Consider the following 72,089-nt stretch of genomic DNA (forward strand, 5'->3'; position numbering starts at 1 on the left):
AGTGAAAGGAAAGCACTGCGATCAGCAACTGCTACTACAGCACAACCACTGATTGGCCACAGGTCACTGTCATCTTTGAGGTAAAGGTGGCACCTGGTCCTTTTTCCTAGAGGGCCCCTTGACTAGCTTTGTGTGGGTACATCATTGAGTCTAGAAGTGGTGTAGTCACCCTAATGCCAGATTTAGCGCCAGTCATTCAGTAAGGGATTTTATTCTTGGTTAGTGGATTTAGGACCATTTGGTCATCCACTCATTTAGTTCAGTACTCGGTTGTTAGCTGTCCCGCATTTTGCTTTCTCCACCAATTTACTGTAATAAACTTTGACCTGTTTTCCAAAGTTAAGATGTGTCCGAGTTGTTAATTCAATTACATTATTTAAGTTATAATTGTGGAGAGTAATTGTGCAGTGGAAAGGGGGCATCAACAATATGCAGTTTAGTTTTGACATGTCTACGCATAATTTCTTCCAAGATCAAAAACACGAGTCCCTGGAAATTACTAACAGCTGGCAAGCTATGCACTGTTGACAATCTAGTGGCATAATCTGCTGTGATTCCCCACAACCAATAACATAAGGTATATCTAAAGTGCAGCTTACGGAGCAACTAAAGACGAAAAGTGAAAGCACTTGTTCTAAAATTATGGAATTTTAATAAGATGCAGACTGTAAGAGCCACACAAAACATATATATATATATATATATATATTTATGTTTATTTCAACTAGGGACAACACAGTGCTACACACTTACACAAACACAACATACATGTAAGTAAGAAGCAAAGGAAAAAAGGTGCATACTTGCTGCTGGACAAACCATGTTGCAATGCAACAGGTACAAATGCATTTATCTAATTATTATTATTTTTTTTGCTTGCAGAAAACAAACGGTCTGCTTTTGCATGGAACAGACAAATACTGGACAGCTTTATTTTTACACTGCAATTTAGTTACAGTATACAAGGTACACCATGGTTATAATAATGTGCAAATTTACCTAATGGCTCTCTCACTGCTCTAGCAATCATTTACGAAGTGCAAAATGGCCAAAGAACTGATCAAAAATGGCTTTGGTCCCACCTTGAACCTGTTTCCGCACTCAGACCTAGACTTCCACCAATACATATAGGTTTACTAAGCAAAATGTGGTTTGCGGAGCAGAAAAAGGTTGCATAGCGCCAAAGGAAGAGCTGAGCAGAGTGAGGGCGTCCTTTAGCAAGTATAGAGTAGGTGCACTGGTGCAAACATCAAATTTCCTTTTGCAGATACTGAGAGGTGATGATGCCATTATATGCCGAGAAAAGACAATAAAGCGTTTACACTTCTAGGCAATTATTTTATGCACTGAATACGTTGGTAAGGATGGGATTTGGACTTTATTAAAATACTCCAGCGCTCAGCAGCTTTCACAACAAGTGACTTCTGATTTACTTTCTGGTCAACTAGAGATGACCTGGACCGTATAGTGTGGAACTTACACGCAGGGAACGCAGGCCTCGGTGGGTGCAGAGGACAGGTAAAAACTTTAATAAAATGAGCAGACCACTGCTGGCAAACCATAAAGTAAGTGGTGAAAATACAACCTTTGCCAAAAAGATCCTGATAAAGAACAGACATCGGACAAGAAAATGGAGATCCAGACAAGAAAAATAAATATTTACACATTTATACAAGTCTTTGTGGTCATCAGCAAGAAATATGCAAACATTTATCTATTTTATCTGGATAGAGTCGGCACTGACATTTCTTGTAAAAGGTAATAAACACATTTTTTGAAAGCATGAAATGAGGAATCCTTAAAAGGTGCCAAAGGCAGTGCACAGCTTACACATTTAGATGTGAACTTAAAAAATAGTTTAAATAAAAACCCAGATTGACTGGATCCCCATGAAGTTATCCTGGTGTATTGACCTTTTCTATTCACCGTTGTATGTAAAAAATTATTTCTAACACAACGAACTATTGGGAAAGCACTCAGTTATTGACCACGAAAAAAAAGCTAATTTTACCTACATTTGCAGGTAAATTTTGTTGCAGTTGAGTACTTCTAAATATATGTTATGCAGCCATACAGATTTTTATTAAAATCCTTCAAAATGTATTGGGTTTTTTGTATTTCAGTATATACGAGTTAAGCTAGGTGCACACTACTGAAAATTTCTCCCAATGAGATTTCTGTAATGATTTTACAAACAAATGAAAGTCCCGATCAGCATGCCGATACCAGTACAAACTTATATGATTTACAATCAGATCTGTGCTCTTCATCTGTCACAACCATCTGGTGAAGAGATTGTGACTCTAATCTCTATGGCGATCTGCCTACAGTGCTGATTGTGAGATGCATACACACTGCAGAATTTGCCCGACATCGTTCAATCGTTTAGACATTTTTAGTACGATTATAAAATCAAATGAAACGGTCGAACCCAACAGTCGTTTATCGCATGATTGGCACGATCATTGGGTGAAAAACCCGTAGTGTGGATCCAGCTTTAGGATCAAGCGTTAGATGTGAGTAGTTAGCTCTTTAGTCACAACTGTATATGTAACAAATGTCTGTCACTGCAGCATGTGTCCAAATAACTTCAAAATAGAAATTCTTTTTATACAACCTGACAATTAGTTACAGGGAAGGAAATGATTCTGCAACGCTGCAAGTGCAGAATTTTGCATCTGATGGTAGAAAAGTAGACCAGGCATTCCTGGTTGAATGCAGACTCAATCTACTCAATTTGCTCCAATTTTACAAATGTAAATGGTAATCAATGAAAGGACAGGGCGCATTTATGGGGGTGCTAATAGAACAATGTGCCTCTTGAAATCAAGCTGGCTGTTGCATCGTCCAGACGCAGTTGTTATGCGCAAGACCACTAATAAGTACAGCAATAACCATGTAATAGAGACTTTTACAAAGTCCATGTCCTGATATCAACCCACTGTCTTGATTTAAGACATAATACTGCACAGCATAATAAGAAACAAATCAGGCTGTTGAAGTAAATGAAGCGGGTGGTCCTGTAGCGGTAGCTGGCAGGATTTTGAAGAGACACGTCCAGCTCTGCCCACAATCCTACAAAAGTATACGCAGATTGATATTTTTTTTGAGGGCACGTCCAAAACCTGGTATTAAACCTGTGTCCAAAACCTGATATTAAACCTGTGTGTGTGTGACGCAGATACATCAGCACATTTGCACAAACAAAAATGTATTTCAGGAGCATATTTTTGCACCTTTGTAACTTATTTATAGTATATTTTCCTGGGTGCTGTAATAATAATTTTTATTATCCATATCTGTTCTTATTCTTTATGTATGGTGAACTGCACAGTATTTTGTAGAATGAATAGAACTGAGCTCATCTATTCTTGCCCTGTATCTTTGGATAAATGCACAGTACCACTTTCCTTCATCTGAAAGCAAGTTCCAGTATTTATTGGTATTTAAGTATGGGCAACTGTGCTTTTTCTGTATAGTTATCTACTTTGCCCTATGTATGAATTCCACATGACCACTTGCACAGCATGCCAAACTCGATTATCAGTGTCCTAACTCTTCATATCACATTTATGTCTTTTTTAATGCGTGACAACTATGTAATAATATAGTGTAGCGCCCCCACCCTCTCCTGTACATTCTATATGAAGCAGCTGCATTGACCTTTTAAAAAGTAGCAGCACCAATCATCAAATTAAAACACAAAAACAAAATACAGTACATTTTTAGGCACTTTGCTCCTGTGATTTGATATATAATAAAGTAAAGGATATGTACAATTAGAAGTATTCTGAAAAACACAATTCAGACATGCTAGCTTAAATAATGTCAAATAAAAATAGAAAGGAATGTAATGGGCAATGGTCCTGGCATGGAAACTACCGTTTCAATTTATTTTGACATTATCCAAATATGCCTGTTTCTCTTATGCAATAGAGACATTGTGTGATTTGAAAGGTTGTTTTGCATTTTGTGTACCCACACTAATTAGAATAAAAGGGCCATGATATATTTAATGTCCTACATGGATATAAATAATGGCTTGTAAATATATATGCTTGTAGCCAACACACAATATACACATAAGTGTATGTTAGAGCATATGAATGCATGCAGTACATAAGACATCCAAACATTTTTGAAAAACATGTGGCCTAGGTATACTGCTATATTAGGATAGGGTGATAGTTTGGAGCACAGATAAAGAATAGGGTTCTAACAACTGTGTAAATACACTTTTCTGAAAAGAATATTACGATGAATAACCATGGGTATGGCTGTTCATTTGTTTCAACCGGTAAGTGCTTGATGGTGCATGTGTTTTGTCACATGGCAGTTGGCAGTTCAGATACCTGGATCTCAGGTGGCTTTATTCAGTGCCGTTGGTCAATGCCAAATATACATGGCATGGGCTGGTAAGATTTATGGACATGCCCATGAATAATCTTACGTATGTTTTTGCTTGCTGTTTATGAGCAATCAAATTGTTTTGCCCTGTTTACATTAGTTTTCTGCAATTAAATATCGCTGAGAGTGTTTGGCTCAATGATCTCACCATTTCCTAGTGAAGCAACAGGCTGCGTTCTCATACATGTTGGTTCAGCCCACAAAAATGCTGCCTCCAATTTACTGTTCAATAGTGGGCTTACTTCTACATATACTTTAAATATTGAGTTGCAGCTTATATACAAGTGACCGTACTATTACTATTAGCAGGAATAGCAAATTATATATCATATTATGGGAACATTTGGATCTAGTGTAACTATAACTTGTAACCAAACTTTGGCGTTTACTTTAAAACTACTTTATTGCTAGCAGAATCTGTATTGCATTGAGCAACAGACTATAGCAATATCAAAGTCTATGAAATTGCTAATAACCAATGTCATCATTGAGACAAGAGGCACGGTGCCTCATGCCTCAGTCAGGTGACTGGTTACAGGTATACAGATAGGCTACATAATATCCCAGAATGGCATCCTGCACTGTATATTGCCGACGGGTCAATTTTAACATGGGAATTACGGCACATTTTCAGCAAAGCTAATTTAATTCATTCTAAGGGTAAACAACAATAAGTTGATGTGGAGACACAAAAATAACAGAGTTCACAAAAACACAAACAGACATGGTTTGACATTTAAAAATATAATTGATATGCAAGACATTTCATTGGATTGGAAATAAATGGCATTATTTCCTGGTGTGTATATTTTATTTTTTTTCTCATTCCTGACTTAACATAGTACAACCCTGTGGTAGTCACTGATATCTCAATAAAAGCCATACAACATTTCATGAATGAACATGACCTATATAAACTTGCCCTTTAGTAATACAAAACATTGCTATTTGTCATGGATGCCATGACCCAGTTTACCACGTGCAATGCATTGCATGGCCCTCTGGTTGCAAAAGATTTACAATTAGCAAATGAAAGGGAAAAAAAAAAAAAAGAAACAAAAAAGACAAGGTATGGGGAGGAGGAGTAGGCAAAAAGATAGATATGTCTGAATTGTCAGAGTTAAAAAGCCTACACAACATTTGTGCACTGCACCACACATTAAGTGTAGAGTTGATCAATTAAAGGCCATTGATTGTGAAAAGGGCTCAAAATCTTTACTTAATAAACATAAAAAAAAAAAAAAGTCTGAATCCTTAGCCAAATACAACTTCAATTAATAAAAATGGCTATTCAAGACCAACAATAATGATTCAAACCCTAATTAAAAGCAAGAAGATCACCCGCTGTTTCATATGGCCTTTAATCGCGAAGAAGCCGTATACCCAATGCATTGCAAGCCCCTCTGTCCGGATACAAGGGCTCCGTCCGCATTACACAGACCTTTTCCTAAACAACCTGAGGAGTAAAATGTACAACAGGGTGTTCAACGTTTCCAGGGAAAAAAAATAATTGGCCTTTAGTACCAATCACATGCCAGTACAAAAGAAATAAGCCTGTCCAGGTGTCACTCCACAGGGCAGATTTCCTCTGAAGTAGTATATAAGTAGAGATGCATCACTATATCATGTCCCAAGACAGCACTGTTCTAGTGTGTGTTTAGCTTCCTCCCCAGACTGCAACTGTGGTCAGTAACTCATATCGCTTCCGTTTGGCCATGAAAAAAAGAAAAGTTGCCATCATTTCCATCTAACTACTTGGCTTTAAAACGAAATGCAATCTAATTTCTTTTTTTAAAAAAAAAAAAAAATAGAAATTTTTCACACAGCCACGCCAGAATCATCGTTTACAAAAAAAAAATGGGGAGGAAAATTAAATATTTTAAAGAAAAACAATTTTAAAAAATATGTTGTTTTCACCCTTTCACCAGCAAAACCCTATAAATATTTGCCACCGTACTTCTCCCAGATCACACAATCTTCCTCTCAACAGACTTAATTAGAATACAGAACATAAATAGTTTCCAAAAAGGAAAAAAAAAAAACATTAGGGATGAGATAGGAAAAACAAAAAAACAAAAACCATACCTAAAGTAGCACCTAGAACCAAAACATCTAAAAGAATAAGAAACCTAAATGACTATAAATGCAAACGGCAGCAAATGGGTGGAAGTGATCCCATTCCGGTAAGATGCATCTGGTACAACTGCTGCACTGCCAGAGGCTCCAATGGCAGCACAGGGGTTATACTTCTGCACTGAGGAGGCCAACAGAAACAGATATGGAGTCCAGTTTTCCCAGTCCCATTATGCATTTCTATGGGTACTTAAAAGTACAGCAGCCATTTAATGCCGCCCTGTGTCCTGTAGGAGGAGAAGTCCGTGCGAAAGATGAGAGAGGGGTTGGGTGGGTGCCACGCGGCATTTATTTAATCTCCCAGAATCAGTTTAACGAAGGACGCCACATCAGTGTTCTTGGATTCATGCAGTGTAAAGAACTGGTGTTGCTGTGGGGAAGAAAAGTAACAGACAATTAGAACCAAGATCCATTACATGGAAATACTTTTCGCAGCCCACACATTACAAAGCATACTGCCTGCAAAACGGCTGCTGCTTAAGGAGACTGGGGGCGACCTGTTAAAACTGAACCCAAGACGTGATGAATGTTGTGTTGTAAACCGATATATACACTACTCCTGTGACCGCTGAACTGGTTGAAAAATGATCTGATGTCTTCATATCTTTTAGAAAGAATTTTCTATAGAGCATATTAGAAGGATTTGTAATTAAGTCTACTGAATTATTGAAGTAAATATCCAGTGCTTGGTACAAATCTTGTTTTGTATAAGATTACCACTTGTGCTAGTCTTGGTTTGCATGGATATTTTTTGGTTGTTCAATTGCAAAAGTGAAATGACGCACATTGCTTTTTTATCTGTATGATTTTCTTTCCATCCCATGGATAATGATAATGCCAAGCAAAAAGCAGCCTAAGCAGGACTCCCTCTTTTAACCATATATTTAATGCTACCTTATTTGTAGCGAAGTGACAATATACCATTTACCTGTAGCATATAAAATGTATGTCGTTCTGCCGAGTTTTAACCGGAATGGTGTCAGATTTGACCAAACTCTCAGTCCAAAGTCTGACATATGCAGCTCAGTGGAAATGACTTGATTTCATGAAGTACAACTAGTGCTGTTAGACGAGGTATGACAATAACCAGTATCTCACACGGTGAGAGATACCGATCAGATGTTGACAGAGATCGGCAGCCCTCTAGTACACACACACACGCGTGTGGGTCAAAAATTGGCTACCACAAATGTAGCTTGTATGGGCAGCTATAATAGAATATATGTAAGGAGTGCAACAAAGAACACAACTTCCAATGATTATTGTGAGAGCAGTAACAAGCATATAGGCAATGGTAAGTACTAGCTTAGGGTAGAATTGTTCGGTCGGTGTTGGGTAGTGTGACACACAAAAAAAACAAACAAACTGTAAATAAAGCTCCGATCTTAACATCAGATTATATACTTGCCATGAGCTCTGGGTAAGTGGGACGCTCTTTGGAATTCTTCTTCAAGCTGTGAAAAATAGAGGTTGATTTAGGACACATATGAGAATATTTTAACACAGATGTTGAAAACCTATTAAATAACCTTCTGCGCACAATTTGCTTCTCACATCAACTGCAGGTATAACCATGTAATAATAATAATAAAAATAAAAATAATAATAATAAAATAAGTGTTTTTTTCAAAGCACAATTTATGGTGGTCGAAATTACTAAGGATAAAATAAAAGTAGTTCATACTACTTCTAACTTTAACATATTCTTTGTCAAATTTTTGCCAGTGCCTTGATCCAAATTCATCATTTTCCATTATTTGTGGTGGTGGAGGGGGGGGGGGGGGTTTCCATGAAAAAGCATTCACCACTCCAATGTAAAAATTTGCTACCTAGGATGCCATTTACTGGAGCATTTTTAGTTCATCTCATCCTAAAACAGTGTTGGCTAACCTGTGACACTCCAGGTGTTGTGAAACTACAAGTCCCCGCATGCTTTGCCAATATATAGCAGCTTATTGCTGGAAGGGTTTGCTGGGACTTGTAGTTTCACAACACCTGGAGTGTCACAGGTTAGCCAACATTGTCCTAAAACAAAGATTGCAACTTCTGATTGGTCCTCCAACTCCCCGGATTTAATATCCAACAGATATTAAATCCGTCAAAATGGCTTCAATACAATGCAGATGAGTCAGCTCTGTCCTAAGCTACTGTCAACATGGCCATTACTGAATGCTGCATTTATCCTGCCAGAAAAAGGCAGCATTCTTAAACTGGTAAAAAGGTTCTTTCTGTAGTAACAATACATTCTACGGGAAACAAGGTTTCCCTGTCACATCAAAGAGCTTCAGTGTATGCAGTTCTTTCCAGATGAATTACTTGTGTGTCAGGAATCCCAGGCTATCCCACTGAAAGTAGTGTGTCGCATGCAATAAGAGTTTCTGACACCTTCGACAGGCTAATCTTTTGACACTAGCCTTACCCTGGTCTGAATGTCAGAACAGCTCGGTTGCCTTAGAGAACCATTTAAAAGATGCTCACAGTTAGCTGCAATATTTACGTAAACATCCTCCCACAATCTGTTCCTGGATTTAATTAGTAAATATCCCTTTTTTTCACCTCCTATTCCAGATTAAATTGTGTATTTCCATGGTCATAAAATCTTCACACTTAGCATTTACAGCATATCATGTTTTAAATCTAGAGATAAAATAAGTGTTTTGTTTAAAAACACTTTAATTTTCTTCTTCAAAGTTGTGACTATTTCATACTGCAAAGAGTCATCAAAACAAGTGAGAAAACACCAGATCTCTATGCAACGGTTTAATTGCAGCCATGCCAAAAAGACAAGACAAGAATGATCAGCAGCTGGATAGCAGCAAAGGTCAGTGTCAGACCGTGCGACATCCGTTCCAGCATAGCCTTACTGTTTCTCACTGGTGGAATAATGCTACCCATCCTCAGTCAGGATGTTTCCTGTGATTGCTTCCGCCCAAGTGATCTTGGGGAAACTTTCCAGACAGACAATAGCAAGACAGGTTGCATCAGACACAACCAGTAAAACGTGAGCTGTTACAAGACATTTGGGATTCTTGAAACCTAAGGGGAAGCTCTGTCGGAAATACCTTTTCTCGTCTTACCAAGTGGTAAACATATTGCTCACACTTACAGTATTAAATACGCGTTAATCTACTAAGGGCCTGCAGTATTAATGCCATAAAGTAAACATGGTAGAATATGAACACGTTTAGGATGAAAGTGGCTAAAAACTCAAAGTCAACTTGTCTGAACAGAGACTAGATTAATAGATGGCGGAATATAACGTTGCAAGTTGTCGGACACTTACCCGTAAACAGATTGTGTGCTTTTGTTTGAGAGCATACAAAGTAGTTTTATTTATCACTTACCACTTTGAGGTAAAATCAACAAAATCAGCAGAAAACTTATCCGCAGGCAACTGTGGAGATGGCTCTTCGACCACTTGTTTCAGTTGTTGGAAAGGGGTCCCCCATGAGTCATATGGAAACCGCAGAATGGCAAGCTCAATCTAAGGCATGAGAGCGAAGTCACAAAAAAAACTAATGTGAAAATGTGAATAACAGCACAAAAGGAGCATTTTACAACCTCACGGTACTAAAACAAGGTCTGTCATATTTCTTTCTTCACCATACATATATTTACAGGTAAACCAAGTGGAAAGAATAAAAAAATAACCATTACATTGATAACGGAAAATCTCAGTTTCTAACAAAAATAAACAAATGTTTGAATCTACCGCCACCATGTGGAGTGAATCTGTAAGTGTGACCTCTTAGTTGTCGAACAGGTAGCATTACTAAAAATCATACTGCAAAGCAAAAAAAAATCTCCTATTGGTATGGTAACACTAGAAGCAATGGTTTAAATGTACTTAAAACACATGTAAAAAGCATTTAAAAGCACTTGAGGTAAAATATAAAGAACAAGCACATCTTTGTCGTGCATCGTGAAAAACAGTCATGTCTTATTTGAACAACCAGTGAACATGGACTAAGTCCCAAGAGACATAATAATAACCATCAGTACAACATCTCAGTAGAGAGTATTAACGCCTCCAAAAAGGGTCAAAGGAACATTTACTAAGACAGACACAATGGTCTGTGACTCAGAGTGTCACCATCAGGTAATGCATTGATGAAAGTAAACTGTTTTCATGCTAAATCAAAGTGTGGTAAAGGGGTACATTTTTAACCATACATGTCCTTTAAATGTTACCATAAATATAGGCACCATTGGGGGCCCTCAACTTTTATTTACTTAATCTTCGTTTTACATGAACGTAACTAGACAAAGCCCGGATGGTATCAGGCCCCAGATGATGTATTCCAGACTCCACTCATCGTTACCAGGCCACAGGCAGCCCAATCACCGGAGTACATCATCAGTTCAGATAAACATCTGTGCTACACCACGGGTAGTGTATGTATAACCACCAGTAAATATTATCTGTGCAAGTGGCGAGTTCTGTGCCAACAGTACAGTGTTCATTACAAACTTGTGTGCCTTATAAAGAACAATGCTCCCCGTATTACGGATTTTACGGTCACTGACAAGGCAGGATTACAGATATAAAAAGCATGCAAGATATTTTAAATAACAGGACAGATCTATTGTTCAGTCAAAACACTGTTGACAAATGAGATGAAGGACTCAAATGTTGACTTTTAAATAAAAGCATCATCACTGTTTTCCTATGTGAGAACATAGAAGGTAATTACCTGCAGTCAATTAAATTAATATGCACAAACCAACTGGATCCCTATGAATAACTCCATAAAGCCCTATGTCCACTAGGCGGAGTATGAGGCTATACAGCCTTTATAACATCATGCAGGAATTCACTGTGTTTAGTGTAAACAGAAAGGACTGCAGCAACCTACTCTTCGAAAGTGACAGACACAAAAACATCTTTATTTTTAATTCAACATGAATGCCTGCTGAGTCTTTCTCCTCTCCCCCTCCCTGTGTTTAGAATAGTGCTGCAGGGGTACTGGGAGTTACAAAGAAGGACAAACAACAAAATATACAAGAGGTGTGATATACAATTAGTGTTTGATGTACAGAAATAGTTATGTATACACTAGGCATGATTTAGGGTTTCTAATGAGAAAAACATTATTTCGTACCATAGTAATTCCAAGGCTCCAAATGTCAGATTTCACACTGTATCCTTTCTGATTCAGTTCTGGGTTTATTCTCTCAGGCTGCATAAAAAAATACAAGTATAGGAGCATTTAAAGTCCTGATCCACACTGCAAAGTACCTACATTATCAGCAAACGGAACTTATGTCAGAACAAATTGACAAATGCAGCACTGAGCACTTACAGCCATGTATGGTTTGCAACCGGCATCCATTGTTTTGGCTACAGAGTCAACTAAATATCCGCTGATTCCAAAATCGCACATCTTCACCTGGCCCTGCGTGTTGATGAGAACATTGGAGGGTTTCACATCTAGTAATTAAAGAAAAAAACAGCCCTTTTTAGTGAAAAGTTGAACCACACAGAAACTGGAACATCATTTTATCTTTGCATTGTATGATCAAGAGAGACTCCAAAATGCATTTAAGGGACAAGTCTGCTCATACATAGGTTATTTGGAAACACTTTGTAAAGAACAATCCAATGTAATACACTGTAAATGCCTGAACAAACATGAATATGGCAGAAGTGTCTTTAGCACTTACCTCTATGGATAACAGAGAGTTTACTATGTAGATGTTCTAATGCTCTAACAATCTGGAAGAGAGAGCACATGACGCAAACATGAGAAGGAAGCTCTTCATTGTGTCTCTTCTAACACAATTATAGAGATCACAAGGATTTAGGCTATCACTGGAGGTCAAAACCGTAGGTGCGCAGCACATATTTCCACAAAAGCAACTTTTTGTGCACAAGGAATCTCCACAAGTGCACACTCCAATTCTTTTTGAGGTGCTTTGAGAAAGAATATGTGGGATTATCCCCCTAGATGGGAATACGAATACGTGCCAGAGTTAAATCACTGAGTTAAGTCACTTCAGTGTTGGCTATTATCGCGATTAAAGACAGTATAGGACATCAGGTTTGTCTTAAAAATTTACAAATGTGTCACATGAAATTAAACTAAAATGACTACTGCAGATTGCTACATGAATCCCATGCTTGTTGTCGGCTCAAAATCAGATGTATTAGTGCAGGTAGCTGCATTCAGCATAACGCACATATACAGTAACTTCCCAAGCTGATGGGAGATAGACCCCAAGAAGTGTATGTCTGGCTACTGGACGCAACATTTTATTAATGCCCTACGCTACCGTGAATGAGTGATCTTTATGGCTTTGTAAAAGGACAGTTTTTCAGAAGTGTACTGGGAGCTATCTGTGGACGTGTCCATATGTTTAGTTACTACGATGAAACGTGTCAAGCATATCTCAATACTGTTCATGATATACAGATATATGGCTCACTTCTCACAACTTACAGAAACTGCTATTTTCCCCAGTATGTCCTCTGGGATTGTTAATCCTTTGTCTATCACATGCTTGTAGAATTTGTCCAGTGATGTATCCATAAGCTCCATGCAAATCCAAACATCACCCTGCAAGGGAGGAACATAAAATAGCGGTGATGTGTGGGCCAACGGAAAGCAGAACGAAATCATTTTTATCAGAAATGTAAGTTGATACAGATTGATAAGCCAGGAAAAGATTGGCATCTCCACAGAACATAATATAATACAGTCATGATTGCAATATCAAATTATAGCACAGGTTTATAACTAAAAATTTAGAAATAAAATTTATAATTATTTACAATTTAGCAACAGAACTTAAATGAGAACATGTGCCAAACATTTTAATTTCGGTGCCATAAGTGGCTCATGCAACAAAATATTGGTTGGCTTATTTGGCCACCATTGTACAGAGTAGGCCCCATTCTTAACCATCAAAATCCAATCAGATTGAATGCCATTGGTTTTTTTTCATGACAATGGAAAATTAAGTCGGCCATTGACCCCCAAGAACATGAGTGAGTTGTTGGCTAAATCTTAAATAGTAGTGAAATTCCAACCATATTAAATCACTACAACCGATGTATCTTGTCCCTCCTAGTGAGATGACAAAATCGGACTGCAGGTCACCTAAAAATTGGACTATGGCACCTAACTCCTGGGGAGCCACGTCCTGCATGAATCAGGACATCTGTACCTCATTTCTGTGGGCTGCCGAGTCACGCTATTCTTGGAGAAGGTGGCTTGTGTATGTGCTCTGATCATTGACACTGGTATCTAATTGACGCCCCAGAATGTCAGGCACACAATCCGCCTTTATGGAGTGCCAAATTTAAACTTGCTCAGAGATGAACTGATCTGTGGTCAAATGTGCTCATTGGTGGCACATCAGTAACCAGAATGGAACGGATGTATGATCAGTACCCCCTTGAGCAAATGCAGAAGAGCAGTGTGGTGGTGAGTAAAGGAATAATGATGGAGAGAAAATAAAAAAGATAGGACAGCAAGTTAATGAGGGGCGTTAATAAAGATGTGGTATAAAGGCGTTAAAAATGGTGTAGAATCAAGTGTTTAGTAATGATTGATGCAGAGGTTAATGATGGAGGGTTTTAGTTAATACTGCAGGAAGGACGGTTAAATAATGACTAGCCTAGTGACGGGGTGGTGGTGATTAGGGGCACAGGATGGCGATAGTGAGGTAGGGGACATGTTGATAGCGGGATTATAAGGAGGATGATGACACAATTGCATGGAGAAGGGGATCGAGTAAACAATGATGATGCTGAGGAAGGGGGTAAATGGGTTTGAAAAGGGAGAGGGATCTTAGAGAATGGACATGAGGTGTGGACAGAAGAGTGAGATGAAGAAAATGATTGATGTATAGACAGAAGGGGGACAGATAAGGGTTATGATGTTGAAGGGAGTGTAATGTCTGCAAGAGGGGTGAGCGACGTTGTAAAGGGGATGGGGGCTATGTGTAAGCCCTCTATTAGCAGATACCAAATAAAAAAAAAAAAGGTTTAAAATTTGCCTGGCACCCAAATTTTTAGGCAGAAAATATACAAAGTATGGGTAACGGCTTCTGACTAAATTGGTCCTATTGTGTTTTGTTTGTTCTGTGTGCAGTAGAATTATATGATAAGCTCCAGTGAGGCAGGGACGGATGTCAATGATTATACATTATCCTATTGTAAAGACTGTAATATGATGGTGCATATAAAATATCTTTATTTGCGTATTTTATAATAATATTATTTGTAAAATACACTTCTATACAAAAAATATAGAGATAACTAATCAACTTTTTGTCTCCATGCTCGATAAGTCTAGATACTGTATCTCCTGCTAATTGAATTAGTTGGGAGCACTTAATCGTTTCATTTCTGTGTCATGGGAAATTTTTGATTGTTTTTCAAGATTTTTCAAATTTTTTCAAGTTTCAGTCCCTATTAGTATTGGACTAGACGCATAGATAACAGTGGGTTCTTTTTAGGGTGCATTTTACTATGGTCTGAGCACCGTATTGCATTAAGTCTTTAGATTCTACTCATCCAAGATGTCCTCAGTTTTGAAGTGGGCAGAGATAGAACAACCTGTAACCAATCAGGTCATCAGAATGTTCCCATTAGCAGGAAATTAGTATGCTGTGGCCACATCCATGCGAGTCATTATATCAGTAAGGAGAGGGCTGCATGTGACATTAGCAGTGTCATAATGTGAGGATGGGAATGGAGGTAAACAGGAAGCCTCAGACAGCCTTGGATACTGGAGTTTATATCTACACCAAGCAGCTAATCTTCTCTCAAGGTTGTGCAGGGTGTAATACTTTTACTACTAACAAACAACTTCCAAAAGGACACACTTCTGCATTATTAAATGGGGTCAAAATACCAAAAAATCAAAAAGAGCTTTCATAGCGTCAGATCAATAATCAGGGGAATTATTTACACTGCTGCTATTTCAGGGCCCATTGTATAGCCCTGCACATAAAAACCATACAAAACAAAAAGCGCTGTGAAAAATAAAAATACCTTCTGTAAAAATATCCAGATAATAGAGTAAATAGGAACTAGATGAATAATTGGCTCATATAAAAATAGTACAATTTATTAGACACTCAGGACTTTCTCAGAGCTCCGAGTCTTTGAGGACGATATGCGTCAGATGTTTGATTGTTGGCTTCAACGCTAGGCATTAATGGCACCAGGTCCAAGCAGAACTAAAATTTTCCTCCCAACGTTTCCCTCAAGACCGCAAGCGGTCTTACACCTGCAGACCGCAGCCGAAGTAGTAGTGAAGTTATCAGATTTTTATGCCGGCAGCAGTTCTAGCTACTACAGGAGAAGTTTGTATTTGACCGAATTCCCTTCGGAGGGTGGAGATATTTATCAATACGGTAAGAAGTTTACTAAATTCTTTCTTTGGACTGCATATAATTTATAGGACATTCAGATGGAGAGGATTGGGATCTACATTATCCAATAGGATCCGATTTATTTTGGCTCTCCATATTTGAACATTGGGATTGTCTATATAAGACCTACCTCTATGAGAGATATATCTCCCTAATATCGGTCAAGGATTCCTAAAGTGTTATAATGGATTTTGTGATTTAATTTCTGGGTATTTATTAGTCATAGTGGTGCCATATTATTCTGAAGCCTTTGTCTGATTATTCAATTCTCTCTCTGTAAGTGGTGGTGTTGATGTTTTTTTTATATACCGTATGTGTATGTATTAGTTTATTTTTATGCTATAGGTATGCCTTTTCTTTATTTATTGTTATGTTTAATAAATTGTACTATTTTATATCAGCCAATTATTCAGATAGTTACTACTTACTCTATTATCTGGATAGTTTTACAGAAGGGGTCATTTTTTTTTTTCACAGAAGTTCTTTTGCTTTCGAACAAATGACGCTTACAGTGGATAAGATGCCAGCAGTACTCCACAGCAGACAGTGCCATAATCCTGCTATGCACAGAACTGCTGTATTTTTATGGAGGCATTTTTCATCACTCATGTAGGCTTCTCCATTAAGCCTACTAACAAGTGCTATTATACTTTCAATATAGCTCTGTGGGGATATGCACTACACTATTCTCATTTAATGTATCTATCATTCCACACACATTTGTGGTATTGCTCATTGATGATAGTTTGCTGGCTTGTCAATGTACACCATACAATAAAAACCCCTTAACATTCATAGCAACACATACCCCTGAAACAGTCTTCTGGCCAAAACACGTAGGGTAATAGTGCTGCTCTCTTTCATCCGGGTTATTATTGAAATTCAGGCAATAATGCCCTGAATAAAGTGCTGTATTCTTAAAAAACAGACACTCTATGAGAGTATCTAATTAGGACTTGTTCTAGAATTACAAATAAGCTATTGATTTTCAATACTTGGTGAAAGCATTTTTCTACAGCATCAAATAAAAAGAGATTTTTATACTCCGATTCCATATGGGGGACACTGCTACCATAGGTTGAGAAAGTGGAGGTAGAGTTGGCACTTACTAGGTTAACTTTGTTAATGTATAAAAGCTGAAAAACCCCTCCCCTCTGCAACCCCCTGTAGCCTCTCCAGTCCAAGTATAAAGCCCCAAGGAAGGGGAGACAACCAACCAGAGACCACACAGCAGAAGAGCAGAAGGGAGGGAAAGCAATGTCCCCCAGATAGAATGAAAGTGAAAAGATTATTTTTCTACTTGCAATAAATCAGTTTCTCCGATTCTGGGGGACACTGCTATCATGGGGACGTTCTAAAGCAGCCCCCTTAAGGGAGGGACTGCTCCGACAGCCCGACACGTAGAGCACACTGCCAAAAGCAGCGTCTGCTGATGCAAATACATTGAATTGATAAAATTTGCTTAAAGTTTGGACCGAGGACCACGTGGATGCTCTACACAACTGATAAGCTGAGTCCCCATTTCGTGCAGCCCAGGACGTCCCCACTGAATGTGTAGAATGGGCTACAATACAATCAGGCACAGGTCTGTTAGCACTGACATAAGCCTGCTTAATAGTAGAAGTAAGCCACCTAGCAATCGATTGTTCAGAGGCCGTCCATCCTCGTTTAGAGGAGTCAAACAAAACAAAAAGAATCTGTGCGGCAAGTCTTTGATGTTCTCCGGACATAAATTCTTAGAGCCGTGACCACATCCAGAGACTCCATGGAACCTGTCCCCGAAGACTGTGGGCCACTCTTTAATACTGGAACCACTATTTTTTGGTTCACATGAAAGCTGGACAGCACCTTTGATAGGAAATGCGAACTGTTCTGAGAACCACCCTATCATTGTGAAAGATAAGATATGGTTCACATGAGAGCGCACACAAATACTGAAACTATGAGCAGATGCAACAGCTAGTAGAAATACAACTTTCATAGTCAAGAACCTTAATTCTGCAGTGCGTAATGGTTCAAAGGGAGGCCCTTGAAGCATGTTTAACACCAGGTTAACATCCCATCCCGTTAGAGGAACATATGGAGGCTGGATATGTAGGACTCACTGCAAGAAGGTCCTGACATCCGGCATGTTTGCCAGGCGCAGGTGAAAATATACCGAAAGAGCCGATATCTGTACTTTCAGCAAACCTAGACGAAGGCCCGCACCCAAGCCATACTGGAGAAAAGCCAGAATCCTGGAGAAAAGCCAGTACCCATGGAGGACAAAAGGCAGCCATGTGGCATGGTCGGTTCTCAACATCTGATGTAGGTTTTCCAGATGCACTGGTAAATACGTGCCAAAACTGTTTTTCTAGCCCGAAGGAGGGTGTTCACTACCTGTGGAGAGACCCCTCTGGACCTCTACAGGCTGGCCTCAACAGCCATGCCGTTAAATTGAGCAGAGGCAATTACTGATGTTTGAATGGTCACTGCTGAAGGAGGTCTTCTCGAAGAAGTAATTTCAGACACGGACCTACCGCTAGCTGCAGAACTTCTGCGTACCAAACTCGCCTTGGCCAAGCGGGAGCCACTAGTATGACTGGGAGTCCCCCTTGCTTCACTCGTCGAAGTACTCTGAGAATCATAGGGTTGGGAGGAAACAAGTATTCCAACCTGAAGTCCCATGGCATCGTCATTACGTCGCTGGCCACCCCCAAGAGGTCTCTTGCTCGAGAGCAAAACTGAGGCACCTTCCTGTTGTGACACAATACCATTAAGTCCAGGTCCGGAATCCCCCATCGTAGGACCAGCGACTGGAAGACATCCAGGTGGAGCGACCACTCACCCGGCAATATCGCACGTCTGCTGAGAAAGTCCGCTTCCCAGATTTGGATTTCTTTGATAAAAATTGCTGATATAGCGGGGGCGTGGTTCTCTGCCCAGGTCAAGATCTGAGCAGTCACCCTCATTGCTCCCGCGCTCCTGGTGCCCCCCCGTCTGTTGACATAAGAGGCTTTGGGACCAAAAAGCGATTGGAGTAGAACCCGTCTCTTTTAGTGCTCCAGAACCTGGTGGATGACTTTAGCGGAAAGAAGAGAGGCAACACATGTAAGCATCGCCTCTTTCTTTCGAGGGTGGTTGTGAAGAACCGACAAGTTGGCGGACCTGATGGGTCTATCATTTATCCTCTCGTCATGATCCCCCGAATCAAACGGTCTTCTGAGGACACTGCCCACTGATCTCTGAATAGTAGCAGACGTCCACTCACTCCCGAAGCCGCTAGGAGGGGAGGGAGACCGTCAAACTGACTGTTTTTTGTGGAAGCTTGGGAGATGGACGTTTCGTGGAGAAGGAAGACCTGCCTCTATACGATTGTCCTCTAGAGGCTGAAGTTCTGTCTCTGGCCCCTATCTGGTTGTTTCCAGGATGCTTCCGCTATTTCCTTCAGTTCTACTGATGGAGGAAAGTGGATCACACGTTTCCAAGCTTTTTTTGAAGAGACTTTGATCTGATGTTCTAGTCTCTTCTAGATTCAGAATACCTAATGTTTGAGGAACTGCTACCACCAGGTCAAAATGAGGACAGACGGAGACCCAGCCTGTCCCAAGTCTGTGGACTCGGCGGTCCCCGTAGTCCTGCCTGTTACTAGGGGCTCAATTGCTACTGAGGTAGTGGGAAGAACTGCCGCAACCACTGGAATCTCTGTTGGTTTAGATAGCTGCTTAACCAATGTCTCAACCCCCTGCGTCAGGGAATTTGCCCATGCTGGTGTTTCTGCTGGTGGCGGAGCACTAACCTGAGCCTGCACAGCCAGGGTACCCCTGGTGCAGTCAGCACAAAATGCCCCCGGGTCCTGTAGTCCTATTGGTAACTTATCTTTACACTTGGAACAGGAATTATCTTTTATCAGACAATTTTTAAGGGAACAGTATAACAGTAAAAGAATGAAATACAGGCAATCGCTCACAAGCAAACAGAAAAATACTAACTAATCTATGGCAGACTCTGCTGCATCTATATTATGTAGCAGTTGCTATTGGCAGATTTCTGGTGGCCAATTTTCTTATTGCACAAGTACCCCGCCTCCTTTGCTGAGGAGGGGTCTTGGTATAATCCAATATGGCAGCCCCCGACGCTCCAATTTACAGACGCTCTTTGCTGCTTACGCAGCTCTGGTATCCGGGTCCTGTAGCCAGCTGTCAGCGGCTATAATCCACTTGTCAGCGCTTATTGATTTGTTAAATAAAAGTGAAAAACCAAAACTAAAAAACAAAAACTTTGTGAGAGCTGCCAGGCTCTCACTGTCTGAATAAGTGTGCTCTGCCAGAGCACACTGCTGCAACAATTAAGTTAAATTTCGAAGAAAAACAGAATAATTTCTTAATAAAATAAAATGAAGCCCAACTCCCTTGGGCACTTAACTAAGACTGGAGAGGCTACAGGGGGTTGCAGAGGAGAGGGGTTTGTCAGCTTTGATACATTAACAAAGTTAACCTATTAAGTGCCAACTCCACCTCCACTCTCACAACCCATGGTAGCAGTGTCCCCCAGATAAGATGAAAGAGAAACTTGTTTGTTTTTTTAAAAAAAATGCTACACTATCATGTAACTTTATATGTTACTTACATATCCCAGGTTATCTATGCTTAAGAATCGTGTAAAATTCTATATCACTACCCAGGTGCCACCACAGACGTGGCTCAGGAGTCAGCGGATATATCCGCTACTCAGTACTTGAAAAGGATCCCTCTGCATCAGTACGGGTATTATAAAGTACCCCTTCTGATATGTGATTCAACTTTCTTTTGATTTAATTCACCAGGGGGTACCTCCGGTTTCTCGCAATTTATCACAGAGGCTCTGTGTCATGTCCATTCAGTACCGCTAATGCTGACCACACACTTCTTGTGGTGTTACAGGTGTGTAGCCCTAAAATAATCCCAGTGAAAGATAATAATCCAAGTGAAATTGATTATCATCACTGCCCATTTTAGGAGATGCAATCTGATCTCCATCAGCCTGTGTGTGCAGTCATCTTTTCTCATGTTATATTCCTCAACTGATACCAATGTTTACTTTAGTACCCCAGTGTACAGCACTGAAAATTATTTTAGCAGTTTATAAATAAAACCTAAAAAATATTACATTCAGAGAAGAATATCATTACTACAACTGCATACTGGGGCCAATACCATGCTTACTCTCCACGAAGGCCTTCACAGAAAATGAATGCGGCACTTTAATAATACTAGTTTTCCCATCAATACCTTGTGTCTCAAACACACACACACACACACACACACACACACACACACACACACACACACTAGAGGTCAATGGCTTTTACATAATTTATAATGAAAATCAAATTCTCAATAAAAAATAATCTTAAATCAACTAAAATACTGAAACAATTAAAATGGATACCTCTCTAAATAATGCTCCATAAAATGTTACAGTAAAGTGACAATCTACTGTGCGCATAGAGATATCTAGGTCCATCAGCAGCCTCTTCTGCTCCTGGCTGTTCACAGTTGCTCTAATACGCTGTGGAGAGGAGAGATTAAAGTTAGATTGAACACAATCAGATCAGTAGTCATGTCGCATAAGTACTGTTATCCTTCACCTTAATGTTCACTGCTCTGCAAGGCTAATTCTATCCAAAACTAAAAATGTCGTTTTAGGTAGAATAAGTTGACAAAATGAAAAAGGGTTTTAATTAATAGCACTCTGTGGATTCGGTGGCTCACCCGATGTGTGTGTAACAATTTGAAGATGCCTCCCTGTTAGCTCTCAATTCATGCAAAGAAGTTCACAGGGGGAGAGCTTTAACAACCCAGAATAAGGAACTCCCGCTTGGACTGTTACACTAGTCAGGGGAACCTTCCAAATCTACTCAACTGAAATTATAGTTTAAAAGCTAGGGTGCTTGTACAATAATGCTGATGTTGACAATACCTCAGGGGTAACTAATTCATACTGGGTTGCTATTTCTGTTTGACAGCTATTGGTTTGGGTTTTCCCATTGGTACACAGTTGGAATGGACCAGTTGGGAAATACTCCCTTAGCAAACCTTAAATAGGTCTCTTCCTTGTTTCAGTAAGTATTTACAGTGACATGTTCCAATAAAATTACATTAATGCTTTTCCTACCTAAGGCGTCTAGTGATAATAGGTGTCAAAGTCACAGCAGTCTCCAGATCCGCAGCGAGACGGCTCTCGCCAGTACATCTTAATAATCTGCTGTATACTCTGCCAAAGATGCACTCACATTTTACAGCTGCATTTGGCAGCTGTAAAATTAGTGTCGTTTGAACATCATAATAAACCACAGTGTATTGTATCTGCCACTTTCACCAATGTTTGATGGCCAAGAAACCAAACAGGCGGTGTACCTTGAAACATGTGTGTACCAACAAAAATTGTTTCTAGGGTTCTATCGGTACTATACTGCATACAGCTACTTCGAAGAAGAAAAAAAAGATAGAGCCGACTAGGCAGCAAGGAGCACCATCTTTAAACACAACAGCTAGCCAGGTCTGCTGCTGCAGCACTTAGCTTAGTCTCACAAGATGAGACTTTGATTCTGGCTCTCTAGCGAGACTGAAAGTTCTGCAGTACTGTACATTGAGTGGGTCTGGCAGCAAGTGAGCAGAGAATTCATTCTGATTTTCTACCAGACTGTATTTCACTAGTGCAGTAAGTTACTCAGTCCAAAAGTGCAACATCTGCAGCAGAACAGGAAAAATACAGGAAAACCCACAATAGCTTGAAGCCCACTGTAGACTGAATTTTGCTAAGCCCTGTACAGTATACAACTTCAACAAATAATTAAAAAGAACTTTGCTTCTGGATACTCATCAAGGTGGATTGCACTCAAATGTCAGATTCAAACAGGGATATAATGCAAAAAATATATATATATTGCAGTCTCTTACTTTTACTGCCATTATCTGTTCGCTGGGTACATGTCTCATCTTTTCCACCACTCCATAGGCCCCTCGGCCAAGTTCTTCTATTGGCAGAAGGTCATCTGCTTTTACCTCGAAGTTCTGAACACAAAGAGTAGAATTTAACATCAAACAGAACAGCATGAATCGTTTACAAGTTGAAAAGGAAATCATGGGAGACCCAAACCAACCATTTAATGTACCATTATTCTTTTGTAAAACAAAAGGGATATTTGCAGCCCAATGCCTGTACAACCTAGCAGTTCTGTTTTCACCTTTTACTGCACTTAATATTAATCATTAATATGATGCATATAGTTTATTACCACCTATTGATACAAACCACTGTGGTGCCTACAGTTCCAACATGTTACATTATAAGGAAAGCAGTACTAGTAGGAAGATCCCTCAAATTCATGCATCGTCAATCAAAATAAAGCTGCAATCCCCTCAAACTCTGGTGTGTGTTTTCTCACATAAACCACTATGGTAATCTTTAAGAAGACACATGACGTTGTTCATTTTCCTTAGGTTTTCCTACAAGGTGCTCTTAAATTATTTCTAGTTTACCAAGTGTCATGTGATTGCTATGACAACCAGTAAACGAAATATGATGCAGTGAGCAGAGAAGTCTTGAAAGTCCACAGCACAAACTCTCACTCCCTCTCAACTTCTTTTGCCATCACATGTCCACCAAAGAGCTTAGTTACCGACCGGCTCAGACTAAGATCAGGTTACACTCTTCTGGGAACAAGTTGTAACAGAAAGTTTCCAGGAAAAAGCCATAACATTTCCCCACGGAACAACATAACATTGTCCTGGAACAATGATCAGCTACATGTCAAAAAAAAGGTACTAAGGTTGCTATTAAACAAAAACCATCATCTATGTAGGATTGCATTTTTATCCTTTTACAAAAACACACCAAAAAATGGATTGTTCTGGGTTGAAGTCTGCTGCCTTCAAAATAACGTTTTGACATCACTATATTTTGAAGGCTGTGTTTTATAACGCTAAATAGTATACCTGAAATAATGACTTGTTCATGCTGAACTAAATCGCTCCATCACGTTATATGCTGCAGAGCAAGTGAATATTGCTTAGTAGGGTTGCACCTTTCCAAAGCTTGTGCGAGTCGCAGCTAGTACGCAAAGCAACAAAACACTCTTTTCTAAGCAACTAGATTTATACTGGAAACTACAGCATCAAATCCCAGTAGGGTAGTGCCCTAAATGTTCAGGACGAGCCTTCAGTTGTCCTTACTAGGGGCCTTTAAATCTCTGCAAATCTAATTCTGTATTCAGGTACTAAAGCAGCAAATGCATGAGCTACTACTAATATGTTGGGATTTAGATCATAAAAAATATTTTGTGCTGTAATGAACTCCTGCGCATTTATTTGAATTCCAATCACTGCAGTGCAACATTCCATAATGACAATGAAGCGTTAAAAAAATATTCAAGCCAGAATGGCATGCTATAAGGAAAACAATGAATAATTTGTTGTTTAAATGGACTGTACAAAGATAAAAGGTGGGTTTAAAAACATCAAAAGAAAAAAAAGGATTTATTATGTTTCCAAGCAATTTTTGAAACAAAAATTGTCGCACTTGTCGTACAAAATAGTACAAACACATGGTGTAACAAGTGCATATCCTTAACTGTGGGATGCAATGCCACAATTATTTTGCTGGCAAAACTGCAGGCACACAGTTCTGGTGTGATTATATGGGCTGGGTGGCTGCCAAAAGGGTCATTCCCATTCGGATGCCACTGCCCGCCTTCATCAGCTAGCCAGCTGAGAATGTGCTGCATGATTAGAAAGATCTTGGCATAAGGAACCATAGCATGCAGCTCTTGGAATGGCCTTAATTAACTGCTTCTAGCAGGGTAAGTAGAAGAGCATATTTGCTGTGCAACACATTACATAGCTGTGCCAGAACCAAGTTACTGTACTGGAGGGTACATTAGATAGCAGCCTCCCAACAGCACATAAAAGTTTATTGCAGCTATTTGCACTACAGTTTCTTACAGCATGGTGAAGCATGTTTTACTGCAAAGCCCCTTTCATCATACAATTATCTTGGCCACCGACTTCCATCATAATGTTCAGCTCATTGGGTAGACTGAATTTATTTGGCAACTCCTGGAAACATACTCCATGAAGAACACAATGTTCTATTCTTAACTCATGGGCATATCTGAAGTGACAGGTACACAAAATCAGGCTTAAACAAACACGGCTCATTTTCCACCAATTTTAAAAGTTTCCACCAGGCATCGCCGTTTAGCTCCCGTGAACACAGCAGGTTCCCTTTAGATGAGGGAACTTTTATTTTGGATTAAGATTACAAGCTTTATAAACCACTCTTGGCTACAGGTGCTGTATGAGGTCTTAAAAAAAAACTTAGTAACATTTAATGAAAGAGAAAGTGAATTATGAAGCCGTGTTTGATTATGTATGCTTGTATGTATGTCTGTATGTCTGTATGTCTGTATGTCTGTATGTCTGTATGTCTGTATGTCTGTATGTCTGTATGTCTGTATGTCTGTATGTCTGTATGTCTGTATGTCTGTATGTCTGTATGTCTGTGAGCAGGGTTAATCAGCAGGCTAACAATAAGTACACAGCCATATTCAGTTTAAAATATCTGAATGATCTTTCTGTAGTGTTTCTGAGCAGTCAATCACAGTAACAGTTTGCATGACACAGCATATTTAAACCCGTGGTAGCTTTTTATTCAGTAAGTATAACCAATGTGATCTATTAAGAAAACACCTTTTATTAAAAAACATAAAATATTATATATGTATGTGGGCAATCGTATACTTACTCTACCCATATATGAAAGTTCAAAACGCAAATCTGTTCCACCCAATGTGGCAGTGGTAAACATAACACTAACGCCAAGAGCATAACTTCCCTTAAGGACCTATTCTCCACAGGTTGACTGCTGTGCACTAGAGAGTTGTCAGAAACCGATATGCGGGTAGAAAAGGATTAAAAGACTTGCTCTGAAGCCACATACCCAACGCATTTTATTATCAGCAGTCTTTGTCAATCTGACTTAGAGTCTGGTTACGCGGTCACTATAACGGTTTATTGTCATAATAAAGAGACTATTCTATACTGCATCAATCTAGGCCTGGTAGGTCATCAGGTCCTATGATGTTTTTTGTGTTTGTTTTTTTCAAATCAAATGAGGTTTTAACACATATCAAGAAAATTAGAATTATAAAAAATAATAAACAAATAAATAATTCTCATATATGCTAGAGTTAACACAATGGTCTCAGATAACTTAGATCGAAATAAGTACAACTGAATATACTTAGATCAAGATTTTATTTAAATAGCACCAGCAAATTCAGTAGCACTTTAAAATTGTATATAATATGAAAAAAATTTATAACAACGAAGATCAGGTGCCCACACAGAACCTACTTCAGAACCAACAAAATATTTAGAATGTACGATCTTTGAAGTAATTTATAAAACAGGAACTCCACCCATAATCCCTCACTACTACAATCTTCTCCCCTCTGGCATAAACCTCAACAGTCTATCCCCACTTCAAGCTGTCCAAAATGCTGCAGCATCACCAATATTCCTCTGCTGCCACTCCATGTCCGCAGCACCACTCTGCACATCCCTACACTTATATCCAATTGAATATACTTTATATTGCTCCCCCTCACCTACAAAGTCATCAATGCCCCCACCCCATTCACACCTCTCAAACATCATCATGAAATACTCTCCCTCATGCACCCTCCCCCTTCAGCTCTAATCCACCTCTGACCTACACCTCACCTTGTCTTTGATAATTCCCTTTCACTCCTGTTTACAGGACTTCTCATGTGCCACTACCCATTTATGGAATTCCCTGCCACACCTCATAAGACTATCCCTCAGCCTTCAAATCTGTAATGCTCCCTAAATACCCATCTCTTTATTAGAGCTTTCCATACACCCACTTACACTACTTACATTGGTACACCCTCACTAGTTCCAATCTCCACACTCGCTTCATTTGTCTCAGCAGTGCCCTTTTCCAACTAGACCATAAGTTCTCATGAGCAGGGCAATCCCATTTCTGTTTTCACATCTGCATTGATTGTGTCTACATTGTATATCCCTGTTTTATGTATGCTTTGTTTTCCTCATTGTCCAACAACAACAATAATAATAATAATCAGGGAGACACTATTTTATTAAAACCACACTACCACCTGGAGTATTAAAGTTCCACCCATTTCCAGAAGGCTGCCCTGTGCACTTGTCTCTCACAGTCCCAGGTGTGTGACGCTCTGGAAGGGAGGACTAGCAGAAGGACTAATGAGAATCTATAATTTACCATCTAGTCTGGGGGAGATGTATGTGGGGGCAGATGTGTGTTTTCTACACTAAGTTTTTTTCTCACAAAGTGTTCCGAAAATACAGTTAAACAAGACAGTTGAACAAACATTGAACAGCAATTGAAGACATCTAGAACAAATCTACATCTGCTGCAGCTTTTACTCTGCTACTTCTGATTGCACAGGACATTACAACTAGGTACATTTTTTTAATGCCTGTAATTGCTGCTATTTTCCTTCCAAATACAATTGTTTACAAAAATTATTTTTCTTGATTTTCCTTCATGGCATTATCTTTAGAACTATATCCTCCTTCACCCTTTTTAACCCATTCTCTATGCGCGTCGCTGTCATCTATCGTCCCCCTGGACCGCACCAACAATGTCTTGAACACTTCTCTGCACCCATTATCATGGGTGATTTAAACATCCCTATTGCTAATCCACGTTCCAATGCCGCTTCAAAACTGCTCTCTCTAACCTCCTCACTTGACATCTGCCAGTGCATTGAATCCACTACTCATCAGGATGGCCACTGTCTTGATCTTGTTTTCTCTAGACTATGCTCAGTTTCTAATTTCCTTAACACTCCTTCCCCCCTCTCGGATCATCACCTTATTAGTAACTCGCTCAATCCCAGTTCTTTAACCTCCCCGCTGTCAAACTCTTCCAAGCCTCCTCGTACCCGCAGGAATATTAACTCTATTGATTTTCAACAGTTTTCCACCTCTCTCAAACACCTTCTCTCCCCAATTTCTACATTCTCCTCCCGATATGGCAGTTAATTTTCACCAAATCCTAGCAACTGCCCTTGATCAAGTGGCTCCACTCAGCGTAGACTTCGTTGTCAACCCTGGCACACTAAAGTAACACGAAATCTACAAAAACTTTCGCGCAAAGCTGGACGTCACTGGCGTAAATCTTGTACCTCTAATAATTTCATCGCATATACTGCCATCTACCACTCCACTCCTATTGAAGTGCTCTGGATACTGCTAAACAAACATACTTCCAATCTCTCATCTATGCTCAGGCTTCTAACCCCTAACGCCTTGTTAACACATTTAAATCTCTTCTCAATTCTCCCACCCCTAACCCTCCGACTACCATCAATGCCCAGGATCTTGCTTCCTATTTCAAGGACAAGATTGATAAAATCAGACTTGAAATGGTATAATTTCCCTCGACTTGCAATCAGCTCTAATCCTTTTCATTTGTGGGATCAAATGAAGAGAGAGTGTCTGGGAAGGAAGTTTATATTCTCTTATCTTCCTACTCTACCTCCTGTCCTCTTGATCCCATACCCTCACAAATTGGTAGGTCCCAGTCTTATGTGCTCATTCCACCTTTAACGAAAATCTGTAATCTCTCTCTCTCTCTCTCTCTCTCTACTGGTATCTTTCCATCAATATTCAAGCATATAGTGATTACTCCTATTCTAAAAAAAAAACTAAATTCTGACCCAAACACTCTCTCAAATTACCACCCCATCTCTCAGCTCCCATGGCCCTCGAAACTTCTCGAGCAAATTGCCTACACTCGCCTCACACGTTTCCTTTCTGCAAACAACCTATTGGATCCTCTTCAATCAGGCTTTCGCTCTCAACACTCCACAGAGACTACGTTGACCAAGGTTGTCTATGATCTGATCACAGCTAAAAATAAAGGTGATTACTCTCTTCTAATTCTCCTGGATCTCTCTGCTGCATCCAACACTGTTGACCACTCTCTCCTCATACAAACTCTACAATCCCTAGGTCTTCAAGACACTGTCCTATTCTGGGTCTCATCCTACCTATCTAATCGCTCTTTCAGTGTTAATGTCTCTGGAACAACCTCCACTCCGCTTCCTTTATCAATTGAACAACCACAAGGCTCAGTCCTAGGTCCTCTGCTATTCTCTATCTACAACCCCTTCTCTAAGAAAACTAATAAGCTCCTTTGAATTTCAGTATCATCTATGCGGACGATACACAAATTTATCTATCCTCTCCTGATCTCTCACCATCTGTGTTGTCTCACGTTACTGACGGTCTTTCTGCCATTTCATCTTGTATGTCCTCTCGCTAACTCAAATTCAATCTTTCAAAAACAGAATTAATATTATTCCCACACAACAATAGAAGCTTACTGCCTGACATTTCTATTTCTGTTGATAACATAACCATAAATCCCACCCCGCAAGCTCGCTGCCTAGGTGAAATCCTTGACTTGCAACTATCCTTTGTTCCCGACATCAACTCTATATTTACATGACGCTGCATACATCTAAAAAACATTTCCAGAATACGTACATCTCACTCAGGACACTGCAAAAACTTTAATTCATGCACTATTCATGCACTCATCATCTCCCGCGTCGACTATTGTAATTCCCTCCTTACTGGTCTTCCCAAAATCAGACTCGAGCCCCTATAATCTATTTTGCACGCAGCGGCTAGATTGAGTTTCCTTGCAAATTGTTTTAAATCTGCTGAGTCACTCTGTCAGTCTCTACATTGGTTGCCTCTTTTTCAACGAATCCAATATAAAATTGTTCTACTAACATACAAGGCCATCAACAAAATTGCACCAACATACATCTCCTCCCTTGTGTCAAAATATCTCCCAACTCGACACCTCCGTTCTGTGTAAGATCTGCGTCTCTCTTCTACTCTCATCACTTCCTCCCATTCTCGGTTACAGGACTTTTTTCGGGCTGCACCCACTTTATGGAATGCAGTCCCTCGCACCACAAGACTTTTCTCTAGTCTTCAAACTTTCAGGCGTTCTCTGAAAACCCACCTCTTCAGACAAGCTTATAGTATTTTTCTACCACCCCCTTAATCTCCCTAGGTTACCCTATTACCACCCTCTACACAGCTAAAACAAGACAACCACCCTCTGCTCTGACCAACATAGTTGTGTGACTGAGCATACAGCCCACTAAGTACTTTGTAACCTTTGCATTCCAGCTGGACAAATATTCAATATGATGTAGCACTTACCCTTGTGTATCAAACCGTTGTCCCATGGATTGTAAGCTTGCGAGCAGGGCCTTCTTACCTCTAAGTATGTATGTATTACCCAGTATTGTTTTATTACGGTTTGTTCCCAATTGTAAAGCGCTATGGAATCTGCTGGTGCTATATAAATAAATGTTGATGATATAATCACTGTCATTTCAGTTTCTGTTTGGTGATCCTACTCTCGCCTCTTCTGCAGCCACTTTAAGATGGTGAATAAAAATCTTCACCACTTGGTGTGAAAAGCATCAATCTCTCTCAGACAGACTTCCTTCAGCAAGCACACCAGGAGAGTTGTACAGGAAGTCTGACAGCCAGCCTTGTCTTCAGAGTCAAAAAGCTAATTCCTGAATCAGCTTCCAATATACTTCACAACTCTCCTGCAGTGTGGACTGCAGAAAGCCTGTCCAGGAAAGAGCACAGAGCATAAACAGACGTTCTGGTCCGAGGGAACTCGGTTTTTGTTGATAATTAGTGCACAAGGCACAATGTATTAAAGCAAAACAACAATCTCAGAGGACCTGGTGGCACATCCACTAGGTACAGTCTCCTTCAGAACTAGAAATGCATGCTTAGGTCCTATAGATTTAATGACATTCCGCCAACCAGAGGGTCTGGCTTCAGATTAGGAAAGTCTTAGAATGAATCTACATCTAGAACAATGCAATATATCTGGCCGACAAAGCACTCAAGACTAGGATGGCAACAAGAAAAAAAATAACAAAATAAAACACACACAGAAAATCTGGATTCTAGTTTAATGGGCGTTCCACAAAACCTGTATACACTGCATATAAGGCTTTAAGCGAACATTGTTAACTCAGAAGCAGCAAATGAAATTACATATAGAATAAAAAAATCAATAAAAAACTATATACAAATGTGTCTTGTCTCATCAAGACTCTTGTTCAATTGTATAATAAATATACAAAGATTCACAACTAAAATGTATTTATTTTTAAGCAAAATTTTCCCCTTTCTCCAACTAGCAAAAGTGTGTCCTGTGCCAGGAACCCCAGCAGAAGCTGTAATGCCTTCTTGTCCCAGCACCAGAAAATGACAGTTTAAAGCCTCCCATTCAACATGGAAGCTAAGAATCATTGCTATTCTTGTCTGGACAATTTCTCCTGAACTTCAAAGTGGTCTCAAGCCCAGGATGTCCATGCTAATTTTGAGGAAGAATGGGAGGCATTTGCTAAAAATTACTTTTAGTTGAAGTTGCCCTTTACACAATGGCTCTGGCTAGGGAGAGGAGCAGCTTAATAAAAATATAAATATTATACTAGGTGGTAATGGAATGTCCATTTTATATGAAGTTTGCTGAATCCACAAAATATTTTACTGCATGTGGCACATAATGAGAAAGAGAGTACCGTGCAACTACAGTTTTATTTTTAATATGTAAGACAGCCAACACATCTAAACAGTATGGTGTTTTGACAGTATATTTAATATTTCAAGTAATTTATTTATGAAGCAGTACCTTTTCTCCAATTAGAATGCATGCTTTTGAGTCCAAGTCGCGAGGTGGCCTGAGAAAATATGGCAAAAATAAACAAAGCATTATACATCTGTGCACAGTGGAACTAATACTCTGTGATGGATAGTCACAATTAGTTTAAGGCAAAAATATGCTATTCCATCTTTAACTCTTTCTTTCAAGGTGAGAAGTTTGTTGAAATATTTTTCCCTCTCATGTGACCAGACATTTTTTTACTTTTAATACAACAGGTATTAGAGACTCCAAAATTCATTGCAACAGACCTAAAACCATACTTTAGAAATACAAATAAAAACTAATAAAACCATCAGGGAGTTGTCAAAACGGAATAAATTTAAAATAAGGCTGTGAGCAATGGAGACTTCCTATTTGTAATTTAAGTCACCGTAAATAAAATGAACCAACACAACAGAATCAGGGAGCCTTGGTACTCATTTCATTTTTGCGCCTTATAATGCTAAAGGCTAAGATATCAAGAATATCCACCAGCTCATTTCCTTCTCACCATTAATTTACCCTCCTTCCCCCACCCTAAATACCCAATATTCCTCCCCATAAATCCCATCTCCACTAACACATTCCTCCCTTCTTCTTTAAACCCACTTTAAAAGTCTAATTTAATATAACTCCACTTCCTTTGTCCATAATTGCAGAACAATCCCGCATGCAAGTTGCTGGTTGGTCCATTTTAATACCTATTAAAAATGATTCCGCAGTTTACAGTCTACACAGTATTTTAGTTATAATGCAACTTACTTTTGGAACTCATGTACACCTATTTAAAACTAATACAATCACCTGTAAAGAACTGGTCTGCACTTTATTCTGTTTTGGAAAAAACGATGATCTAATAAACATCTTTAAAAAATAAGATCATCGAAGTTTAAGAATTCTGAAGAACTACTACTCGAAAAAAACCTACATCACTTAGTAAGCAAATTCAACAATCATAAAGCGATCAATTTTTTCCTTACGCAATATATGACGTGTATCCCATATGCATCTCCAAATATTTTAGAATCCAGGAAAATATTAAAACATTTAAATATGGTATTTACCAACAGCAGACCACATCTATAGTCTGTACCATCTTTACACACCTCACCCCTCTTTATATTAACCCTTCTATGTCGCCTTTTAAATTCACCTACCACCACTGTATCTCATCTATCTCCACCCCCAGTCCATTACCTATACTCACTCCTAAAATCCTTTCATCCCCTCCTCAGCATCAATCCCACTGCCCTTATCATCCTCCAGTCCTCATAACTACCCTATCCCCATGTCCACTTTGCCACCATCGCCGTCCTACATCATCACCTTGCACCCATTTTCTCCCCATCATAATTTTTAACACCCCCATTCATATTGTCATCATTAAACCCAATCCTCTATAACTAACCACTGTATTGAAAGCCCTCCACTCTGAATCATGAATCCCACCATTCTGCATTATTAATAACCCTCCCTCAGTAACCAGCCAACCTATAATTAACACCTATATTTCACTCACATTCACAGGTCTACTCACCAGGGGTGAACTCGTCATTTTCCATCAGAGTAATTCTGTGAAACCACTGAGCCCAAACTCATTAAATCGGAGAGGAACTGATCTGTTCCTGATGAGAAAGCTTAAAATTTGGAGCTCCAGAATGCTGGACATTGTGCAAAGTTTCCCCTTCAGTACGATATGCTCACTAGAGAATACAGAGCCGGATCTTTACCACATGCTTAGATTAAGTCAGTATGGACTTGCCAGCACTGGTGGAAGCTACTGCGAATCAATTAGTTGTCATGATTGGCAAATAACCACCAGAAGTCATCAAGACAGTATGCAGATAAAGCCTATTGAATCAGAAGAGCACAGCCTATTCAGTCAGCAACTGGAATTTCAGGAATGCAACAGCTGGGGATTCTTTCAGGGACAACGCACCAATGATGTCAGCTCAGTGGCACCTCTAATATTCCATAGGAAGTTCCTATGGCAATTTCAGAACTAGCTGATTGTAATATATGGAGAAACACAAATGTCTCTACCTTCACACAGAGGATAAATGCCCAACCTAACTGCTTGTACTTTATTTATTTGCAAATACAAAGTTCTAACATGACAGAAAGATTCAGAGAATAATGTTTGCTCAATACACTCAATTGTCAAGGAACAAATAAGCATGTATGTGATCTCATATTAAAATCTGAAACCTTGATATAGTGCTCTCTCATCCTTAGGAGGTATCAAACTGGCCAAATACATCACTTGTATGATCATTAGTGCACCTGGTATTGTCCACTGTCCCAATAGGACACTTAATGCTGTAGGCAAAAACAATGTTATTGGTGACTTCTATTACCCTTGTTACACCAACATGTGTTGTGTTTTGCATGTGACAGTGAATTCCATGAGAGATATCAGGTATTCTGTACAGCACAATTAAGACAATCATGAATAAAGAAGTTAGCTATCTTTTCAGCCATCTTCCAACAAATACATTTCAATTGGGCATTGTGTCATATTTAGTGATAAAAAGAAATTACCTGAAATAAAGCGACAATAGAACCACTAAAAAAATATTACATGGACTAGTGCCTGCAGCATCTGGTGCCTCCAGTAAGGTTACTAACAAGCAGGTGGAAATTCTAAAATCCGAGTCACAATTTTTTGAGGTTAAAACAGAAACTCCAGGCAAAAAATTGACACTTTATAAGCTTGAACGTTCCCATGCCTAAAGTAATAGAAACACAAGGGTCTCCGATTCGAAAAATACACAACCCTATCACCTACAATGGATTATGTTCCTAGCTGGGTTCTGGAGAATGTTGATAATCAGACAAATACTGGTAGGGCATCAGACAACAGCTGAGAAAGCCTAAATACGTACCTGGTTAAATAAACCTAGCTTTGATACAATACACGAGAGAATAAGAAACAGTACACTTTCATACACATACTCACATAGCACATGAAGAGAACATGATGGGAAACAAAATATAACTTGCAATGAGAATGTTTTATAGCAGGCTTAAGGTAAGTGAAGTCACAGTGATGGATCAGAAAGGAAGGATTGTTATGTTTTCATCACAAGCTTCTGTTCGCTCTACTTGTAAGTGACCGTTTGCATCACAATCCGTTCTAATCAGGTCCTCATATATTTACAATAAAATGGTACATAATGTCGGAGGTACAATTTAGAATAGCAATTAAGAACAGAAAACCCCTAACACAGTGGTTAAAATGTTTAAAGAGCAAGTAAAGCCAAAATGTGTCATTTAAATCAAAGTATGTGTAGTAAGGCAGACTGATATGCACAAAATAAGCAATTGCACATAAAATGCCCACTATGCTGTTAAAGTGTAATATTTAATAAATCTATATATATTTTATCTTTGATCATCAGTCTTTTGTTGTATGCACAAGTCATACATAAATACCTAGGTGTGGAAAGTAATTTATAACTGGAACCTAGCTCCTGATAAACATTCTCGGATAGACTGGAATCTCTGTTCAATATCTTAAATCGTTACTATCTAAATTGTTAAGAGTCTCGGAAAATTTCACTATCATACATGTTATTATATCCATATTAATTTAAGACTAAATATGACTTCACTTATTATATAATATGTCTAGTTAAGATATACCTGTTTAAATTGACCAAAAAAAAGCTAGATGTCAACTTTGCATGAGGAACCGAGAACAAAGAAGACATTTCATCTGCCCAGAGAGACAGAGCTTATTGCATATTATAAATTAACTTCTTTTTGGAACATTGTATAACACCGTAATAATTTACTTATATTTGTGAACTGCTCCCATTGTTCAAATGGTATAAAAACTTCACTCTTACCAACTATGGTCAGAGGGTTCAGTAATGAAACTTCGAGCTAACCTGTTGGTTGCGCTGTGTAATTCAATCATAAACTAATGTTTTATAAAATAAATGGACTTATTTTCACCTAGGGCAACTGGATTGGACAATCAATTATTTTTCTTTAATAAAGCTTTCCATTAGGACACTGTCCTCAAGATATAGAAAGAATACATAACTTTTTAACATTGCTGCAGTGAAATATCGGGTTAACACTGAACTATTTATTTTTATTCCATGGTTCCTATCAGAAAGTTTCAATTCTGCAGTTTACTGGTCAATCCGGCAGTTTAGTGGTCAATCCGGCAGTTTAGTGGAATTGAACCAAATAAAAACACCAGAAAGACACAATGGAAAATTATAATAATCATTTTTAGTCTTACGTAGGTGGACTGGTCTTCGTTTCTTCAAAAACTCTAAGTCTGGGCAAGGCTGGGTTTTTCTTCTTCCCTTAAATAGAAATAAAAAGGACAAGATAAAAATACACGCAACGAACTTGAAGGGGGGAAAAATGGAAAACAAAAAAACAATTGAACAACACTCAGCATACACAGCAATGTAAGGACACACATCAGTTACAATACTTTTTAGAGACACATAAGCATTATTATAGCAAATGATCCCTTCATTTGCTCAATTTGGAAAATGTTATCCTGTGTAGGGGCTTAACAAGAGGATCAAGGAGTACAGTTGTTGCAACACACTATTAGACATATCTTTTGGCTACACAAGGCAGCCTTTCACACAGACTTCACAAATCGCGACATTTAAAGCATACCATTTACAGTACTAGATGCCCACTGATTGATCCAAAAACTCTTGCTTAGAAAGCATGAAGGACAAATAATATTACAATTCTGTACTGTAAGAGAATTCATTTATTCAGCTTGATAAAAACTCAATTTGGAAACGTTACGTTAGGACATGGCTATACCGACGGCAGGTTTTAGAGATTCTTATGTACTGTCACATGGAGCAAATCAGACATGTAAATGAAATGGAAATGCAATGAGAAAGTAGCGAGTAGTTTTAAAAATCATCAGTTTTGGAAAAAAGTTGAAAAATCGGTGGGTAACATCACTTATTTTAGGCATGTCTGTATTAGTGCAGTGCAAAGGCTGTTTGCTTTTGTATATTTTACAACATTCAATGTGCAGTTCCCGTATTTGCAGTGCAACATTATTAGTTTACAGTGGAAAATTGTAACACACTCTGCATCTCATTCTCCAGCCTGGATTTTCACCACTCCCCCAGAGCGCAGTTTGGACCACTGTAGGATCTGGGCAAGTTAAGATTGTGGATAGCAGAGATGTCTCAGCACCTACTTTATATAATACATTTTCACGGAGCATAAAAGTAAAAGTGAAGTTGTGGATCCAGTGGAGGAGACATGTTGCATGTGTAGTTATGGTTTGTCAAATTAAGGAAGCTTCTCATAGGATATTCTATTGTAAGAGGGATGGATCTGGGGTTTTGGTCATGAAAGAAATAGAATTGGTTGTGTGATTTCCTCTGAGATTTGGTAAAGATTGTTGAATCGTGGAGAGGTAGATTGTTGAACCCAGCGGTAATGATTATGAAGGATTTATCTACTAGGCTGTTGGAACATTGCAAAGAGTTTTTCGTCTCCAAGGACAGGAGCTTAGGCAGATGATGTTATCAGAGGTTTTGCCTGTTCATAAAGTGGAGGAAGATGAGAGTGTTTGATATAAAGCATCCTAACACTTGGTTAAAGATGCAAGGAGAAGGGTTTGGATATGTATGTAATGACAGCAGAGTTTGTAAGGAAAAGACACTGTTCAAAAAAGACTGCTTGCAGGGGAACAGAGGCTCTTCGTGAGGAGTTTAAACATTCCAATAGTGGCTATTTACACTTGTTAAGGTTGGCGGCTAAAAAAATGGTAGATCCCTTCTGCCCACCTAAAGATGATGAAAATCATATTGGTAATGCTGGCAGCATAAGGACCAGTGGTAATGTTTTAAATGCTGTGCATAGTAATGCTCACTATTTAGGGAGAAAAAGATCACTGCGCTGATTTAAAACATATCAATTAAGAGTTAAGATTTCATAGTTATTACAGAGACATGATACAATTAGAACTATAACTGGGACAGTTATTCCTGATTATACCTGGATACAAAAAGACGAAAGTAAGGGCAAAGGGGAGGTGGTATTGTTTTACATGTAAAGAATGAGATAAAAGAAACTTTAATATAGAGCACTGAAGAGTAGACCGAGAATATTGGATAACTCTAGAAACAGGCAAGATTTTTTTTTTTCAAATAGGAACAATTTATAAACCACAGGACAAGATGAGGGATTGGATATATAATTAATACAGGAAGTCACTAAGAGCTCAGCAAAAGGTGAGAATTGAGAGATACAGACTGAAATGTACTAATTCAGCCACAAGTAGGGACATTCTGATTGCTTGCATGCACCATTTCTCAAGCTACTAGATAGGAAACCAACACACAATGAAGCAATCCAATACTTAGTATTCACAAATGAAGACGTAATATCAAATGTGTCTGTAGTAGAGAACTTGAGGACTGGTGATCATCAGACAGTGTGGTTTAATATACAAGCAGAAGTAAAGCAGAACTGCACCTAAACAAAGGTTTTAGATGTTAGAAACGTTGACTTTAATAAAATGAGAAATCATTTATCCGAATATGTTAAAGGAGACAAAAATCGCAGACTTCCTAAGCAATTTTTTGTCTCTGTGTTTACTGTTGAAAATTATAACGTGTAACATATACTAGAGGCGAAAGATATATTTACTGTACTGTAGACAAAATACATTTATGACAGAAGAGGTGATGCTTTAACTGTCAAAATTAAAACTAAATGGGTTCATATGGTTTACATCCAAGAACATCAAAAGAACCAAGAGTAGTGCTTGTAGCTCCATTAACCAATCACTGCTGGCAGGTATGCGTCCAGATGATTGGAGAATGGAAAATGTAACTACAAGGCAGTAGGGAAGCAGATTATAACTTATATGACACCTACAAGTCTCAGATTAATAGTAGAGAGATCAAGGTGTGTGGGTGAATACAAATGCATAGTGATTTAGAGTAAAGAGTATCAGTAATTCATTCATTTCTGCTCGCACCTCCCATCATGCGATAAGTGACTACAATTTGTATGGCAAAAGAACATGCAAGGCAACTGCGGAACTATTACTTCTAACTGAATTGTCCCCTAAAATTGAATACAGCAAAATAGAATATTATGTGGAACAGAAAAAGCCTAAAGCAGAATAAAGGATGAATGGTAATGTAATGTCAGTTTCAGAAGATATGAAGGTAAGCAAACCATGTGATCATGCAGTGGGAAAAGCCAGTAGAATACTTTGTTGTATAGGAAAAGTTATTTGTAGCAGTAAAAGGCAGGTTATATTGCAAATTTATAGGTCACTGGTAATACCTTACCAGGAGTGCTGTGTACAGTTGTGGAGGGCCACCAAAAATACATTAATAAAATAAATTCAGAGAAAGACAGCTAAAATAGTCGATGGGCTACATAACAAAACTTATCAGGACTGATCTGAAGGGCTAAACGTGTGAACTCAACTTACAGGACAGAAAACGCAGGGTGATACGACACTGAAATTCAAATATATCAAAAATGTATTAAGAGCTCCGGAAGGTAGTTAAAAAAAAAACAAAAAACAACAACAACTTGTTTATAGAAAAAGTGATAAAGCCTTGGAATAGTTTTTCAGCAGTTGTGGTGCAGACTCAAAAGAAATCATGGGACAAATATATGGCTATTTTCAGAGTTACATAGAAAATCTCAACCTCTCTGCCGCTAAATCTTTTCTCACCCCCTGTGTGGAGACTATTTTGGCACTTTCTGAGCTGGAAACATTCTAACAACAATATTGGCAATTTGATTACATGTTATGGTTTTTTTCCAGAAGACTTACCTATACCTCCTAACTTGGCAAAAAAAAAATCCTCTTTTGTCCATTTGGAATAGATTTTTTTTTTTGTTTTTGTTGTTTATTTTTTTTCTATAATATTGGGAACGTGAGTGAAAAGCAAATTTGTGTAGTTTGTTTTTCTACATATATTTGCCCACAACCAATTAATACTTTGAGGTTCTTGGTTTGGCATTAAGTCACCTTTCAAAAAAAGCAAAAGGCTGGATTTCACACATAAGATCTGCACTTAAAAATAATGCAATTTTTTGCTATTATGCACGGCCTTAAATTAAATGCATAAAATGTGTAGGAATACCCCGGAGTTTATTGAAGCCAGAAATGGGAGAGATCTGTTCATCATAAGCTTCATCTCTGGACTTAACACTTTCTGTAGTGTAGTGCTATTGTCTGATGGGCACATCAATTAGAAGAGGTGACTATCCTATACTATCAAAAGCCGTGGTGGGGGACATCTGCGCATTTCATCACCTCTACCCTATTCCTGGGCTGCTTTATGTTTTCTATTGTGAAGGGTGTTCTTGTCTTGTGATCATAAGTGATAACCAAACAATAACTACTAAAGGGCCCTCTTGCAAATGAAAGTACCTCTGGGATTATTGAAGCCAAGAATGGGGAGATCCTCTCCCATTCCTGCTCTTAATAATTTATTTAGCGTAGTGCGCTACTGTCTGGTGACACACATGATCAAGAGAGAATCATTTCTAAGGGGTCAAATTGTTTCAGATGAGGGTGCTCATGAGTCTGTTGGTGCCAAGAAGGGGGAGATTGCCCCCTCCCCTCCCCCATACTACAGATTTGTTTCTGTAGTGCGGTGGCTAAGCACTAGCACTCTCAGTGCAGCCACTGCGCAACGGCAGAACGTCATCGTTCCCTGCCCCTTCTCCCAGCCCCACCGTCAGGAAATACCAGTGGAGAACAGGTTACTTATTTTTACTACGTGAACCCCTTCAGTGCTAAGGACAAGTTGGACTCATCCTTAGCGTCTCAGGGATATAGATAGATAGATAGATATATATATATATATATATATATATATATATATATATATATATATAGATAGATATAGATATAGATATAGAACGAGTCCCAAAAGTACTCAGCACTTAAGGGGTTCAAGAAAAAAAGAAAATCCACAACAGAACAAGGTTCTGTGCCCAGGGAAATGTCTCCCCCATGATCAATACCTCATCATAAATATCTTAAGTATCATAAAGTCATGATGTTATGTTTGCCCAAAATCCTATTTCAGTTTGGGTTTAGTGGTCCTTTAAACACGATCACATTAATGTGTGAGAAAAGCAGTTTTAGTTTGTGATACAATAACTGTGAAACTAGGCAGCTCATGCATTAGACACCGATATTAATTTCTCAAATAAAACAATCCAGAACAGTATCTTCCGACACTCACCACCAACTCCTTTGCTTGTGGGAGTTTTCTTCATGTATCCAGGAGCTGTGTGACAAATTAAAGGAACACCTACAAATGAAAAGTGTTCATATCCCAAATAAAAAAAAAAACAAACCACACACACCAAACCAGCATTAGCCAAAAAAAAATAAAAAATTCTATGGTGCAAGATATCTGAATGTAGAAATTAAACGATCCTTCCTAAAAGTATAAGTATGTAGTGAGCTCCCTATGATAAAACAGTATGGGCCTGATTCATTAAGGAACGGAAAGCAGAAAAATTAGTAACTTTGCACCTTGGCAAAGCCACGCTACATTGGAGGAGGAGGAAAATTTAAAATGTGGGGACAGATTTATAGTTGGAATGGGCATGTTCTAGATCAACTGTACATTTCAGTGTACAAATAAAGCTATCAAATATTTGTGTGCTACGTGAAAAAAAAACAGCCAGTATTTTCCTTTTGTGCAAAATAAACTAATCTACACCCCTTGCATTGTAAAATGGTTTTGTCCAGGAGAAAAACTTACCCCCTCCCAACACACACACATTGGGTTGATCATTCCAGGCTACAAGGCACACCTTAAACATTGACGTGGTTTGTGGTTTCTCAATAGACTGAGGATCATGAAGTTTACATAAAACAGTATAGCATATGAAAATAGAGTTGATTATGTAATAATATTAAAAAGAAAAGCATAGCTAGCCATTTAAACTATCTGCATGGGCATACACGTTGAGATGTAAGCCTCATCTTTGAGATATCCCAAATAGAAAGCAATAGTTGTGTGCATCATCAGGTAGACAAAGACTAAAGTTGAACGCCTGGACAGCAGGGAATGGCTGCAGCCATTGCCATCTATAATAATTTGCTCTCTGCATTTGTCCTGCCTACTGAATCCTGATAACCAATGTGCAAGAAAACAGACTCTCGTGTCTATATATTGACATGCAAAACACTCATTAGATCCATATGTATTGTTAGCTAATATTTTCAATAGAAAATATGTTACCGCCTTTTAATGCACAATTAAAAAACAATAGAACATTAAAAAACTTGTGATAGGGACACTGTGGCTGTGAAGAAGTGTTAAGCCGAACACACATAATATAAATGTAAATATGTAAATCAACATACTTTCGACAAGAGTTTTAAAACATGATCTATAGATTATGGTAAATCTATAGGTGTAAAAAAAGATGAGAAATTATCTAACTATAAAACTAGCAGCATTACAGAATGGTCAGAGGTGACATAAGGGCATATTTAACAAGTACTGCGTATTAAACACGATCATTTTCATTCCTTATCGCACTGATAAGGAATTAAAGAGAGTGACTATTTATCAAAATTCTTCTTTCGGAAAAGCAGTCACGAAATACTGCTGCTCCTGCAAACACCCATCACCTCTATGGTCACCATCGCAAAGTGACTACCTTTGCAATAGTAACCTGAGGTTAGAGCAGGAAAGATGCGGTGAGGGATCCGAAGATGCCTCTACTGCAAGGAATAGGTTTTAATTGCCAAAGCCATCGGGCACATGTTAAATTGCGCAAAATAGTAGTCCACTATGGGACTATGGGGACTGCTTTTGCCTTCGAGTCAGGGACAGCAGCAGATATTTCCAATATCTGCAGCTATGCCCTAAAAATAATTTGACACAATCCTTAAAATGAAGAATTTTAATGAAAAAGTAGCTAGGTTGATAAATAGGCCCCCAAGACACTTCAAGTTGAACATTAAAAAAAGGAAAGAGTGGTCGTACTTCATTATTGGAAGAAGACATTTATCATAGAGTATTAGGCTCTTGTACCACAGGTAAAAAGTACAAATGCTGGTCTGGAGTGTACCGTATTTGAAAGACAATAACTTTTCATTCCCAGGTGTTGCTGTCACTTCAATTACACACACACACATTATATATATATATATATATATATATATATATATATATATATATATATATATATATATATATATATATATATATATGTATGTGCATTTTGAGGTTGTATGAATCTAACTACATTATCAAAAAAACCTTTATAGCAAAAATCTCAGCAATTAAAGCAAAGTGATACAAAGTATAAGCTAAGTGCAGTACACCAAACAAAAGAGATATGTACCGCTATATACGAAGGCTAAAAAATTGTACCAGAAATCCAATATCTAATTTGTGCAAAACAGGTTAGCAAGGAATAGGACATTTTTAAAGGAAAATATTATATCCTCAGTCAGATAAAATATCACTTTGCTTTAAAATCTAAGAAATGAAGCACAGAAAAACTTTCAAAGGGTAAAACATTTCATGCAGATAAAAAGGAATCCCAATTGAACACACCAGCAAAATAATAAGCACTATATGTGAAGAATGGACAAATGAGCATTGTCCTCCAGCAGGACAGATAAGTTGCATTGAGAATGATTTCCTACTTCCCTCAGGTCAGTTGAAGGGCAGAAAACAAGGGGGTATATTTACTAAACTGCAGGTTTGAAAAAGTGGAGATATTGCCTATAGAAACCAGATTCTAGTTATTATTTGGTACATTCTACAAAATAACAGCTAGTATCCGATTGGTTGCTATAAGCAACATCTCCACTTTTTCAAACCCGCAGTTTAATAAATCTAGCTCCAAGTCTGCCCTACAGTCTCTTACACAGCTACTGTCCTGGATTAGGTCACTAGAAGATGATCACCACAGAACAGCGAATTGGTTTCTTCCCAACTACAATTTTACAAAGGAACTATCTGATAGATTGCAAAACACAGCTTCATACTTTTTCAGTTTGATCTTTATAAAAATATTTTGTAAGGTACCAATAAACACTATATTTGATGACCAAGTAACCTAAACTGATGCATACTGTGGTGTATATGGGCCCAAAAAGAACATGGATTAGTGATTAGTATCTGACTGAAACCAATTCGATAGTGATTGGGAAGGATGGTAAATTCATTGGAATCATAACTGCATACGACCATGCATGCGGTCATCAACCAACCTGCAAATGGTGTTCAGTCTGAGTGCCGAACAGCAGATCTTTCAGTTGTGCTGAGCGGCTGATTGTTAAAAATGTAAAGCAAATTATACACAGTGAAATATCCCTGAACAGGGTGTGATTTCTTCTCAGGTTTTTCTACTCTTAGTCACTTGTTTTGCATTGAGTGAACATTGGATTTCTGGTTCAAATTATAAATAGAAGGAATGAAGTTTGAACAAATCATCTAAAATGTATAAACTTATTCAATACTGGGTGTTTGGACATGTCATAGTTGCTAATAAGAGCCAACTTTTTTTTTTTTTTTTTTTTTAATGACTGGGGGTGCTCACAACTCCCCCTTCACCCCAATATGACTGTATAGACATGGTTAGTGGCAACGGCAGAACATTGGGGGTGGTCAATCACCCATAGAACGCTGGCACCAATGGTTGCCTCCTCTAGGTCAGATGACAAAACACACACACGGTACATGCAATTACATGGCAAGGAATCTGCAGATTAGAGAAGTACATATGCATACATCAAAGCCTTGGAAAAGGTAAGATTCCTCACGAATACAATAGTTTAGAAAACAATGAGAACATTAACATCTAGGAAGGAATATTTTTAATACTTGCAGTACGTATGAGAATTATTTTCTTCCCTCTACGCTTTCCAGGCTGTAAAGGCTCACACAAGCCCTGCTCACGGATATCGCACTCTTCCAATATAACAAGACTCGATATTGATACACTTCCACCTGTGCATATGTCGCACAAAAGTGGTAGTGTCCCAGCGCTTCTCTCCCCTCTTACCAATCCCTCCTCTGACTGACCGATTGTAATGTAAAATATATTGGTACTTCACAAGTAATATGCCACTGTAATTTTCTCATCAGACTCCGTGTATGTAGATTCAGAGCACTTGCATCATGTCATGTATAATATGCAATACTCTTATATTTTTTTTTAGTCTTCAATAGTATCTAGCTGTTACATTACAGTATGTTTTGTGCCAGTTTGTCAAGTCTGTGAGAGATGGTGGAAGCACCATTACAACCCAGCAGTATGAATCCAAATTCACCTAGACGACATCTGAGAATCTGTCAGTAGCAATTATACATAAAGATCATCCAAAAGGTATATCATCACCATTTATTTATATAGCGCCACTGATTCCGCAGCGCTGTACAGAGAACTCATTTACATCAGTCCCTGCCCCATTGGAGCTTAGAGTCTAAATTCCCTAACAGACACACACACAGACAGAAAGAAAGACTAGGGTCAATTTTGATAGCAGCCAATTAACCTACCAGTAAGTTTTTGGAGTGTGGGAGGAAACCGGAGCACCCGGAGGAAACCCACGCAAACACAGGGAGAACATACAAACTCCACACAGATAAAGCCATGGTTGGGAATTGAACCCATGACCCCAGGCGCTGTGAGGCAGAAGTGCTAACCACTTAGCCACTGTGCATCCAGCATAAAACATCATCTACCTGCTGAAGCTAGGAGAACAAGGGTCTTCCATTTGAAAAGCAATTGATGCAAAGCTTAACACATCTATGGAGTGCTAAATGAACTCAGGTTTGGTTCAGTGGTGGACTGGTGGAAGCAAGCAAGCGTTATGTGGTGTATTAGATGTATCAAAATAAAATAAAAAATTGTGTAATTATTGATTTGCCAGATGGTAACTTAAGCTTCCTGTAGACAGGCCCGTCACAATCCGTATACAAGTCTGTCACACGTGTGTGGCAAACTCTGACAGTAACAATCAATAGGTAAAATAATATACTGCCTTTTAAGGTGGTGACCTGAAGTCTCTAATCATTAGCACCTTTTCAGTCACAAAAGCGCCCCCATAATGGCAGACCAAAGTGAAGGGAGAACATTCTTCCTGTCACATGGGAGCGATTAAGCTCAGAAAATGATGAATGTAGTCACAGGAGTGAATATGCTATGGGGGGCTGGACTTGCAGTTTAGTCTCCCAGGCCATCTTTTCCTGCGTCGCCTCATACCCAATCTATGGCCGTAGTTCTCAATGATCCCAACTCCTAATGCATCCCCTCTGTATAGCATATATACATGAAAATAATTTAGCCCTAATTAAGCCCATGGTTATATGTTTATAGAATGTAAATAAAGTTGGTACCTACATATTTTATTTTAGGGCAGCCTTTGTACCCCATTGTAACATGAAGTCATATGAAGCTGAAATCATTTTCCAGATGTCCTATAAATCAATCTTATCTTTACAAAACTGATCTGTATTGGAGTGTTATCTGGCTGCCACTGCAAAATAGTGTCTCAGCATGAAGCAATTGGTTAAAGCTCTCATGCACATTTATGAAGAGTATAACCTGATCGCTAAGTCAGAGCCAGTCAGTGAGGAAGATCCTCAATGGGCACATGATGGCAGATGAGTGTACCAGGGGAGAGAGTGGACCTATGAACGCATATCTTAAGAACAGCAATGTTTTCGGCTCACTGTATTGTCTGTCACGGGAGTGTGGTTATTACGGTCATCTCATGACACATACCGTAAACCATTAATAGCAGCAACAGCAAAAAAAAGTAAGTAAAATAGAACAAAACAATGTGTCGTCTTACAAGTAACCAGAGTGACTTACGCAAAACACAAAACTTTTTTTTTTTCATGAGACGGCAACTTTAATTTAAAAAAAAACAAAAAAAACAAACAAATAGCCCTGGCTATTTTAAAGTTTAGACTCCTTATGGAGAAAAACAGGGTTGTGACGTGTAATAATGACCATGGGATACAGGTAGACTGTCATGTAATCACTGGTATGTAAGTCCAGCAGTGTCCCCAACAATCCAACTCATTTTTTTGTTAAGGAGCCAGAAAGACATGAAACAACTATTGACAAGAGCTCTATCGGAGTCCATCCATATACAGTATTCCTTTCTACTGATTAAATTCAGGGCTGGAAAGTAGGGGCACCTACAAATAGGAGGATAGTGACTATCTGCAACCCTATTTGGAGATCATGTAAATTAGAACAGTGAGGTAAGAGGCAAACATTCTAGAAAATCTGATTGGTTGGTATAGGCAACACCTCCACTTTTCCCTTTCTAAAAGGTTTACTAAATCTACTCCTTAAACTCCAAAGTTACTTTAATCATTTCCTTCATGCATTGGCGTACACCTTCCCCAAAGTACCTGGAAGGAGGGAAGTGAACAATTATTGAGGATATTGTGTGCAATTAGAGTCTGCCCATGTTGCTTCAAGTGCTTCTTAGTTTAGCAGGTAGGGATTGTCAAAATATGAATTCCTTCTTTTCTCTAATAGACACAATGTAATGGGAATATACATCTTTATCCTAATGTACTGAAGAAATACTTGCAGATGACAGCTCTGTGTCTTAAGGTCATAGCAGCACTAACTTCCTGTGTTTAAACAGAAGTTGCTTAAAGTGGATGCATTGTTATATTTAAAAGATTAAATGAATAAGAAAAGCAGGGGTTGGTAAAGTTTACACCTGGCTGCTATGCAGGATTGTCCTTAATTGCTTGCTCTGTTCTCTTCCCTATGGCTCTATATAAAAACGTGCATCTGCATCATTGATTTTAAATGAGCAAAACACAGAAAAGTCACATTAACAAAAATGAAAACACTTGTGTGACTGGGAAAGTTCCAATGCCATCTGTCCTAGAACACAGATGATATACTTCCCATTCATCTGTCTAAGCATCTCACCAGTAGTTTCACTTTCAATTTTCAGAATGCATGTTCAACCACCACAGTGTGCATTTTTACAACTGTCCCTAAACAGGGATGGTGCATCACCAACCTCCACCCATCCCTTCTTTCTAGTGAAGTTCTAGAAAAGTTAACCTTAAACACACGAAGAGAACACATTTTCAAAGCTAGGAAGTAAATTGTCCTGAAAACAGAAGTGATTTATTTTTAAATTTTTTTTGCTAAAGGACTACCACTATTTATTTTTTTTACTATTAAATGTAAAACACAATAGCTATTTTTTATACCAGTAAAATAATTTTTTATTTAGGTTACATAAATTATTCATTTAAAGGCTATTCCCACCTTTACCCATTATTTTTTTTATCGTATCTACAACCTCTTATGCGAGTTCAGAACCCTGGGACTCCCGTCCTCTGCTGTTGGGGACCCCGATAAAATCTGACACAAGACCGATTACCACTGGCAAACAGACTGCCTCACTTTTATTTCAAAAGCTATTATTATTGATGGGTCTTTCAATGTCAGATGCTAAAAGCACTGTATAGTAGTGCAAGAAACCGGTCAGCCGAGTGAGTTTGCTGCTGTCCACTTAAGAACAGCGCTAAACAACCTGTTTTATCAAGGATCCCTAAAGCACAGAGGTAGGGAGTCCAAAGACTGGCAGCCCCACAATTAAGGCAAGCAATTGGTTAGAACTTAAAAAGAAAAAAAAAATGAGGTGGAATTAGCCATTAAAGAGCATGTCCAGTTAAGTTATCAGAAATTACATTTAATTCCTCTTTGCTTACCTCCTGTTTTATGCGATAAAATAACACAAGTCAACATTTTTCTTTCAAAAATAAAATCTATTCATCTTGTATTGCCATCTTACAGTGTCTCACAACATATCTAGACTGTCGGCAAATACACACACAGTACCATTTCGTTTGTGCTGGGTTCCTCTGTATCCGTTCTCATTCTCTGTGTATGGCCAATTGCACAGGAACATTTGGTTTGTCCTAGATGTAACTCTCAAGTTGTTACTCTGTATTTATCCATGTTACATGGTGAACACAAGGCAGTACGCCAGGGCATGGGACTGTGGTGAGCCCTGGGCAAAGTGCTATAAATAATAGGCATTGGGCCATATGTGCTGGGCATTAAGCAGTTATACTCTGCCCTGGTCTGTTATAAACGGTTATTCAAATTTTTGTCGCATCCACTTTATGTTTTCATAATACAACACTTTACTTTTATATTGTGTCTTTTGCATGTAAATCTTAGAAAACTGCAAATTTTATAGGTCGGGGGGGGGGGGGGAGAGAGATAAATGCTTTCACAACACTGAAATTGGGCAAAAACTATGTTAAAATCATTAAAGAATTACAGTGTGCGGATCCCTTAACCAAAATAAAGAAATCCTGTCTTGCTTTACCGGGAGCCCTGGGAGCGCATGAGTAAAGCGGTCGGCTCCAGACGCAGTTTGTCACACATAACCGATTAAGTAAAATCTTCAAAGATGGAGCTGCACACCATGGGGATAGCAGAGAAGCCAGCAGGAGACAATCTGTACTGTTTTTGATTTCAGAGGTTTGTGGCAATAGAGGTCACGTGGGCACTTTTTGCACTAACTTTGTTGGCAGGTCAGCTCAGCAATGAAAAGTAATCCTGTCCTATACATTGTTAGTCGCATTCCTTTGCCTACAGTTGGCTTGTCAAAACATTTGCTTACAGGGCAGTACTTCTATATTCTACAAATGCCAAACCTGAAAGACAGACTCTCAGGGGCAGCTTGAAATCAGGTGCCACATCACCGCAAAGTGTGCCTGCGCATAGTGCTGCCAATTATGGTAAGAGTTCTCTGCTCAGCTTTCTGTGCACCTCTATGAAGACCGAGGATTTCTTGCTGGACATCTCCTCAAAGTGTCTCTACGGACTGTTCTGGAGACACATCACACTGAACTGAATCTCCCCTTCAGTCTCCACTTTATAAAAAAAAACTAAAAGTTTAAAACTAAAGTTTTTTGGTCTGTTTTTGTTTTTTTTAAACACCTTTTATTTCCTTATTGCCAGGTAGGATATCATCTGCCAAATCAACTCACCCCATGGGGCAGATTCAATAAATAAAAAATCTGTGTGCGGTGCCTCCGGAATGACCGCGAGTAGCAACACCGATTTTTGCGCGCTCACCACAGAGATGCGAACAAAAATAGGCGTTAATTTTTACAGTAATATCAGTAAAAAAAAAAAAAAAAAAAAAAGTGTGTCTGCTATGTTCTTAGGAACAACGCAGACAATTGAATCTGCCTGCATGTTTTTGTTTTTCTTTTGTTTCTGTGCGATTCACAGATAATGATGATGTGGTCTCAGTGTTCAGAATGTACATTTATCTTTAAATTTCAGCACAACGAGCAGCAGTAGCAGGAACAGATTGCGCTATATTATGCCACCAAAGTAATTTCCATTCACAAGTACTTCAAGAATGGAACGCTGGTGTTGGAATTGGCTATGTAATGTTGATACTGTTGGGTGAAGCCTTGGGCTCAAGAAGTACCATAGATTAATTAATTGACAATAGGAGTAGCAAAGATGAACACTGAGACTTAGCATTACAGAAGGCATAATAAACCTTTTTGTGTGTATGTTTTATTATTGAAATAAATATCCTGCCTATATTAAGGACTTGAGGCTGTTATAGCAGCTTTTTCCCCCTAAGGCTTAATGGTTTTTGAATTTTCACTGTGTTACAAACAACAAATAGTGGTGTGATCAATAATTAGCCGATGATGCGGTGTATAACTTAGTCCTGAACTAGGCTAACTGAGTAAATGGAGTCAGGTGCAAGTGGACCCATACCTGTCGCAATTGCAAATCAATGAAACAGATTAAATAGATTACAGGACACTACACTAAATGTAAAAGATTATTCCACGCAAAAGTTAAAAATTTAGTTTTTGGCAAAATTTAAATAAAACCCGATCCCAAAACACAACTTACCGTAGGGCCATCTTCCATGCAATCTAGGGGTCCCCATACCTTCCTGCTCACTCTAGCTGTGTTAGTCAAGGCAATGCCTGAACAAGAAAAAGACCAGTTTGACAGACACAAGGAGAGCGCATCAGACATTTTTATTTGTGTGTGTGTGTGTGGGGGGGGGGGGGCTAAGCAGCCACCAACTCCACTTGGGAAAAATAATATATAGGGTGCTATATATTTGCATTATAGAGTTTTAAAACAGCAACAAATCTACCTCTTACATTCTGTAGTATCTTTGTGGTGTAAGCAACTGTCTCTCTGCCATCTCCACATGGATGACCCAACACTACTTAAAGCTCAGCATGTCCATAACAAGGCTTATTATATTCTCTCCTGTTGGAGTCAGCACTTCCCTTCAAATCTCTCTCACTGTCAATAACACCACAATTTCCTCAGTCTCTCAAGTCTGCTGCCTTTGTATCACACTTGGTTCCACTCTCTGATTTATTCCTCACATCCAGTATTTATCCTTGTCCTGTCACCTCTACTTTAGAAATAACACAATAATACCCTTATTCCTTACTGAATATGCTACCAAAACTCTTATTCACTCTCTCATCTCCCGCCTTGACTACTGCCTATCTGGCGTTTCCCTCACCCATCTACCCCACCTTAGATGCTTCAATAAGACCAATTTTCCTTTTCTCACAGCTACACATCTATGCACCACTTTGCGAGCCCAAACTCTGGCTTCCCATGTCCTCCAGAATCGGGTCAAAATTACGCACGTTTACCATCAAAGCCTTCAACAACACCAACCTTTCAAACATCTCAGATCTAATTTCAAAATACTCGCCCTCTTAGATCTCTGACCTGAACCTCTGGTAACCACATCTCACTTCCGATTACAGGACTTCCAACATGCAACTAGCCAATTATGGAATTCCCTACCAGACTCCATGGGACATTCTCACAGCCTTTAAATCTTTAAACACTCTCTGAAAACCCATCTCTTATTATGATTTACCCTACTCACACCTATATTACCCATACTAATTCACCACACAATTGTCTCAAATTTCCACAGTTGTTCCTCTCATTTATACTGTGTCTTCATCAAATTTGAATGTAAGCTCTCTCATAAGCAGGGCCCTCCCATCCCTTTGTTTTCTTCTCTACAGTTATTTTGTCTACCTTGTATGTCTGTTTTATGTGTATCACATTTACCCCATTGACAATGCAATAAAATGTCAAACTACAAGAAAAACAGTCAAATACTTAATATAATATTTGTTGGTTAATTTTTAAACTAATTGACACTATAACAACAATGAAATCCACAACACAAAAAAAAAAAACTTTAAACACCATTTTTTGAGTTGCTAATTGTATTAATAAATATAAATAAAATAATAAATAATAGTGCATCACAACCGCTGCAAAAGAAAATATAAAACAAATGCCTTGTCCTCTGTGTCCAATAGGCCTGCATCTTTGTGCCGCCATGGCCGGCGCCTGAAGAGTTACGGGTATGCCTGGCAGCTACACTGACAGAGCAGCAGGGGTAGTCCGTCCTGCAGCAGGTGTGCCATGGTGCAGAGGCGCTCTGCCACCTAATATTGAAGGACTTAATGAGTGCCCCACAAGGCACTCCTCCCCATGTGCACTCAGCTGAGGGGGCTCTGATCCCTGGATAGTCTACCAGCTTCTCCTAGTATAAGGTGAGGTGACAGTATGTGTATGGAGAGCAGTGTGATTGTGGGTATAGCTGTGACAGTGTGTTTATAGGAAGCTGCAGTGTGTATAGTAAGGTGACAGTGTGTGAATGAAGAGCAACAGTGTACGTAGGTAGAAGACAGCGTGGATACGAAAACAGCAGTGTATGAAGGATGGTGACAGGGTGTGTATAGAGAGCAGCAGTGTGATTGTACACAGGGCCAGCAGTACGCGGTAAGCTCTTCCTGCAATACCACTTGTCCACCTGCTGCATGCAACAACCTCTCCTTCTGCCCCCCCCTCCCATCAGCATGTTAGTTTCTCCGTCTATCTCACACTGCTAGTATGCGACTTTGTCCCTCCCACCTGTGTATGACAATATTCCCGTTACTCCCCTCTGCTCCCTCAACATGTTACTGCTTCCCCCTCCTTCTAAACAAGTCACATATGGGGCAGCTCTTTTCCTGACAGACACCCACCATCCCATGGGCCACTTACAGTAAAAAGCTCAGGTGTCCAGCTTGAAGAAAGTAAGTGTGGGAAGGCTCTTAGTAATGTGGCTGCTGTTGGGGGAAGAATGGTGCATGAGCTATTAATTGAATGTGGTGGTGAGGATAGGGGCTATTCATTTAATGGGAGTACGGGCTATTCATTTAATGGGAGTACGGGCTATTCATTTTATTCATTTAGTGGTGGGGCATTGTGGCGATTTATTAATTTAATCAATTATTTTAATATGGGGCCGTGTTGGGGGGAGAAAATTGTGGAGCACTTCGAGAGAAGAAAGCTTATATATGAAACATGAATGCTATTAATTTAATGTCGAAGCTGGTAGGGTGAAATAGGCCCAATTATAAAACATTGATTTAATGTTGGTGGTGGTTAGACAAGGAATGCCTAGAATATTCATTAGTTGCTTTGCGCTCCATGAGTTGATTAATACCTAGATTTTCCAAACAGGGCCCCAACATTCCAGAATCTAGCCAAGCAGCAGCTGAGCTCCAGACACCAGCACGTCATCACTGCAAGAACAGGTAGTAGAGGACATCACTGTGTCAACTGTCCTGATTCTGGTGGGTCAGGACTTTTCTGCCGATTTGTGGTCAGGTGGTAGGTATGTCTCACTACATGATGGAGGTTTTTTAGGGAAGGGGGCTGGGGACGGCTCCCAATGTGACATGGTCTTGCCCCAGTGTAGTGTGACCATGACCCCTTCTCACTGGCACGCCTCAAAATTTTTTTGCAGGTATTCATATGTGTAAGGTGTGTTTGATGGGGTGGACTTGGACATATGATTTTAGCTATGCGACTACCAGTTGTGACTACACTCCTAGAGAAAATGAATCTGTACTGTGGTAGGCATGGGGAGAGCAGGGCATGCACAGTCTACCCCAAGTTGTAGGTGTGAACAAATGGTGATTTATAGAAGAGGAGGATGCCGGTTTGTAGACTGCAGGGCGCTGCCAAATATCCCAGCACCAGCCCTGGGTGTATGATGTCATTGTGACCAGTGTATAATGATCAGTGTGACCAGTGTATAGTGATCAGTGTGTGTCAGGGTAAAAAAAACGGAGTCTTTTGACAGATTATTGACACAAGCATTTTTTCCCCTCTGTTTCAAAGCCAAACATTTGCAACTGGCCTCTAGAAAGCTTGGATAGAGCCTGGACACCATTCTGCATCAGACATCAGTGAATCTGGACTGCAGCCTTGCCAACCAGCCAGGAGGAGGTAAAAGTTATTATTTTAAGTCAAGCATGTGAGGTGCTGGTCAGTGAGTATCGAGGGGAGGGGCAGTAGGCTGAAGCTTTGCCTAGGGCACCGGGAAACCTTGCACCGGCCTGATTGGCTGGCAGGCATTGCTCTGTGACCTGTGGGTGTTAACTGCTAGAGGGGCTCAAAAATTCTGAACTGGTTTGAAATTTGATGAAAGTTTACAAGTTTGATGGCCACAAAAATGTTCGACAATAGATGCAGATTTGAAGTTGCTGTTCAGGTTCCCCTTTGGCTTTAAAATAAGTATTTACAAATATTTTATTTTTAAAAGTTTTGTTTATTTTTAATTTGACTGCTGGGTTCAAGTTTTGTCATTTAAAACATTAAAATGCATCAATTTCAGCTCAAATGTGTTCAATCCGGTTTACACACGTGCTCGCAAATCTTCAACAAATCAGCTCAAATATGGCTAAATTTAGCCCAATTTTTTAAAGTGATCTAAAATTCAAGACGTTCTCAAGTAACTCTGCTAAGAACCTGGTCACAGCAACCATGTATAAGTAAGACGATAGCATGCCATATACATGCTGGATGCTTATATATAATATTGTACTACTTACTACACAAAGCTCCAGCACAACAGCCTGTACAAATACTGTCAAGCTAAGTGCAATTGTGCATTGAAAGCTATAGGAACCTATTCCCACTTCATTTAAACAAACTACATTAGGGGCTACATTTAGTAAACTGCAGGTTTGAAAGAGTGGTGATTCTAGATATAACTTGTTTAGTACATTCTACAAAATGATAGCTAGAATCTGATTGGCTGTTTGCAACATCTCCACTTTTTTAAAACCACGCAGGTTAGTAAATATAATACCCACAGGAATCTGAACCCACTTGGAATTAATGGGTCTTACACCTACACAGTGGTTGGACATGGTAGCATCCAAGTTAAATTTAACATAAAACATAACTGTAAAATGAAAACAAACTGGAAACAATTAGTTTTATTTGTAAATATAGTCAACTCTCAGAACATGGCAAAATGATAAGTTTAAATAACATCCATTTTCTCTTTAATTTGTACTCATTTCCTCATCCTGTAATGCTGAAAAAGTTTCATGGAAGTAAAGGAGTGCTCAGAAAAATTGCTTCCTCCACTGGGATGTTGGCACATGAGATGCCAAATTTTAAAGTTGTCAGAGAATGAAGTTTTTCCACTTATTTTTTGAGAACACCCCCACTATATACAAGTAACAGAGCTGATATGCCCAACCTATACATTCAGCCAAAAACAGAGAGTTGCACAGGTAGGAAAAACAGAGTTAAACAGAAAAAAAAAAATTCAAATATGACCGATACAGTAACTACAAGCAAAGAGTTACAAAGAATTCCCAAACAGATTTTAGATTTAATCCTCTACTAACCCACAGCATTAACCAGTAAGAATACCCTTTTTTTCCAATGTGCAATTTCATTGGCGTTTACAGCAGTTACAAGGCCTTAGGGGCTGAACTACTAAAATAGTCTTTCATAAAAGGACGCTTTAAATAGCTCTCCTCAGTGTATATAATCAGTGCCACTATACATTACAACAGCACAGTTCAGCACTGTTGCTAGTTAAAATCTGTGCCAATCAATACCAAGCCTGACTGTGCAAAAGGAAAAAAAAGGACTCGGTAATCCCAGCTGAAGAATGCATTTACAGTGCATAACGTCAATGCACAGCTGAACTACAATCTTCTTGTTTTACAGGAACTGCACAACAACCAGGCAAACATTTCAGTAATGCAACAAATAAAAAAAAAATAAGCATGCACTTTTAACAAGTACGTGTTAATACTCTCCCCATGCACAAAGTTTACTGTATGCATTGCACGAAATTGCAGAAACTACAAACTGATCTTAGTTAGGAACTCAAAGCTTGTAGCGAAATTAAAATATGCAGCATTCTAAATTGTTCATAAATAGGCAGATGAAAACACTAGGAGTGGTGAACTAAATTATCCTGGTTTATCAGACATATTGCATGGAAGCCCTGCCTTGCAGGAACTCTGCAGAAAAAAAAGGCAGCTACCAAACAGGAAATGCAACTGCACCGGGGAAGGCTCAAACTTACAAATGCATTTGCACACTAATATATGCATACATGCACACTCATATGCATACAGCACGTTTTGCATTCGGGTTGTGCAAACTCCAGAATATGATCTTACCTCCTTTCGGCTGAGACATTCTCCCCTTTGCGTAGGTGGGGGAGGGGTGCACAAAAGACTTTGCCTCTCCTCTCTCCTGGAGCTAGTTTTACAACAAAGATGCAAACTGTAGGCTCCCAATCTTCATGCAGAGCTGGTGGTGCAAGACTCCTTGCAAAGGTTTTCCGGGATTGCACAAAGCTCGCCCTTAGTAAATGCAGTGATATCTGCCCTCTCTCTCTTTTTTTTTAATTTCCCCCACTTGCAGTTGCAACCGAGATCCCGGGCTCTGCACCTACATGATGGGCCAGGGCTGCCAGCTGAAAAGCTCCAAACTTGGATCGGGAGCGTAGGACGCATGCGCGCTCCCTGCAGGCGCCGTGGAGCATGCTGGGACGTGTAGTTCCGGGCTGAAGCACAGGGGGCCGCACTTTCTCCGAAGTGTGAATCAGTCGGGTGAACTGACTGCCCTCTTACTGCAAGTTCTGTAATGTGATGCATAATGTGATGATGGTGCTTAAAGAAGTTATGGAAATACACGCGCTAGATAAAAACTTACAGAGGTTATCTCAATGACGTGCGAATCACACATGTACTGTCAAATCTCAACTTTGCAAAGAAGTTTTAAATGAAAGCCTTAGGTCTCAAAAGATTGAGTTGCTGATAAGGTCACTGATTAGGCATAATTGGTGTTTTAGTACTGTTTTGGACTATATGATTACCATATCTGTACCCAGGAAGTATAGCTCGCTTGGTTATAAAGACAGTAGTTTTAAAAGTACCTAGGGTGCCAAATAATGTTAATATTTTTGCACTTTAATGAAAGTAAGATTTTTTTCCACTTGGGGCTTCTTCACACACCATATGCACTGTTAATGCACTTTTAAGTAGTTAACCAACACCAGAAAACACATTAAAATAAGATGACTGGTGTTGTATGGGCTTGTTCCCAGCATTGTGTTCTAAAATTGTAACATGGCACAACCTATTTCTCATGTGCTACGTTGCGCTTCACGTACAATTGATTGTATTGGTAAAAGTGCATCAATAGTGTATAGAAAACGCATTAAAAGTGCACATTGATATTTTTACATTATCCCAGTGCATATGTGTGAACAAGCACTTAAGGCTACATATTCAGTTGTCCTTTTTGCTGCAGATACTTAATTACATAGTGCAAAAAAATAAATGCCACAAAGTACATTCCCTATATAAGGGGCAATTCTGAAATTCTAGGTTTACTATTATTAACATTTTTTAGCATTGCACAAGCACACTCCGCAGCGATATACAATTGGGAACAACACGGTAAAACACAGATAAAGAAGTAAGAGTGATCTGCTTATAATGTATAGAAAAATAGGTGTTTCATACGTGACGTGCCACATATTGCTTACTACTCTAGCCAGATTGCAGTGGGAAAAAGTGCTTACACTCCATTCACACTGCCTATAAATCCTGGGCTTTTGCCGGGGCAAGCTCCGACGACCCGGGTGTTGGCTCAGTGAGAAAAAGGGGCAGTGGAAAAGACTCAGGACTTTTGCAGGGTTATTCACGTGTCAGTCCTGGGTTGCCAGCAGTGTAAAAGGTGCAACCCGGGTTTTCAACCCAAGTCTCACATAAAGAAACTGATTGCGGGGATTAGGCACGCTGGAGGATGATGTCATTTCAATGCTACAGAGAAGAGAAATAGGAGAAAGCATGACACTCCTGGCTAGAAGAAGAGGTGCATGATCTGCTGGTCATTAGAGGAGAGGAGAGGAGGAAATAAAACAACATCACAGGCACTGTAAAGGTTGCATCAGTGTACTATAACATAGCAAAAAAACTAACAGAGCGTGGGATAAAAAGCAGCCAGCAACAGGTGGTAAATAAATTAGTCACTTAGAAAACAATACTCAAAGTGCATGGTCACAACTGCAGAAAGAGTGGTGCTGCCCGAATGAAATGCCCATTTTATGAGCAATGTAACTTGTTGTTCGGCAACTCTGCCTTGGCAAATCCCATAGCACTGTCATCATCAAGATGCCGCGTTGCTCACAGTCCAACACCTGAAAGCAGTCAGTCAAGCGTGCCTTCACTAATGATTAGCGATTATGTCTATGAAGAACATGGTGATTTGGAGTTTTCAAATGTGAACAATGAAACCATGACTATGTCAGCAGAGGAATTGGCAGACTCACAACATGTGCCAGCGGCGCAACCTTCAACAGACACACAACCATTGCCAGCGACACAACCTTCGCCATCGACGCAGAACCCGACGTGATGTTCAAACAGTAGGTTTATTCATGTTTTAATTTTCAAAGTAAATTAAATAAATATATGAAAGTTTAACATTACTAAACTAAGAACTAAACAAAACTAAACGTAAAAGCATATTAAAACATGAAGACGTATATGTTGCAGCATGAAGCTAGTAACAGGAGGGAGGAGGCCTCAAGCACATATCAGCTTACAACACTGTTATTTAATTTTGCAGCAATATTTATTCATCCTCGATGGCCCTAAAGTATTTCATTTCTTTTTCCCATTTGTAGTTAACAATGTTCCTAACAGGAAGTAGAAGCTGAATAAGATGGAACAAGCAACAAAAGCCATGAGAACAGTAATGGTTGAAAAGCTCAAGGAAATAGATATGGCTATGGCGGTCCAATTAGATACACGTCTCATCATCATCATCATCACCATTTATTTATATAGCACCACTGATTCCGCAGCGCTGTACATAGAACTCATTCACATCTGTCCCTGCCCTATTGGAGCTTACAGTCTAAATTCCCTAATATACACACACAGTCAGAGAGAGAGAGTGGGGGGGAGAGACTATGGTCAATTTTTGATAGCAGCCAATTAACCTACTAGTATTTTTTTGGAGTGTGGGAGAAAACCGGAGCACCCGGAGGAAACCCACGCAAACACAGGGAGAACATACAAACTCCACACAGATAAGGCCATGGTCGGGAATTGAACTCATGACCCCAGTGCTGTGAGGCAGAAGTGCTAACCACTGAGCCACCGTGCTGCCACCAACGCTTCATGGATAATGAGCGAGAGCTGCAGGACTCTTTCATTACCCAAATAATGGGTATGCAGGAGCTGATTCTGAGGGAAAACCACAAATTTCTGATAGCTTACCTAGATCGCCTGATGCCAAGACTGCAAGGACCTGTACTACTGTCAATTGGACAGAAAGGGAAAGAGATGTGTAACTGGGCCACTCAGAGTCTATTCATTAAAATATAATAATCTTTATTGATATACATTAAAATGTACATATACATATAAAATTTGCGAAATATTAAAATAGGAAATGGTATTGAAGTGAAAACAATTATAAGAACTGTTAAAATAGGTAGTAGAACACTACACTAGTGTGCCGCTATTTACTTAATAATATAATACACCACCTCCTTATTATCTGTATCTTATATCAAAGCTGCTTGTCTATTTGCCAGTCTTGGCTAGACAATATCAATGCTATTATCCAATAAATCAGAGTGGATACAGCCTAGGTTAGGTAATAGATTTCATAAATATCCGCAATCCCTCTGGGACTTTAGACCTATATACTACTCCATCCCCAGACTGAATATGTGAAGGCAACCTGAATTCAACATATACCACACATAGACCAGACCCCCATGTCCTTGTGGTGACTGTATTTTGTACTGTAGAGACCCCCCTTGAGGTCTACCCTAAGCTACTAATATTGTAGCTATCTAGCTTTCAGTCAGGATTTTAAGGCATTGTTATTGTAAATTATCAGTGACGCACATTTCGCTAATAGTCTTCTTCAAGGCATCCCGACGTAGCCTTTAGATACGCCTTTTATAGTGTATGACTTCACGTCAACCTTAGTGATGTTTGTTAGGAACAGGGGGGTCCCCATATTTGAATGGCAAGGCTGCTGGCATCACTGCGGGATTATGTCCGCCTCCCTGCAGTGTAACATCCCAACCACTATCCAGGGAAGTGTCGATACGACTACCCATTGGACTAAAAATAGCTAGACGCCTTTTTTTTATCGAAATAAGAGGTGTAAACAAACACTTATAATACAACAAAAGTCCAACAAGATGTCATCTATTCTACATATTAAGTTAGCATCTATAAAAATTATGTATCATTTTCTATAAAATGTATTAATTATGTTGCGGTTATTAGTACCTCTAATCGCAACAGCGGGAATAAGAAAAAGCCAAATCTATTTCACCATACATAAATAGTGTAAACACCACTGCAGTGAATTAAATATATAATCACTGCAACAGGGATAAGAGGAGAATATATCCATTTCACTATTCGTGTGGTAGTCTCTAAAATTTGATACATTTTCAATTATAATTTCAATAAATAGAGATAATTCAGAGTGGCACAGGAGGACAGAATTTCCATGTCTTTGCGCAAATCTAGGAATATAAGGGATCATATGGTGCAGAGTACCTTATTTCCTGTTATCTATTGTCTTAACTGCCCCTGTGGCCTACATTATGTTGGCATGACCAGCAGGACTATCTAGGAAAGGATCTTGGAGCATGCGGGTAATATTAGGAGGGTCCAACGAGATAGGGACAATTTCAAACAAGTTACAATGGTGGCCAGACACTTTTTAAAGTGTCATGAGGGTGATCCTACTGGACTCCATGCATTTGCAATGAAACAAATCAAGTTTGATTTAAGGGGGGGTTGACCTCAATCAGGAGCTTCTGAAAAGGGAGTCTAAAAGAATCTTCCTAATGGACATTTTGGCCCCACGGGGCCTAAATGATAATAACAATTTTATGGTCTTCCTGTAGGGAATGGATATTTCTGCACTTTTATCTTTTTTGCTGTAACGAGATGCCCTGAATTTATGAGGGGCAGATACCTCGGAATTGGGGTTTAACTAGTAGTGACACTTGTGCTAGATCCAACACTAAGAATTGGCCGGGTTATGCCCTCATATGGAATTATGCGGGTTATGCCCTCACATGGAATTTTATTGTTTATAAGATATTTTAATATTTGTTTTAGACACACAATTTTTTTTAATTGGACATGTGATGTTACACTTTTCACTTTTTTCTAGTTATTCTTTTCACTGTCACTTAATAATATTTAATAGGAGCAGTCACTTCTATATATTCGATTACTGGGGACTGTAAAAACGATACACATAGGGACCTTGAATATTTGACTGTAAAATGTATTCTCATTATTAAGATAATTGTTGCCATTCAGCAAATGCCAGGTTTATCTGGAGCGCTGGTTAAATGATCATTAGTTTTATATTATTTATAAGTATTTGATTATACTCGTGCCACTCTGAATTATCTCTATTAATTATGATTGAAAATGTATGAAATTATTTAGACTACCACACATATAGTGAAATGAATATATTTTTCTCTTATCCCTGTTGTAGTGATTATATTTTTAATTCACTGCAGTGGTGTTTACACTATTTATGTATGGTGAAATAGATTCGTCTTTTTCTTATTCCCGCTGCGTTGATTATAGGTACTGATAAACGAAACATAAGTCGAAACATAATACGTACCTTTTATAGAAAATGCTACATAGTTTTTATAGATGCTAAATTAATATGTAGAATAAATGACATCTTGTTGGACTTTTGTTGTACTAAAAGTGTTTGTTTACACCTCTTATTTCGATTAAATAAAGGTGTCTAGCTATTTTTAGTCCAATGGGTAGTCGTATCAACACTCCCCTGGATAGTAGTTGGGATGTTACAATGCAGGGAGGCGGACATAATCCCGCAATGATGCATATTGGCCAGCAGCCTTACCATTCAAATATGGGGACGCTCCTGTTGCTAACAAACATCACTTAGGATGACGCTGAATGGAGGCGGAGTCATACAATATATAAGGTGGATCTTAAGGCTACGTTGGGGTGCCTTGAAAAAGACTATTAGCGAAGCGCCGTCGGCTGTGCAGCCGCTGCTAATTTACAATAACAATGCCTTAAAATTCTGACTGAAAGCTAGATAGCTATAATATTAATAGCTTAGGGTAGACCTCAAGGGGGATCTATACAGTACAGAATACAGTCACCACAAAGACATGGGGGTCTGGTCTATGTGTGGTATATATTGAATTCAGGCAAAAATAAGTTGCATATTCAGTTTGGGGATGGAGTAGTATATAGGTCTAAATTTCCAGAGGCATTGCGGATATTTATGAAATCTATTACCTAACCTAGTGGCTGTATCCACTCTGATTTATTGGATAATAGCATATATCCTGTCTAGCCAAGAATGGCAAATAGACAAGCAGCTTTGATATAAGATACAGCCATAAGGAGATGGTGTATTATATTATTAAGTAAATAGTGGCACACTAGGGTAGTGTTCTACTACCTATTTTAACAGTTTTTATAATTGTTTTCACTTCAATACCATTTCCTATTTTAATATTTCGCTAATTTTGTTTTTACAATATATGTTAATTTTAATGTATATCAATAAAGATTATTATATTTTTTAATTAATAGACTGTGAGTGCCCCAGTTACACATCTCTTTCCCTTTCTGTTCAATTGACATAATTCTATTATATGTGTGGATGCACCTATCCTCCTGGTCTCATTAGTAACAGAAATGATCATAATAAAGAAATAAATTGGTAATTAAGGAGCAGGGAGGAAAACAGTCTACCCGGTGCAATATATATTTTGCTTAAGGACCTGCACTACCTCAACAACAACATCCATACCATGTTGAGGGGCCTTACCCCTTATATAACAGAGGGCAACAAATTTTTCTCCCAAACTCAGGTACACCACTAAACACCCCACATCATCCTCCACAAATGGCTCCACATAATACTGAGTACCCGGCTACTCCTTATAACCCTGAGTACCCATCTACTACACATTACCCTCAGTGTCCGGCTACTCCACATAACCCTGAGTACCCACATTACCATCAGCTATAGGTGATGAAGGTATGTACAGTACAGTTATAATGTGTGCCTGTGTTTGAGGCAACAATATTTAAAATGTTTTCTATATTTAAAATGTTTATAATGTAAGCACTTGCACTACTGTATTGACACGTGTGTCTAAACTGTATATACAGTAAGCAGCAACTACATGGGGCACAATTTTGGTATCACTGTCATCACGATAAAATAAACATTGCCAAAGTCATTTCAATCGTCCTTAGGCATTTTCTTCCACCATCCGAGCAGAACTGAGGTATGGGTGAATCTAATTTGTTGCGCAGAAAGTTGATGTTGCTGTGTGAAGCCCTTCATCAACCATCGCCGCAATGGGTAAGCTGCATCCCCGATGATGTGTACTGGGATCTCCACACCATTCACGATCTTGGATTTCTGGAAAATTATATTATATTAGAATATTAGAACTTTGACAGCAATCACTACACCTATAGATCTTGCAATCTGTAATGTCTAGCTCCAAAAAACGAACTAACATATACACGCTACCCAAATGTTGGTTACAGAACACAATACACCTGCTGGTATATGTTTTAATTGTATTTGAAAAGCGGAACATCTACAGATGGACAAGCACAGTAAACAAATAGCAAAAAATACATGATTGTATTAGCTTGCTGAGGAAAACATCATAAAAAATAATATAGATATTTACTTCTCTAGGGAACAACCAGCCATCTTGCTGCTCCTCTGCAATCTGGTACAGATCCGAATTGGCCAGAACTCTGGCGTCATGAGAACGTCCAGGCCAGCCAATAAACATATCTGTGAAACTAAAAATATAATATATTTAGCTTTGTTTTACAATACATATCATAAGAAACAGTCACATTAAAATATAAAATGCTTCACAGTTATTGATGTTGGCTAAGGTTTGTATAGCGAGGCTGTGGTTGGCCCCGAAGAGTCCCATGGTTAAAAATTGGAAGACACTGGTTAATACCACCATAAGGCACGAGAGATTTGTCTATACTAGCAGACAGGCTCTGAAGAAATTTGAGAGTATATGGTACAGATGGTTAGAGTCTCCATTTTATCCTGTGTCATCTAGTTCAGATGCTCTGAGTACTTAAATGTATGGCTCCCGCAGTTCTTATAATAAATGTCTGAATCCATATGGTGAACCCTGCATGTGTAACATACCTATGTATGAGCATTTACGATGTATGATCCTGAATGAGTATAGCACATATACTGTTATTATGCTTTACTGAAGTCTTGTAAATTGCATAATTTAATTCTGATGTGTATGCAATTGTTTTTCTTTTCTTTTTGTTGTTTGGTATGTTTATACCTTGAAAAATTCCAATAAAAATACTGGATTAAAAAAATATATATATAAAATGCTTACTTATGGTCAAATACAGCATGTAGAATAATAGAATGCCAGCCTTTGCGGTTGTAAAAATCCGCAGGGTTGTCTTTGGGGGCAATGATAATCCCCGTCTATGGCTCCTGCACACTGTGGATTTCTACGTCGCAGGAATCCAGTGATGGTGTCATCTAGTCGCTGTCCTTGAGGCAAGGAGATGAAGCGATGGTGAATGGCTTCCAGCAATGCCTTGGGGACTTCATGCACTAGAGTGCAAACTGTGGATATCCCCACTCCAAACAAGCAGGAGATTGTGCGGTATTCGCCAGGGGTAGCACACCACAACACACTTGCTAGTCTACTTGGTGCAAGGGGTTTTCTGCAGTTTGTGGTCTGTCTAGAAAGTGCTGGGGTGTTAAGGTCCAGTACATACTGAAATGTCCCACTTGATATACGAAAGTGTGTCATCTACTGCTCAAAAGCTTCCACAAGAGCCTAGAAAGCTTCTCTTTGACTGCGGTCTCTGGCACACATTCTTCAGTTAGTCTGAATCTCAATATGGAGGAAATACTGGACCTGACAAATGCTCTCCTTCTGCGCAAATAAAGATGTTGAGTATTCTCCCCCTCTGCCATAAATGACTCCTTTCTCCTCCTGAAATGACACTGCAGGATAGCACACTGTTAGCAGCTGCATCAAGCTCTCATTTTCATTATAAAACAGCCAAAAAACGCAAGTAAAAAGGAACTCTGGGCTACACAATAGTAACTTGGACCTTGTCATCACAGTTTGTGGTCTGGAGGGTAACCCCTTGCTAGGGGTAGAGTTTTGAGCAAGACTCCACTTTTTCATTTATCCATTGGAATTCTGCACTGTACAGTTGTCCTTATATCTGATTCAATACCTTACAGTTAACTTTGTCCTAGGCCATCCGTGGTTATCTAGCCATAATCTTCTAATTGATTGGACTAGTGGTGAAATAATTTGTTAGGGGTTAACATGTGCAGACTTGTCTGTGTCTACCTGTTTGGATGCTTCAGTCTCCTACACAGGTCTTTCTCATACCTACCACGTCTTTCTTGATGTTTTTTCTAAGAAGGACGATTTCACGGTTGCCTAAATGGAAACTTTATGCCTTGTTTTGCCCTGAAAAGGCCATGGAAGAATGTATCCAGAAGAACTTCGTAAAGGCTTCATAAGGCTTTTCCAAGTCTCCTGTTGGAGCAGAGTACTTTTTTCTGTTGTGCCTGTGTTTTGTATGTGACTGCAGTACCTCAATTCCATCAGAGGTGCTGCTGTTCTGCCCCTGAACTTTACACCTTGTCTGTAGGAGTTAATCTCCTTACCTAATTAGTACCAGCACCTGTTTCACGGCTTCATATACTTGCCTCTATCTGTGTTCTGTGCAGCTCATCGTTTAAACATGACTGCTGCTTGTCTCCTCCTTATAACCTGTTCCAGATTGCTTTTCTGCTGTCTGATTTCTCATTGTGACCTCTGCCTGATTGCTGGACTCTGCTTGTTTGCCTGTTTCTCTCACCTCTGCCTGATTACCGGACTCTGCTTGTTTGCCTGTCTCCCTGACATCTGCCTGATTACCGAATTATGCTTGTTCGCTTGTGACCCTGACCTCTGCCTGGCTACTGGATCTTGATTATATGCTTGTTGCCCTGACCTCTGCCTGGTCACTGGACTCAACTAGTCTGTCTGCTTCCCTAGGCTGCCTCGTGCCTCTGGATAATTGGTCCTGATCCCTGCCTTCTTAGGCTGGTGCCTCGTGCCTCCTGGCAATTGGGTAATGCAATCTACTTGTTTCTGCATTTAAACTGTAATTGTCATTTGAATCATTACTTGGAACCTGTTGCTTCAATGGACTATTCCTGCAATTCAACACTCCTGCTTATATTTGTGTACCTATTAAATCTGCTACTGAAATCAGCATATCCCATGAACTAAATCTTTGTTCACATATTTTGCCTAAATAATGACACTTGGTTTTTCTACAGCCGTTGCCTCTTCCTGAATTCACTAGGAATCATAACATCATGAACTGCCATACAATCTGGGCCTGCTGATTATATGCCCTCTGCTTTAGTCCTGGGATTCATAGTGTTTCTGAATTTAACTCTGTGTCTGACTGTTGGAAGCCATGTCAGTAAATTCACAACTACAAATGCTGCAAATGGACATTATTCAGCTCCGTTAACAAATCATATAGGTATCTACTTTACTTCAAGAATTGCTTAAAACCCTTCCTGCTTCTGTGTTGAGCAGTTACAACTTATATACTGATTCTAGAGCAACATATTCTTCATCCTCCCTGAACTTTTTCTGATCACAAGGACATTAATGGTGCTGCATCTGTGATAGTGCCGGTAGTCTCTACCGTCAAGGATTCTAAACGGGCAAGCTACCTGCGTACCCATCTGTCCAAAAAGGAGCAATGGCAGAGAAGGATTGGCAAACCATGCCTCTATTGCGCCAAATACGAACATTACTTAAAAGACTGTCGACTCAACAGACCACAACATTCTATAGAACAGTCTTCAGCATGCTCCTCCCAAGATCCTGGATTTGTTTGCACTTCACCTCCTGTTGCTATATTACAACCCGATCTGTTCCCTGGGACGGGGCCTAATCCGTTAGTTCCAGCCACCTGTCCTGTGTTGCCAGTTACAGCTTCCAGTTCCAAGGTGCCAGTTTCAGCTTCCAGTTCCGAGGTGCCAGCCTCTGTCTCCAGTTCTGAGGTGCCGGCCTCTGTCTCCAGTTCTGAGGTGCCAGCCACCACTACAGAGACTTTGCTTGCTTCAGAGGGGGCGCTAGCGTTGGAAAATGCCATATTACAGTACTTTGCTCTTATGCAAACCACGTAAGAGCATTGCGGAACGGACCTCCTAATAGGTAGGAGGTGTTTGCGGCGGCTCCTGGTTTTTGTTTTTTTGAGCTTCAATCAACACTAAAGATTCGGGATATTACAAATATGTGCCCCTTCTGGGCGAAGTGTTACAGTTGGCAAAGAATCGATTTTGGAGGTACAAATGGCTGGGACTGGGGCAAGCCGGCAAGATGGATGTACAAATAATAAGGGACTGGGGCAAGCCAGGAACATTGGATCAAGAAAGAAGACATCATTGGTAAGTATTTGTTTTTTTTTATTTTTATTAAATAGTTGTGGTTAAAAAGAGGGTGGTTAGTGTCTTTATTGTGGGGTTTTTATTTTTAATAAATATGTGTGGTTTGTATGAGGGAGTTGTTGTTTTGTAAACTTTTTTCTTTGTGGAACTACAGGGCCCAGCAAGCCAGGGATGTCAGGGCATGTTGGCACTTGTGGTTCTCCAAGTGCCACCATGCCCTGGCTGCCGTGGGTATGCTGGTGTTTGTAGTTATACAAGCAACAGCATGGCCACACTGTTTTTGGCAACCTGGCTGGCTGGGACTTGTAGTTCCACAAACAAAATTGGTGTCAGTTTGGTTTTTTTAACCCTTTACCGCCGTATTACCTTACTACCCACAGCCCAGGGGTAGTAGGAAGAGCCCTAGTGCTATCAGCACTGGGCTGGTTCTTTCTAGGGGGGGCCCGTTCATTTTTTTCGGTGGACCCCACTCCCTAGGGAATCCAGCCTAGCGCTGAACAGCCTAGGGTTGGTTAGTCATTATGGCAGGGGGACCCCTGCCGCGCATCCCACTGCTATAGTGCCGCCAACCCTGGCTGGTTTGCCTAGTGCTGGTAAAGTGAAAATCGGGGGGACCCCACGCAAAATTTTTCCCCGATTTTCACGGGACCAGCACTAGTCAGGCAGCACTAGGGTTAAGCATAAATAGCAGGGGGACCCCACGCTTTTTTTTTTTTTTAACTTTGATCTGTTCTTTACAGTTTTTACAGCTGCCGGAGCTCCAGGTGTAGGAAAACAAACCAGGGAAATAAAACTATCTTTCCTGTTATTTAACATGGAGGTTTAATAGAACACAGACTCTTCCCCCTGTTATTATTGTGATGTTATTCAATTTCACATAGAGGTTTGATAGAACACAAAATAATCCCCCTAATATTATTTTAATGATATTCAATATCACATAGAGCTTTGATAGAACACATCCCCCTGTTATTTATTCTGATGTTATTCAATCACATCGCCCTAGATATAAGTATGCATATTTTATGGGCTTCAGAATAAAGAGGAATTCATAGTTGACACTTTTAATTCCCTCTTAATTGTTTATGTGCATCTTGTCACAGGAATGGTATTTAAACAATATGTAGTTTCAAATGATTGCATCCGCCGATCTCAGCAGCGGGATAAAAGATCACCCAGAATGTTATCTATCATACACGGGAGATATTCCTGTTGTTAAAATAATAAAGAGCTTTATTGCCCTAATATCTCATTAGGATCAGGATATCGCTATATAAAATTCAGGATAGCGAAATGACCCATAGTAGTATTGGGTCTCTAACAAATGATGCGGTCATTTGTCCTCTATATGGTAATCCCAGGTTGTCCACCGTGGTATATAGCCACTGTGGTACTGTACAGAACTACTTGTGAGATTGGCTAGATTAGCCAATATAAACCTATAATCCTGTACCTGGTCTAGCGTGGTGGTGTGAAATTACTAAATAATGCTTTTGTGGTAACAACAATGAGCTCAATCTCGAGACATAGTAATACGGAGTGTCCCTGGCCGGCTCCCGAGTTCCGGGTCTGTGACGTCATACGTCACGCTACCCGACGTACGTTTCGCCCTATCAGCTTATTCATGGGAATCTGTGGACAGGAGTACCTCACATACTACTTTTTTCGGTTGGTATTATCAACCGATCTCCTTTCTTTACTTCTGGTCTGCTATTCAGCCAGAGAGGCCAGAGGACTCTTCTAAGCAGTCAGAACCTCCTCCAGTCTACTTTGATGGAGACCTCAAACAGTTCTTCTTTAGTCCTTCAACTCTGTATGACAACAAACATCAACTTTGGTGTCTGGCTTTATGGGTATATCACCATCTTGCAATAAAATAAAAGATCCTATCCTGATACTAGGCTGGGACTCAGACTCTGAGAGTGAATTTATTGATGATTCTAGAGACCTTGTGGATGAACTTGCCAATTCTTCTAATGCTCTTGAAGAATTGGATCTTCTCTGTACTCTGTTGGAGAAGAGCCCAATTGTCTTTCCAAGGAGATCCTGCAAAAAGAAAAAGTGGAAGAAAAAGTCTGAGTGCAGCTTGTGAGGAGCGTCTGGAATCTGCTCCTTAAAGTGTGTGGGGGGGCATATGTTAGGATTCTGCCTGTGTTTTGTATGTGGCTGCAGTACCTCAATTCCACCAGAGGTGCTGCTGTTCCGCCCCTACACCTTGTCTGCAGGAGCTAATCTCCTTACCTAATTAGTACCAGCATCTGTTTCATGGCTTCATATACCTGCCTCTATCTGTGTTCTGTGTAGTTCATAATTTATACCTGGCTGCTGCTTGTCTCCTGCTTATAATATGTTCCAGTTTGCTTTTATGCTGTCAGATCTCTCTTTGTGACCTTTGCCTGATTACCGGACTCTGCTTGTTTGCCTGTTTCCCAACCTCTGCCTGATTACCGAATTATGAATTTTTACTAAAATCTGCATATCCCATTAACTGAATCTTTGTTCACATATTTTGCTAAATAAAGACACTTGTTGTTTCTACATCCCCTGCCTCGTTCTGAATTCACTAGGAATTTTACCATTTTGTTCCATCAACTTAAATAAGCAACAATTTTCTCTAAAATTGGCGTCCGTGAGGCTAATAATTTAATTTTCATTAGAGGTGGAGATGAGTGGAAGACAGCATTCATGTTATGCCCTGTGGTCTTTGCAGCGCTCCCACAGTCTTTCAAGAGTTACTCATTGACATTTTTTGTCTTTCAGACAAATTTGTCATTGAGTATATTGACAGTATCCTGGTCTACTCCTCTTTTTTAGAACCACATTGGCTTCCTGGCCCTTCTCTTCTCTCCCTCCCCTTTCTTTTTTAAGTTTTCTGAAGTTTGCGAGCACTCCCCCGCCTATCACCTTTTCCTCTACAATCTTATTGAAAAACCTGCTTTATTGTGTCTAATCATCCTGATGAGAAATATTGAGGAACTAATTTTACACTATACTGTTTTATTTATCGGAAATGTTCTGCAAAGTTGTTTATTGACCAAAGTTTGAAAATAAAGAGATTTAAGAAAATAATAACATTGACTTCATATAAAAAAAGGGTCATCGGAAACCCTGGGAGTATCAGTTATTTGAAAATTGGAACAATATGAATATGTAAAAGTTTCCTTTCTATGACACATTTTTTCCCATGATAGTTCCTCAGTGAACCCCAGAGTCACAATCTGAGGACAGATAGGACCTTTAGACCTGTATAACTTGGCTCTACCTCCCACGAGGCACGGAGTCTAACGGCACAAAACATTTTCACCAGTGACCCCCGTAAGGGATATGGGCTTGGCTGCTTTCGAGTCGCAGGTCGCAGCCCTCCTAGTTAGTGTTTTGGCAAGGTCTAGTGGAAAGATAGAAATAGAGAAGGTGATGCACAGGATAGGAGGACCGGAACCAGGAGAACTGGGGTAAATGGTCAGGTAAGTACTAGGTCCAGGTATGCAGAGGAGAATGGGATCTGGATTCACAGCAGCGACAGAGGTCCAGGATGAGTTTAGTACAGAGTACTGGAGCTTGATGGAATAGGATCTGCGGCTAGAAGTACACTTAGGTCCAGCTGTGCTTGAGAGCATGGAAGCTGGATCAGGAGGAGTACAGCGGTTGCAGCAGAGGTCCATAATACTAGTAGACTATACAGGTACTGGCGAGAATCTGGATCTGCAGCTAAATGTACACTTGATTCCAGATATGCTTTGGAGCACTGGAGCTGGACTAGAAGAAGTACAGCGGTTGCGGCAGATGTGCAGGAAACATTCACTAGGCAGTACCAGAACTGAAGGGGAAAAGGGGACTGCGGCTACATGTACACTTAGGTCCAGATATGCTTAGGAAGCATGGGAGCTTGATCAGGAGGGGTATAGCATAAGCAGCTGGGATCCGGTAGTAATGAGTACACACAATTAGTCCAGGATTTATAGCGGAATAATACAACCAATAGAGGGCGTCTGCTAATAGAAGTGATTGGGAACAGTTAAAGAAACGGATTGTGCAGACCGCAGTCAAAGATGATGCCGAATCGAGGACGAAGCGACGTCTCTCCGATGGATGTCAGTCATGGAGGATCCCCCAGGTAAGTGATCCGGTTCCTGACCGAGCGATTAATGGGCCCGGACTATGATACCCAATAAGCTCCAGGATATACTGGATTGGGTTCAATCTACCAACCTAAAAGACATTCAAAATGTTTTTAGGATAGGACAATAATTACAGAAGATTCTTTCACACACTGGACCCTCCGGTTCATTTGCCAGGGTCCGGTGCTCAAGCCGGCCTCCTCTGTTGGGCTCCCCTTTGCCATCTTGCATTTTCCTTACTATAATTTTCTCTGTTCAGCCATTGACTGATTGCTTGTTACTCCCCTTCATCCTCCAGACTATTTAAGGCACCTGTTCTGGCAA

General features: G+C 39.4%; 1 protein-coding gene across 2 annotated transcripts; it reads right to left on the bottom strand.

Moving 5' to 3' along the window:
• Positions 1 to 5,135: 5,135 nt before the first annotated feature.
• Positions 5,136 to 56,608, bottom strand: MAP2K6 (mitogen-activated protein kinase kinase 6). 2 transcript variants are annotated; one of them, XM_075216869.1, is made up of 13 exons: positions 56,259 to 56,608; positions 40,947 to 40,991; positions 35,969 to 36,035; positions 31,702 to 31,750; positions 22,845 to 22,958; positions 21,334 to 21,453; positions 12,981 to 13,097; positions 12,205 to 12,256; positions 11,844 to 11,971; positions 11,643 to 11,720; positions 9,885 to 10,024; positions 7,949 to 7,994; positions 5,136 to 6,910 (listed from the first exon to the last, which is right to left on the bottom strand). In XM_075216869.1, the coding sequence occupies exons 1-13, from the start codon at positions 56,275 to 56,277 to the stop codon at positions 6,833 to 6,835; spliced, it is 1,053 nt and encodes a 350-aa protein (XP_075072970.1). In that variant the 5' UTR covers positions 56,278 to 56,608; the 3' UTR covers positions 5,136 to 6,832. The 2 variants fall into 2 exon arrangements, with proteins under 2 accessions (XP_075072970.1, XP_075072971.1); XM_075216870.1 differs by lacking the exon at positions 40,947 to 40,991 and having other exon boundaries at positions 56,259 to 56,607.
• Between the last annotated feature and the right edge of the window lie 15,481 nt (positions 56,609 to 72,089).

Source organism: Mixophyes fleayi, chromosome 6 (assembly GCF_038048845.1).
Source record: "Mixophyes fleayi isolate aMixFle1 chromosome 6, aMixFle1.hap1, whole genome shotgun sequence".
NCBI classification, from domain to species: Eukaryota; Metazoa; Chordata; class Amphibia; order Anura; family Limnodynastidae; genus Mixophyes; species Mixophyes fleayi.

Bases quoted from the DNA above. Each gene is read 5' to 3' on its own strand.
- MAP2K6 (XM_075216869.1), bottom strand. The intron at 11,972-12,204 runs GTAAGTGCTAAA...TTTAATTACTAG, and splicing joins ACTCTCTGTTATCCATAGAG to ATGTGAAACCCTCCAATGTT. The intron at 6,911-7,948 runs GCAAGTATATAA...TCTTCCCCACAG, and splicing joins CCACTTACCCAGAGCTCATG to CAACACCAGTTCTTTACACT.